Source organism: Pseudorasbora parva, chromosome 9, assembly GCF_024679245.1.
Source record: "Pseudorasbora parva isolate DD20220531a chromosome 9, ASM2467924v1, whole genome shotgun sequence".
Taxonomy (NCBI): Eukaryota; Metazoa; Chordata; class Actinopteri; order Cypriniformes; family Gobionidae; genus Pseudorasbora; species Pseudorasbora parva.
The window spans coordinates 21,265,772-21,331,260 of record NC_090180.1 but is presented as its reverse complement, the minus strand read 5'-3'; the positions used below and the strand labels follow the sequence as shown (position 1 = coordinate 21,331,260).

Genomic DNA, 65,489 nt, shown 5'->3' with positions numbered 1-65,489 from the left:
GTGACCAACCATATTCAGCATAAAGCACAGAATAAATGTTTCCTCATCACGCCATTGCGAACTGCCCATATGAGGTCATCTAGAGAAATTGTGCATATAAGGCACTACTTCGAACGATTAATTAACGTCGTTTGATGTGTGTGATGACTATTTGGATTAAAGGGATAGTTTATCCAACAATAATAATAGAAAATACCTCATCATGACTTACTCATCCTCAAGCCATCCTAGGTGTATATGATTTTCTTCTTTCAGACGAATACAATTGGAGTTATTTTAAAAAAATATTTATGGCTCTTCCAAGCTTTATAATAGTGAATGGAGGATGTGATTTTGAAGTCCAAAAAAGTGCATCCATCCATCCATCTATCATAAAAGTACTCCTTATGGCTCTGGAGGGTTAATAAAGGCCTGCTCTTGCATCTGTGTAAGAAAAAAATATCCATATTTAAAACTTCATAAACAAAATAACTAGCTTCAGACAGACGGCTGTATACAACGATTTACAGCAAACGAGTGACCTCTGAGCTGATGCGTGATGTACTGACGAATGTTGAAAAGCAGAGGATAGAGCAAAACAAAATACTGGTCACAAATAAGAAGTCTAAAAATAAAATTTCATAAAAGAGAAATGTCATAATATTTTGCTATAAGAGAAGAGCTTGAGTTTTTTGCCCAGCCCTTTTTACTGAGAGAGGCGGTAAAAAAGCGCACAACTTAAACTACTCCTACGTTGCCTCAGGGGTTACTGTTTTGGTGTAAGTTGACATGCATAGGCCGTCTGCCGAAAGCTAGTTATTTTAGACTATAACGTTTTAAATATACATGTGTTGAGCACTTTTATGATGGATGGATGCACTATTATGGAAATCAGGCCTGTCATTCACTACCATTATAAGGCTTGGAAGAACTATGATTTTTTTTAATACAACTCATTGTATTCATCTTTAAGAATGATGGAAGGATGACTTGAGGGTGAGTAAAACATAGGATCATTTTAATTTTTGGGTGACGGTCAGTGATCTATCCCTTTAAGTCACAACAGTGTGTAGTGATGTTATTAATCAAGGTGGCTTGACACATTTTAAAGCTACACTGTGTGATATTTTCCCCCATCTAGCAGTGTAAAGGTATATGACCATCCAGTGTATATTAGTTTCTGTTCCTCTCGATTCCGATTTCGTTTTAACTCCTACAGTGGGTGATTTAGTCTAAGATTAACATGGCAATCCCTCTCTTCACATTCGACACATCAAGTGTTAAAACGCGAAAGGCGAAGCTTGAATTTACGGGTATGTCCCTCTTTGGCTAATGTACTTTCAAGATGGAGGGGCAACATGGCGACCAGCATTCGAACCCCTCACCCGTATGTATTTTCAATGGCATATTATAAACTTACAAGAATACTTTATTACTTGAAAGAAGTAAATATACATTAATGAGCACATATATTTTTCAAAGAACTAAGAGTTTTAAGCTAAGAAAAAAAACTACAAAAGTTACACAGTGTAGCTTTAAACAGGATAAATAGTACAGTCCTTCAATAAAAGTGTCTTAATTGCGTGTGTAGATATGTAGAGATCATGATGATTATCTTATCCAAACTAGCTTAGAGATAAGATTCTTGGGTTAACTATTTCTTTAAATGCAATACATGATCGAAATTACCTTTATTATCTAGTTAGAATCATTAACATACCCTCAGGGTGCTAATAAAGATTAATACAACATATGAGAGTTGAAGCTGTATTTTATATATAGTTATCCCACTTATAAAGATGAGAGAGGCCTGCAATTTTCATCATAGGTACACTCCAACTATGAAAGACAGAATGAGAAAAAAAATCCAGAAAATCACATTGTCTGATTTTTAAATAATTTATTTGCAAATTATGATGGAAAATAAGTATTTGGTCCTGAACAAAGGTTCATCTCAATACTTTGTTATATGCCCTTTGTTGGTCAAATGTTTTCTGTAAGTTGCCACAAGGTTTTAACACACTGTTGCTGGCAGTTTGGCCCATTCCTCCATGCAGATCTCCTAGCAGTTTTGGGGCTGTCGCTGGGCAACACAGATTTTCAACTCCCTCGAAAGATTTTCTATGGGGATAAGATCTGGAGACTGGCTAGGCCACTCCAGGACCTTGAAATGCTTCTTACAAAGCCACTCCTGCGTTGCCCAGGTATTGTGTTTGGGATCATTGTCATGTTGAAAGACCCAGCCATGTTCATCGTAAATGCCCTAGCTAATGGAAGGAGGTTTTAACTCAAAATCTCGATACATGGCCCAATTCATTCTTTCCATTACACAGATCAGTCATCCTGGTCCCTCTGCAGAAAAACAGCCCCAAAGCATGATGTTTCCATCCCCATGTTTCACAGTAGGTTTGGTGCAACTCAGCATTCTTTCTCCTCCAAACATGACAAGTTGAGTTTTTACCAGAAAGTTCTATTGTGGTTTCATCTGACCATATGACATTCTCCCAATCCTCTTCTGGATCATCCAAATGCCCTGGTGCAGGTCTACAATTTTGTGTCTGGTGTCCTTTGACAGCTCTTTGGTCTCGGCCATAATGGAGTTTGGAGTCTGACTGTTTGAGGTAGTGGACATTGAACAGGTGTCTTTTTTACTGATAACAAGTTCAAACACATTCCATTAATACAGGTAACAAGTGGAGGACAGAGGAGCCTCTTAAAGAAGAAGTTACAGGTCTGTGAGAGCAATACAAATCTTGTTTTTTTGTAGGAGACCAAATACTTATTTTCCACCATAATTTGCAAATAAAGTCTTAAAAAAATTCTGTCTCTCATAGTTGAAGTGTACCTATAATTTTATATATATATATTAAATATTATATATAGGGTTGGCAATCGAGAACCGTTAAAAAAATAACGATGCCATTGGAATTGTTTAGAACATTTGTTTTCGATTACGATCATCGGTTCCAAATGCGCAGGTTTTGGTTTCCATAGTGGCCACCTGATTTCCGGAAGTGCTTGCCGCGCCCGCTTGTGCTTGCAGCCATGGAGCACGGTAAGCGGCGCTCTAAAGTGTAAATTTATTTCGCTTTTAAAAAGCCTGGGTCGGCACATTGCAACTAGTGTTGTCACGAAACTCAGTTTCTACAGTATCGATACCAGCTGCACTCTCCTCTGCAACCGACAGCGAGTTGACACGCACCCGCTCGCTCGGGATTGCACATAATTCTACTAATCCCTGCTAACCCCTGAGTAACAGGAACAGTGTTTAGGAATGTGTGCGTTAGGTCTTATAGAGACAGCAGTTATTTGTTATTCAAACTACAAAAAGACAAAAGATCGCACTGCTCTTGACTGATCAATTTGTGTGACTTTAATGGTTTTATTTAATCTGTAGGCTATTTGTTTTTTTTTACAAAGAACATTATCCAATGTTATTTTAAATTTAATTACTTTGCATTTTTATATATTCAGTTTCTTAGACCTACCTGAAAAAATAAAGCAGTCTATTTAATATATTTTATTTAAATTTTATTCTATTGTGTTTTTGTGTGCTATTGTTTTTAATAAGTTTATTTGTTCTTATTTTATTACTGTTTACTCAATGTACCATTGAAAATCAAGTTTCCTTGTGCTGTGTGTAAGCTATTGCAACACAATTACCCCGTTGTAAAAAATACATTGAGTTAACAAATATTTGTGAAATAATTTTAATAGTAATTGATCAATGTTTATACACTCACCTAAAGGTTTATTAAGAACACGATGCTGCTAATACTGTGTTTGACCCCCTTTCGCGTTCAGAACTGCCTTAATTCCACATGGCACTGATTTAACAAGATGCTGAACGCATTCTTTAGAAATGTTGGCCCATATTGATAGGATAGCATCTTGCATTTTAGGTGAGTGTATATGAGAAAAAGCTTAAAACTTTATCATATAAAGTGATCTCTTCAGAAGAAATGTTTGATTATTAATAGATGGACAAAAAAATATTATATTAAAAATATGTATTTGACATTATATGCAGTGTTTTTTTCCTGGTGGTATCGAAAATAGCATTGAATATCGATGTTACATGTTTTGACTCCACCCCTCAAAAAATCGAAATCGAGAATCGAAAAGAACTGAAATCGAAATTAAGAATCAGAATCATTCAAATCAAAACGATGCCCAACCATATAGGCAAGGCAATGCCTGTTGTTTTTATTCTGTTATATAATGTCTGATCTCAAACTAGTTTCAGGGAGACAAGGGCGAGGCATTTGGCAGTAAAGTCTAAGGGGCCCCATAGACTTCCATTGTAAGCACATTTCTATCCACACATTGTCTTTGCAAATTGAGGCATGTCACAAATCTCATCTGGTACTGAACCCAAATTATTCATTTTAAGCAAAGATAATGAGACTGGATGTAGCAGACATGACTTGTTTTTTTTTTTTTTTTTTTTTTTTTACAATTTAGAGCTTATTGACTGTACTGTAACAATATTTCAGACTGCATTGACCTTTGACTGTGGGACTGACTCAGGAATACCAATCCTAACTACAGACAAGAGTTTAATTTGTCAGTGGTTAATTATATGTGAACAAAAGAACAAGGAATAGCATTCAAATGAGCTGCCTGCAGCCATTTCATATCCTACCACAACATGTCTTGATGTCTTTACTTTACTTAAAGAAAAGCTCAATGACAGAACTTGTGATGTTTTTTTTCCCCAAACCAAACTTCTTTCCCTGTCACATGTGTCTGTTACAGTTCTCCTCTGTTCTCTCCCTATTAGTGACAGTTTTTTTATATAATCTCTTTTTTAGTTTCTCAATTGTTGGGTGTAATGCTAATTATATTTTGTGCAGGTTGTACAATGCTATTTATATGATACAAATATACTATTAATTTCCTAAAATGTTCAAGCAACCACCCAAAATGATGTCTTTATTTAGCCTGTATATTCTTTATCTTTCTTTGTTAAATAAAGACAGCATTTTGGGTGTTAGTATCATTCCATGAACATTTTAGGAAATTAATAGCATATCTGTATCCCATTTTATGTCTTCTTTGTCTGCTCACTCTTGTGTAAGACTGGTTGTCCTGCTAAGAGAGAACACAAGATCAGATAACTTGCAACAAAAACAATCTGGAGAGAAGATCTCAAAGACAGAGCATGACACCACTTTGCCCAAACTTCTCTCCTCGCTTATCTCGCACCACCTACTCCCTCTCCTTTCCCCTGACCCCAGTCAAGTTCACTGAGAATATAACACGTATGATGTATCTTGTAAATTTATTGTTTTCCCTTTCATGTTTTGTTTCGTTTTAAATGTCAATTTCACCACAGTCGCTTATATTATGAGAAAAATAGAAAACTAAGGGTTGTCTTTTCAAGATATCTGTAATTGCTCCTCTCCTTGAAAACAGGTGCAACCCTTTGGGGCACATGAATAGGCCCAGCACAATTCCAAAATGTTTTGTTCTGGAACCTATACAAAGCTGGTTTAGGGGGGATAGCCATGTTTCAGTTTTAGTAGTGCACTGTATGCTGACCCTTGCATACATGTAAAAGTCAAGTATACTTTGGCCTTAAAGGAACACGTTGACTTTTTGGGACTGTTATTCACTGAATGTGATATGTATAGTTACATCTTGTACTAAGACTGACAGAAAATGAAGTTGCCGTTTTCTAGACTAGGGATGGTGAAAACTAAACATTTTCTTGATCGACCACCGAGCCTCATTAGCCGGTTGAAACCGGTTAACCGATTAGTTTAAAATATGCTCCACTATTTGAAATAACAGCCACGCCTGCAATTTCACAACTCTGTCGCATCTCTCTATGATCTCTCTGCTGCTCTCACACACACACTGTCCCGGCGCCGCCACCTCGCTTCCACTCACGTTACTTTTTTTTAAAATCCCCTACAGCGTAAAATTTGATTTTCCATATATTTCCACTATGTATATTTCCCTGTCTGCTGTAGAGTAATGCAGGGAGTCTTGTGTGAGGTTGTTAAGCCAGCCTATCAGAATTTATCCATCTCATCACTGATTGGCTGGAATTATGTCATATTGTAACGTTGAGTTTTGTTGAGCAAAGCGAGCCGTCGAGCAGTCAGAGTGGGTATCGGAGCCCAAGCAAACGAGACGTTGCACATGTGAAATATAATATCGGCGCACATCCAAATAAGCTTATTTTAAATGCAAAATTGATTTTCGTTTGCTTAATATACTTTCTTATTTGCGAGACAAACATTTCTCTGCAAAACTCAGTTCAAGCGCGGGCGAAATGCCCTTTTGCACTATCAAAAAATGATCTTGCGCACGCAGGATTGTGTCAGAATAGTATTCCCAAAGCCACTGCTACTGAATTACTGTGACTGAGTTAGAGAACAGACAATACAATTAAATACTGAACGTGTCTGTTTATTATGAATGAGTCGCCGGGTGAGCAGCGACTAACGCTGCAGGAGTCAGATTACATTGAGCTGATGAGCTCTCGTGATGAGAGCTGAGGTAATCACGACGGCACTCGCGGCATACATTCACAACATGTATTCAGTCTGGCGCATTTTCAGTTCATGCCTTTGGAAGCTTAACTTTCATAGAAATTTATTTGAGAAGTTAAAACACTTAAATTGCTCACCATAGCTCCGTTTAAATGAGTGCCTGCAGCTGGGAGCTGAGCTGTGAGTGCGATCTCCCATCCCCCATGCACGGGTTGAAAACATGTGGAAATGGCTCCCTCTCCTGGCTGTAGTCTTTAACCTCTGGCCAAAATTCCAAAGATGATGCAAATATCGTCAATTTGCGTCATGGGAGGAATTTTTCCAGAAATAAAATGCATAAATCTCTTGTCTCAGGGGGATATGAGGGGAGGAATCACAACACATTCAATATACTCCAGGGTTTCTACTGATAAAAAACCATATGCTAAACGCTGAAGTAACCCTTTAACTCTTTCCCCGCCAAATATGGAATTTTCCATTATTTGTGAGAAAACACTCCCAGCCAAAAACCGAATTTTCCTAGCCTGACGTGGTCATACTCAATTCTAGTCAGAATATGAGTCTGAAACTGCTCCATTGGGCTGTGATTATGGCGACGCATTGTCATTCAAATGTCAACAGAGCTCAACTGCACATTGTTGCCAAGTCCGCGCAGGCTAAAAATTTTCCTGGTTTCTGTGTTTTCATTGTCAGACGCTAGTGGGCGCTATTACGCATCTTTTGAATGAGTACTGAATCTCCCGATCAAAACACACGCAAGGAAGAGGGAGTAAAACATACAATGGCATGAAATTATATGCATATGTAAAATAACGTGAATATCATCATTAAACAGCATATGAGTCAAAACTATCTAATGTTAGGCTACTGAATGAAATGTGGACCCAGGACGCGCTACAGGACTGTGCAAGCATTACGGGTGTTGATGGACTCAATCTATTCTACTCCATCTGTGTTTGATGATCATTCTGTGTCTGATCTGGATAGTCTTTCGCAAAAACGTGATTTTTTTCAGCGTTTTGTTCAAAATGTTGTTTTTTTATGAAACTTACCCATATTCAAGTGTTGATTAAAAAAAGAAATCCTAGAATATATATATATATATATATATATATATATATATATATATATATATATATATATATATATATATTGTTTGTTTGTTTTTTTAAAGAAGAGGGTCAGCTCTTTATTTTGATATATTGCATGCTCAGATATTCATTAAACAAAATATTCTATGGTCTATAACATTTTTGTGAAAATTGTCAAAAACCCTGGTGGTGGCTGGCAATTTTTTTTTTTTACGCTGGCGGGTAAAGAGTTAACAAAACAAAAAGCTGTTTGGGAGGTAAAATGTCTGTTATTTTGACAAGGTTGCCTGCTAAAATTCACATTCACTTCAACCCACAAACAACCTTCAGGAAAACTGCAGACTTGGCAACACAGCACAGTTGAGTTCTGTTGACATTTGACAACTAACGTTACGCGTCGCTCCATTGCTCTGACTGGTTGTAGTTCTATCCAATTGGGGTACCCAAAGACGTCTTTCCTGGTTCGTTGAAACACGCCCCATAATTACAGTCCATATTCTGATTAGAATTGAGTTGGTCAGAGTTCCTGTGTGACACAAATTCACTTGTTCAGTTAAATGTTTTAAACAGACATTTCAGTGCAAACGAATGTAATACAAATATTTCCTGCTAATGCAGAAGGGAAAACTAATGTTATGGTAGCAGACGTGATTATCAAAATCAGTAACTCAGATGTTAAATGTGTATGGTTTATATACAGTTACATTTTCAGTCATGTGATGATTGTCTATGCATAAAATACCTCTTATATTGTTTGAGTAGATTGTAAATGTGAAATGTGCATTGTTTTAACGGAGGGAAAATGACAGTTGTACATTAAGGAAAAAACATAAATATTTTATTGATACAGCTTTATTGGTTTACAATGAAGAAGAAAAAACATTGAATAAACAATTGCTGGGGATTGTGCGCGACACACACGCATTCGCTCCTGTCTCCTCATTTCTCTTCCTGTTTTCACAGGAGTTTTCTAATCTGCAACACGGCCCTCTGCACGGGGCCTGTAACATGTGCATCACAAAAAACAAAACAAAAAAAAACACACAATCTCAAAACTCTGGCCAGTTGAAATACTAGAATATCAAGATCAACTGCAGGCGGTCGATCATTTTGCTATTTAGCACCTACACTCTGGAACAATCTTCCTAGCATTGTTCGGGAAGCAGACACACTCTGACAGTTTAAATCTAGACTAAAAACACATCTCTTTACTATGGCATACACATAGAACATTTTTAACTTTCATTTTTCAAATAAATTGATTGTTAGGCTGCATTAACTAGGTCAGGCGGAACCGGGAACATTTCCCATGGAACGTTCATCCTCAATAAACCCGTCTCCTGCACAATAACTCCGATCTTTCAGATATTCATATTCTTGTGTAATCGATGCGCCATCCTCAATAAACCCGTCTCCAGCACAATAACTCCGATCTTTCAGATATTCATATTCTTGTGTAATCGATGCGCCATCCTCAATAAACCCGTCTCTTGGGTGATACCCAGAATTTTGAATATTCCAATCTAATATGACTTCTGACCAGTAAGGTTGCCAAAATAATAATCATACACTGTGTGTTAATAGGCCAGAGGAGAACCCGACTGAGCCTAGTTTCTCCCAAGTTTTTTTTTTTTCCTCCATCTTGCCCTGATGGAGTTTTGGTTCTTTGCCACTGTTGCCTTTGGCTTGGCTTGCTCAGTTGGGGACACTGAAATTATGATCTAAATTATTCAACTAAATATACAAGTCAAATTAATTAATTAGGTCTTATTTAGTTCTATAAACTGTAATCCTGCTCTGCCAACATTGTCGCTATATGATAAATTAATATAAGCTGATAACATGACTGTACAGCCAAATAAAATTTTGTTGCAATATTATCCTGTTTAACACTGTGAAGCTGCTTTGAAACAATCTTCATTGTAAAAGCGCTATATAAATAAAGTTGATTGATTGATCACCGATCATTCTCGCTAAAACATTAGCCTATATTTAATCCTTGCTTTCATTGTTATTGAAGTTGCACATCCACATGTTTATCTAAATTCATATATGTTTGTTTAAATCCTAAGTAATGATTTTATGTAATTTCAGTGTAGGCCTATATCGCCATTAATGAAACTTGTACATTACCCTATAGGCTACACATGTATCAAAATGAAAACAGTTTTATATTGTTGCACGCATGGTTCAGAGTTTGCGTGCAGGTGCGCAAATTTTCCCGTCAAATTTTTTTTTTATAAATCACCGGATTTTTGTAACAGCGTAGCCTAGAAATCTAGACGCACCCTAGCGGCAAATTTAATTTGCCCACAAGTGTCGTCTAGGAACTCTCAATACTATTCTGAGCTGTGTTCCTCAAAATCTGGACGGCCCAATCACATCATGTTTAGAGTCGGCGGGCGGGGCCATAATGACGACAGCCGAGTTGCGTTTGCGTGCTTCTAGTAAACACAGAAACTGGCGAACGGCGGCGGTCTTTCGAATCAGCTCTGACCGCGACTCTGGAAGACTTGGAGTTAAGCTTTTCTCTGAGAAAAGAACAAAGAGTGGCACTGAAGTCATTCTTAAAAAAGGAAGATGTGTTTGGAGTTTAGCCGACCGAATACGGCGAATGTTTAATCAGTCAGCGAGCTCTGCTTCACCTTCGTTGCTCTGGTTGGTGTAGCGCTATCCTATCGCGTGCAGAGGGAGTTTGAAAGACAACCGTTTATCCCGCCCCTCGGATTGAGCCCTGTCAATGGTGAGTTTCCAGACCAAACATCTTGATGTGGGTCTGGCTTGTCAGGCTAGTAACAGCGCGTAGGCCCTAATAATTTTTTGTTGTTGCAGTTTTTACCTAACTCGGGGGGATTGCTCAAAACCACACATGCGTACGCATAAAAAAATAAAATCTTATAGTGAAACAGTGCTTAGCCTACTAAAACCAATTGAATGATTAACTGTTAATAAATAATAATATTAAGTGAATAATTGAACCGCAGTAATTCGTTGTAAAACTGAAATATTTGGACTTATTTACTTAAATATTTACTTGATTGAACAATTACATTAAAGATTAAAAATAAATGTAAGTGCAAATTTGTGTATAAACTAAGGCTAATCGCTTATCTGTATGCTATGCTGCTAGTATAAGCTAATAATACAGACATAAATGGTCACATAGTTATGATAGCACATTTATCATAACATGATTTTGTATGAAGTGTAAACAGGTGCAAGAGAGCTATTAAAAGCAACTTGAACCAATGGGTCCTAATAAATTCTACGCAATTTGTCTCGTATAAATGAGTAATTAATTGAATATGGTAATCAAAATGTATTATTAGTTTCTAAATTTAATTATCATTTAAAATTTAATAATAATTTGAAATTGGGTGTCAGATTAAGCACGGAGCTAAAGTAATTGAAATTAAATTATAATAAATAAGAATAAAAAAAAATCTACATGCATCATACCTTCGCCCACGGCCGTTGGATTCCAACGGGTGGTGGTCCTTTTTTTTTTTTTTTTATGTTTTTGAAACATAATAAGACTGGCCAGCAGATGGAGTGGTTACTGAGAATTATAGTGGCTTAAATCGCAAAAACATCCACACGCACACACTGTGGATCAGAAAAAGTTAAAGCAGATTTAATGCTAGAACGCAGAATGGTTTTATTTCTTGGTGGCTGAAACACAGCAAAAATCTAAAGATGCATTTCAAACAATATGTATTTCACACACTAATATTATTCACCAGTGTCATTAAGTGGGTATTAACAGCTTTCAAAAATGCATTCATGTTCAGTAACAATAACAAATCAAAGGTAGAATTTTGTATTACAGTGTGAATGCTACACATAAACAGTCATACAGTAGAGTTAATAAGTGCTCCATATTTTGATTTAAAGAATCTCATGTGTTTAAATCCTGTGATGTAACTGTTATTCTAGCTCCTAAGGAAGTACTTTTGCAGTATCAATTCAAAATGGTCTTGGCAACACTTAAAATAAGGTTCAATTTGTTAACATTAATGCATAATGCAAACTATATTATACACTGTATTAATCTAGGTTAATATTCATTTATAAATCTGCTTCTGTTCATTGATCTTAAAAAACGTTTAAAGTATAACTGAACAAGTTATTTTATTGTGAACAACTATTAACAATGAACATTAATGTAGGTTAATAATAATTTACAAATCAGCTATTGTTCAATGGTATTGTTCAAAATGCATTAGCAGATAATATTCTAGCATCATAATGGTTATAAATGGTACGCGCGTACTATTCATGGTTAGTTTATGATATCTTATACTAACAAATTGACCCTTGTTGTAAAATGTTACCAAATAATCTCGTTTAGATTAATACGCAACCAGAAACATCAAGTTAAAAGGGATAGTTCACCCAAAAATGAAAACTCTGTCATCAGTTACACCCTAATTTTGTTCCAAACCTGTGTGTATGTCTTTCTTGTGTGAAACACAAAATATACAGCATGTGGTTAAATATTTTGGTGGGGTACAACAAAAAACAATGGGATTTAAATGTTCTTTTGTATCATAAACAGCTGAATTTTTTTGTTTCAAAATAACTTTTTATTGGTTGACAGAAGAAAAAGCCACACGGGTTATGCAACAACACAAGTCAGAAAATAATGACAGAATTTTCCTTTTTTGAAGTATTATCCCTTTAATGCCAGATTACCTGGTTAAAGGGATAGTTCACCCAAAAATTTTAATTCTGTCATTACTTACCCCCAAATTGTTCTAATACTCTTTCTCTCTTCTGTTGAACATAAAGATAGAGATATTTATTTAGAAAAATGTTGGTAATCAAACAGTTTATGCACCTCATTGACTTCCGTTTGGAACAAATTAATGACAAACCCCGATGTCGTTCCACACCTGTAAGACCTCCGTTCATTCTCGGAATACAGTTTAAGATATTTTAGATTTAATCCGAGGGCTTTCTGTCCTTTGAATGTAAGTGAATGCCCACTTGCTGTCCACGTCCAGAAGGTAATGAAAACATCATCAAAGTAGTCCATATGTGACATCAGTTGGTTAGTTAGACTCTTTTGAAGCGTCAACAATACATTTTGGTCCAAAAATAACAAAAAAACACTAGTTTATTCAACATCGTCTTCTCTTCCACATTTGTTTTCAAACCTCAAATAAAGATTCAAACGGTCGTGGATCAGCAGATTGATTTGTGATTTGTATCGCCAATGTCACGTGATTTCAGAAGTTAGACAGTTTGATGCGCAATCTGAATCCTGATTCATGACCGTTTTAATCTTTTTTTGAGGAACACGGAAGAGAAGACAATGCTGAATAAAGTCGTATTTTTTGTTATTTTTGGACCAAAATGTATTGTCTACATTACAAAAGAGTCTAACCAACTGATGTCACATATGGACTACTTTGATGATGTTTTCATTACCTTCTGGACGTGGACAGCAAGTGGGCATACACTTACATTCAAAGGACAGAAAGCCCTCGGACTAAATCTAAAATATCTTAAACTGTGTTCCGAGGATGAACGGAGGTCTTACGCGTGTGGAACGAAATTGTGTCGTTAACGAAAGCAATTTCATTTTTGGTTGAACTAACCCTTTAAGTAACCCATACAGAAGAAAACTGATGTCTTAAAAGGCAGTTGCGGTGGTAATCGCTGAGAGAGTCTGTGTAGCCACAGTACGCAAGGCAAACGTTGGGACAGAGAGATCCATGAGTAAGAAGAGCTGGTGTTGGGGACTCTGCAGGCCATAACACTTACACTCATCAGTCACAAGGTAGCACTGCACAGGGATGTGGGTAAATCCCTGAGAAAAATCCTCTGAGGTAGGTGAGGCTGGTGAGACGGATGTCTCTTGCAAGGTAAAATATCGAGACACGGCAAATGTGTAAAAAAGTCGGAGCAGCTCCAAGCGCCTTGCTGATGAAAGGAGAGGTGTAGCTTCCGCAGGAGAACCACCACGAACCCGAGGGCAGACGGTGACTGCACGTCGAGACTCGCGGTTGATGAGCAGAAGAGCCTGGACATCCCAGCGAAGGCTCACAGACGGAGGAAGAGTGGAACGATCGCCCTGCTCCAAACAGCTGCGTAGGTTCTCCACCAAAGTGGACCAAAAACGACTAACAAGCTCATTCTCCGCCTTGTATAAAGAGGGTTTGGGACCACAGAGGATGCACACGTGAACCCCGGGAAGCAGTTGGAAACCGAGCAAGCGAATGGCGACGGTTGGACTGCCCTGGGGCAGGAAGACCGGGTAGTCACATGACGATGCACCAGAAAGTGAGTGCACCAGGATTGAGAGCACAACAACTTCCTGGGGAGACAGTCGAGACCACCACTTCTCCGTGGCCTGCGCCACACGGCCGCGCACTAGCAGGCAGCCAAATTCGCTTTCCGCCGCTTGGGCGAAGGAGTCTAGGGCTTCCTGAAGCAAGCCGGAGTTGGAGGGAAGCAAGCAGTCAGCACACTGTGTCAGATCCCCCATAAAGCCTTGATCGTCATTGACACGCTCCAAAAGCATGTCAATCAGGCGGTAGCAAGAGCGCAACTCTCGCTTTAACCGCTCCACGTTGCGTATGTTTGCCAGCTCGTCCTGTCCCAGGACCAAGACCATGCAGTTCCACACATTCTCCAGAAGGCGGCGCAACTGCAGCTCACTGATGCCGGAGCCCCCGCCGCCACTCACCGCGATCAGCATCAGGCTCTCCTGAAAGACCTCCCAAACCACACGGCTGCCTCTGTCTGTCTCACAGCTCGATAACTGAGCCCCGTGGCCGGCACCAAACATATGGACCCCGTTTAGGGAGCCGACGATGGAAAAGGGAAGCTGCTTGGTGGAGCCTCGTGAGAAAAGAGGAACCCCACTGGAGGCTGTGAGGCACAGCAGTTGGAGGGTCTCTGCTTGCAGCATTGTGAGTGTAGAAGTGTCTCTAAACACCAATCAGTGATGAAGACATTGTATCAAGCCTTTAGGTGCACAAAGACAAGAAATAAACACATGACAACTTTAGTGATGAACATTCAAACACTGGTCTAGGGAAAGGTGCAAGAAAAATGTGCATTTATGTGCAAAATTGTGACATATTTGATTATGAGTTTAGCATGTGCAGGGTCGTTACACATCAGCCAATGTGTTATTAATCGAAATAAAAGGAAAGGGAAAATAGTTATTTTAGTTGTCATAGCACAAAATGTAAAAATATTTACCCCACTACACTGGGCAAGAAATACCCCTAGATGAACTTTTGCAGATTGTATAAATTACCTGTTTTGATATCATTCTTATTAATATTTTCTACATGTGTGTGTGTATATATATATATATATATATATATATATATATATATATATATATATATATATATATACACACACACGTTTTACTCTAGACACAAAAACATCTATTCAACATAACACAACATTTTCACAATTAGACAAATTAGCTGTTTTTTGACCTAAGTTACTAAAAATCACAAAAGTGGATTTGATGAAATTACCAAGTTTAGAAGAGCACAGCCGTTCATTTAATGTGCTCAGATGAAATGTTGTGTCATGATAAATAGGGAAAAATATGGTAATCTTTCCCCAATTTAAGTTACCCGAATAACTGGAAAATCTGGTCCTCATGCAAAATAGGCATGCAAACGTTACACATCTGCGCCAAAATTATATTTGGGTCTTTGTTTTTGTTTTTCATTGTGACTATGTAAACACTGAACTAACCTGCTAGTGCAAGCTGATTATTCACAGAATGCGTTCGTTTGACCAAAGATTCGCATGTAACGTTACGGAAATACGGAGATAATGACTTGAGTTGTAACTGTTAATAAGAAAATTAAGTAATTATTTGTCTTACTTGTCTGACTTCGCGTCTCCACAGCAACATCTCTGACAACAGCGGTTCCGCTCTTCTTCGTAGCCAATGGATAGTAATAGAGAACTGATGGCTCCACACCGCCACCACGCGGAGACTCAGGTATCGTCTATAAACTAAGGCCAGTACATATTCTTCTCTAACCTGGTTTAAACGAGGGGCCTATTGCGCAAAACTAGGAAAAGAGATTAGGCTGGGATATTTTGGTGATCCTGGCTCAATTTATCCGCTAATATACAGTTATCTTTTGTTATCGTTCTTGGTGTGTGTGTGCCTTCAGGGTATAATTACATTACAGCGTTGTACTAAATTTTGCATGACAGGATCACCAAGTTATCCCGGCTTAATCCCTTATCCTAGTTTTGTGCAATAGGCCCCAGACCATTCTCAGCAGTTACTTGCAGAGCAAATCTAAATTTGCCGGAAGTTGTCTGGGTTTTCCCAGGCTTATTCTTCTTGGTTCTGTTTAGGGTTAGCACTGAACACTGAAATGTTTATCTGTAACATATCATATATACCTTACCTATCCTGAACAGTCCCAACATTCTTGATATGAAACTAAGGCACAATATGTAAGACTGTTGGATTAAAATATCCAAAAAACCATTAGAACAGTGTTTTAAATTTTAACCCAGCCAGAAAAAAGTTGCCATCTGCTGTTAGCATCCCATTGACTCCCATTCATTTTTGAGACACTTTGACACTGAATAACTTTACATCTGAGGTGTTTAAAGACTCCATTTGTCCATTGTTTATTTATAAAGAAACACGACAATGCATAAAAGGCTCCATTACCTTGTATCTTACACTATCGCCCCGCAAAAGCTGTTTTTGTAAAAATAGGCTAATGATTGCGTCATAACCAACGCGACTCTGTCGCACAGTTGAGAAATTACCGTATAGACAGGAGGAGACGCTCAGAAACCATCTTGTACTGTCTATGAGACAGTCGGGGGGACGTGGAAACATAAAGTCCGATAAAGTCAAGAGGGAAGAATGAGGAGAAGCCCATAGTGAGCCAAAAGCAATGGGAGAAAATATTTAAACAACGTGATTCAGATTTCACTTTCCACAACTAGAAGTCTTACAACTGTCAGACAAGTTGCTTACATCACATCTACGTTGTCAAGCTCAGTCTGAGCCTGCGCAGTTCGCTCAGCCATCAGGAAGTGAGTGCCTCTGATTGGCCTCATTTTCCGCTGTTGAAGTCAATGGGATAGCTCTGTCCATTTCTTTTACTGTCTATGATTTATATAGGCTTAAGAGTCCATGATTGCAGTGTTTATTATGTTTCTAGCAAAATGATTTATCTATTAATATATCCAAAGTAGCCTACTTTTTTGGTTTTGTTTTGCCTGTCAGTTTATTTAGTTAACTTGTGTACTATTATCCCAAATGTTTTAAGGATTTTTAAATCCAGAGAAATAAGCAATTTTAACCAGGACACAGATCGTGCCCGTGTGTCGCCAATGAAATCATATCTGCATTACCCTTGATTTTGGTTTTATTTTGTAGAAATCATGGAAACACCAGAGATGCTTTAATATAGTTCATAAGACAAGGGAAGAACTTTCTGGAGACATTTATAAACAGAAAACTAATTATTTTACAGTAATACAGCATTTTCTCCATCATGCGATATGTTTTAAAATTAATTGCATGCCATTTAGCAACACAAGCCATCCAGCATTATGATATTATAATATCAATCTAGCTTACTGCAGTGTGCAGCCACAAAAGAATGCACAGAGTAGCATTAAAACATAGTTCAACACAATCAAATGTATCTGATATGATAAAAGGGTGCTGCATTACCCCATATAATGAATGATGCGGAAGCGGCAACTGTGCCATAATAAAAATTCCACTGCTGTTGCCATGTGTTGCGCTCATCTCTCATTAGCAATCGTGTCCTCATTCAGCTCCCACAGCACTGGGCTCTGCTCTGCTTCATACTAGAGTAACATGGATACTTCACCACTGGGAAGATGAAGGTGTATTTAAATTGGGTCCTTTTTGTAGTAGAAATGTGAAATTACTTTAGAAGTTGGTGCCTTCTAGACTTAGGAAAGACAGAAAATGTATTTTTGACTCATGTGGATGAAAGACAACAACTCCCAGAATGCACTGGCTTCGCTGCCCTACAAGGCCGCTTGGTAATTCTAATATAATACAGGATTTCTACTAATACAATGCTTAAAGGGTTACTTCAGCGATTAGCATATGGCTTTGTATCAGTAGAAACCCTGAAGTATATTCAAATGATTGTGCTTTCCCCCTCAGATGTTAATCATAACACGCCCGTCAACCCCAACCATGGTTTTCGATCAAGAAGCTTTGCCTTTACTTATCAGAATGTGTGCTTGCATTTCATGCTTGCTTATCAGGATGTGCATGCTTGCGTTGAAAACAAAAAAAGATATTTCGAAGAATGTTGCAAACCAGTTAAAGGGTTACTTCACCCAAAAATGAAAATTAGATGTTTATCTGCTTACCCCCAGTGCATCCAACATGTAGGTGTGTTTGATTCTTCAGTAGAACACAAATGAAGATTTTTAACTCACACCGTTGCTGTCTGCCAGTCATATAATGGGGTGAATAGATAACAAGTCTATAAGAGGAAAACAAACAAACAAAAATACATGCTTAGGCAACGTGCACAAAAACCCTGCTGCTCCTGACATTTTGATTTGTTAAGACACGAAACAATCGGTTTCTGTGAGAAACCGAACAGTATTTATTTTTTTACCTCATATCCCGTCGAGTCTCATCAAGTTTTCCCATCGACTGTAACTTCCGTTAGGTGAGGTCAAAAACCGGCGGGATCATTATATATATTATATATTGACCTCACCTAACGGAAGTTACAGTCAATGGGAAGACTTGATGAGACTCGTCGAGATATGAGGTAAAAAAAAATAACATAAATACTGTTCAGTTTCTCACAGAAACCGATCGTTTCGTGTCTTAACAAATCAATGTGTCGTCAGGAGCAGCAGGGTTTTTGTACACGTTGCCTAAGCATGTTTTTTTGTTTGTTTGTTTTGCTCTCATAGAGCTGTTACCCATTCACATGATTATATGACTGGCACACAGCAATGGTTGGAGTTATAAAACTTAATTTGTGTTCTACTGGAGAAACAAACACACCAGTATGTTGGATGCACTGGGGGTAAGCAGATACACATCTAATTTTCATTTTTGGGTTAACTAACCCTTTAAGGCCAAACAGCATTTGTTCCAACAATACATTCTGGTCATTCTGGTTACCAACATTCTTTTCTTCTTTTGTGTTCAACAGAAGAAAGAAACTCATACAGGTTTGGAACAGCTTGAGGGCGAATAAATTATGTCAGAATTTAAATTTGGAACTGTCCCTTTAAGAACAATGTTAGCTTTAGGCCAACACACTAGCAACATTTGATCTGCAACATGCCTAATTTATGCCACAATGAAAAGCAAAATGCCATGGATCTTTTTTTAACGAGTGAGATGCTGAATTTAAGGCAGATAGAAGAATGTTTTACAACTTGAAATGTAATCAACTCTGTATTGCATTTGGCAAGTCAAATGTTAAGCACTGAAGTGATGCTGTCTTTGGCATAGCTTATCAATCCAAACAAGCCAATGAAAGTAATTATTCACCTAAACAGTGTAGAAATCATGACACAAACTGTAATCAATCACAGGCCTGGATGGAATGGAATTCCATTTTTCAGATTTGACACCGCTGACATTTTCCTCAGTCGCAGACTATAGTCAGCAAATCTCTGGTATACATCATTACTCATTTTTCATAATTTTAAGCCAACAGACAGTTTGTTAATTTAACCTACTAGATTGCACTTTTAAGACCCTTTGTTGGTGTATTATTTCAAACAAACTAATGCAATGAATAAGTAAATGTTATTACCTGCTTTTGAAACAGCTCATAACAGTTGGTTAAATTACATAAATTTTACCCTCATGTTGTGTTTGGGTCATTTGGACCCAGAGAAGTTCACTTGTGGTGTTCCCGGTCACAACTGAATAGCCAACAAAAAATGCTTTAAAAACTCTCATTATGCTATTTTTATCCTCAAATGTAGGATTCAATCTTTTTGTCAACTTGTTTTCTTTCATTTAGGACTGGTTGTCTATTTATTTTTGCATCTGATTAATCATAGGCCTCATTTATCTGAGTGTAGGCACCTCATTTTACGTGCGAAAAATGCATTATTTATATTTTTCACAATATTAAAAAAAAAATATGATGAAAAATGGCAGGTTATCACACTAGTGTGCTTTAGGGCAGGGGTTTTCAAACTGGGGTCCAAAAACCACCAGGGGTCCTCCAAAAGGTTCTAAGGGGTCCCCAGAAAATTTCAGGGGGAAAAAAGACAAAGCAAAAATGTATAAACCGTTTCATTTTCCAAATGTTTCTCTCCTTTCTTGACATATACATTTTCCAGAATTTTATGTTTGTTTTGTACCTTTTATAGTTTTTCCTTTATCTCACTCACTGGGGCTTGTTTGCATGCATTTATTTTGAAAGGTGCTTATACAAATAATTTTTAATTGAAAATGTTCTTCGGGTTTATACATCGAACATTAAATATAGCCAGTTTAAGTTTGGAAACAATATGTTGTATTTATAATGTCACACTTACTGTGGCTGTTTTTTTTTCTTCCATAAAGAAACATATAGTGATCGATTTTAGGAAGAGGGTCCCTCATAAAAGTTCATCATAGTTGGGGCTCCTTGGCATCATAAACTTTAAAACCCCCTGCTTTAGGGCCCTATCATACACCCAGCACAAAGTGACACCAGGCTCAACACAAGGTGTTTTTGTTTTTTTGTTGATAGTTTCAGCCCAACGCAGTTATCAGTTTCATGTCCAGCACATGTTTTTTAAAATAGCAAATGCACTTGCTCCCATCTGTTCACCCATAGGCATGCTGGTCTATAAACGAGATGTGTTCAGGCGCATTGATGGCGTGTTGCTATTTTGAGGTAACTGAAATCGACTATGCCATTGTGTGCCTATTCAAAACAAAAACCTGCCCTAAAGTCAATAGCACAGTGTTTTTTTGTTATTTAGTTAGTAATATGTGCCTATAGGTGGGTGCACAACACACGTACACTGTTTATTACACAAAGGCACAAACATTTTTAAGTATTAAAAATTAGTGCTGGGCAATCGATTGATCACATCCAAAATAAAAGTTTGCATAATATATGTGTGTGTATAATTATATAAACAATATGTATACTGTAATTATTAAGTAAACACAAACTTTTACTTTGGATCTAATTAATCGTGATTAACCGATTGCCCATACAGCACTATTAAAAATAAAAGGATTCCTCTCTTGAGAAGCATTCAGTCTTTCCACTCACAAAGTCTGCCATGTAAATAGCAAATCAGCCATGGTGCAAGCGATTTAATTGGTTTATATTCCATGTCACGGCCAAACACACCCATGACTTAAATAATTACTTAAAGGCACCCATAATAGAATAGGTACAACCCTCTTAGACCATGCGCCTGGTGTGCTCTTTTTTTTTTTGTCCGGCGTTAAACTAGCAACAGTGGATTCGGACACTAAGTGCACCTGTGCCATGTGCTCAGATCATTAAAATAGGTCCCCTTATGTTTAATCAGGGTGTTTGTTTTGAAATTATTTGATATGAACAGAAAAATACAAAAACCAGTCATAATTAAAAGAAAATAAGTTAAAATATTTGATCCAATATTTGGTTAAAATATAGCATAACGAGTGATTTATAAGCTATTTTTGTAGGCTGGTCATTTTTGAGTGGGAACACAATTGTTATATGGTTTTCAAACACAACACAAGGGTTATGATAAAAAAAACATTACAAACATTTTAGTAAAAAACAACACATGTTTTTTTTTTAGCTTTTAAAAAAAGTCCAGCTTTTGGTTCCTCTTCCTCCATTACACCAATGTGACAAATGACTATAACATCATGTCTTCTGAGAAAAGCCTCATTTTATTATGGTAACTAGTACCACAATGACAAGAATATGTGCCAGAGAACTAGGTTATATTTAGGCTGAAGTTCCATATTCTGAAAGAAAGGAGGCAGCTATTAAATTACTAAGAAATCAAATAAAAGAAAAGCAATACAAAGTGTGATTTAGATGAGCTGACTGTCTTTTCATTCGTATTTCATGTGCAAACTACAAAATGGTTGAGTATTTTGGGGATCCGAAAAAAAAAAAAACAACAACACATTAAATCATTTTTGAACAATTATTTCAGGAATGATCAAGAAGTCAGGCATTACAAATCACATCACTCCTTGCGACATATGAAGATTTTTTTTACATTACATCAAGGTATAGATTGACAGAAGATAGCATTACAATTGATCGGAATGCAACTTTATGGCTTTTTGATTTTTCTTCATTAAAAAGGCACCAGAGAGGAATGACAGGATTGTTGCACCTCACAGAAGAAGATAAATCAATAAAATAAGCAAAAAGCCTGTTAGAAAAGCTCCTTGGCAAAGTCTGGTGCAGTAAATGGAAGTGGCAAGGAGTGGATAGTTGAGACATCATTGGTCCTCTTCACATGCCCATTCGGATGCTTTGAATGATCTGGAATATTGCTGAGGAGAGGAAAAAGGTGAAGGTTAGTGACATTCCATCTTTAGAAAAGTTGAGAAGGAAGAATATTAAAAACATGGTGAAGTCAAGGCTTATGACAAATGCCAGATTTGGGGGAATAATTGGCCATGAGCTTTTTATGTTCCTTCCATTTTTTTTCTTTTTTTTTCCCAAAAAGTATCATCTCTAACGAAGTAAACCTATGATTTCTGGATTTAATCCAATAAGCTTGTCAGGCATAAGTTTGGGTAGGCAAACAGAGCAAGATGACCCGAAAACATGACATGAAAATGTCATTGGTCCAATGCTAACAGATTCTCAAAGGACACAGGGTAAAGAACCTGCTAAAGCTGGAAGAAACCCAGGTCAGAGCATATCCTGATGAAACCGTTTAAGACCATGTCTTTATGGACCTTGCTTTGTGCACTGTGGTGGGCCGTCATTTTGGAACAGGAAGGGGCCATCCCCAAACTTCCCACAATGTTGGGAGTATGAAATTGTCCAAAATGTCTTGGTATGCTGAAGCATTAAGAGTTCATTTCACTGGAAGTAAGGGTCCAAGACCAACTCCTATAAACAACCTCGCACCATAATCCCCCTCCACCAAACTTTACATTTGGCACAATGAAGTACTGTTATCCTGGCTTTGTGCACTGGTGGGGCATCATTTTGGAACAGGAATGGGCCATCCCCAATTTTTCCCCACAATGTTGGGAGTATGAAATTGTCCAAAATGTCTTGGTATACTGAAACATTAAGAATTTCTTTAACTGGAAGTAATGGTCCAAGACCAACCCCACACCATAATTCCTCACCCCTCCACCAAACTTTACACTCGGCACAATGAATTACTGTTCTCCTAGCAAAAACCAAACTCAGACTAATCCATAGGATTGCCAGACAGAGAAGCGTGATTCGTAACTCCAAAGAACATGTCTCCACTGTTGTAGAATTCAGGGATGGTGTGCTTTACCACTGCATCTGATGCTTTTTTTCCCAACTTGATTTTGTCCATGGGAAATTGACTGAATGGCTGTGGTTTGCTATTGGAGGATCTCATGTGAGTGAAAGGCTGCCCTGTCTCTCATGCCAGTAAACATCATCAGAAATGTTTTAAGAGAGAGGGGAAGTAAAGGGGGCTTAGTACACGGCTCTGTGGAATACTTGATTCTGATTGGTCAAACGTGCCATCCAGCGGTATGTTAAGCAACCTTTAAACTAACAGCACATTCTTATCCGGGGAACTGAAGTTGGCAAGTCATGCATGCTAGGAAGTTTCCTCATGGACGTTTTGCATTTAAAATATTAAAACTCGAATCTATATTTTGTGTACAATAATTATTTAATTATGTTATTCGGGTATCACAAACTCTCTCGTTTCATACAAACACAGCTGCTGCCATTTTGCGACTAATGTTTTGTACACTGTAATTTAATATAAGATAACAAACAGGCAAGATTAAATATATATATATATTCTTATCCCCATAATCATTTTTGTGATAAAATACTATTTTAATAAGTGGTATGACTGTAGATATCCATCTAGTTTAACCTTTCTGCTTGTTAGCAACTCTCTCGCCACGGAAGCTTTGCGTTTAAAGAGTTAATCAAATATTTCAACTCAAGTCAATATTTTGTGTCTATTTATTTACTTATGTGGCAAGTAGCCATGTAATAAGTGGGATAATGTACATTCAGTCAGTTGTTGTCGCTGAATAAACCCTGTTAAGGCTGATGCAAGATGGTCCTTACAGGATTTATTCTGCAATAACAACCTGCTGGATGTACATTATCCCTTACACATACATTTTTATTCAAATAATGATGTGCACAGATAAATATGTATAATAAATACTGCAGCATTCCATTAAATGAAAGAATAGTACATTTTGAATTCATGTTGACGTTAAGCAATGTTGTTGTCAATGTTGAATGTGGTTTTGAGAGTAGCAACACCTGCAAATACACGTGTTGTACCCAGTGAAAATGAGCCGATAAAATCATGCTATCAGTTCAGCCTTGTCCATGTAAACACTGCATTATCTCGGCCTTCAACAAGGTTTCACAGTGTGCCAAAAAAAAAGAGTGGAGGTCAGCGTTGTCTACAGATCTTGAACTCATTTAAAAGTGCAACACCAGCTCGTATGTATTAAAATTAACGTGTTTATTAATTGCTCTACCGCTTGTTCATCTTTTGTATTGGTACATTTTACTCACCTGAGCCGCAAACAACGAAGATGAAGAGTGCCAAGAGCCACGGTCCAACCGAAACTTTATCATCACTCACGTTTCTCTGTGTGAATTTACATTCAAATCAGTCGCAATAGCGCATTATTTAGTGGGCTCCAGCATACTGTATACATGCAGTAATGCGCTACCAAGAAAGTTAACCATAACTCCTTATATCAATGTATTAAAAATTACTCAGCCATGTTAGCACATTATTGATGTTAATTTCACTTCGGCGGTTACACTATTGAAGAGACGTCATACCGTCGATTTGACGTTGCCTCTCTGGGTGATGTTTTTGCTGTGTTTCTCGTTGGCCATACGAATCCTCTGTTTGGCGACCATCGTTGCAAATGCTGGTGTGTTGTAAAAAGTGAGCTGGTCACAGTCACAAATATGACGAACACAAACTACTAGTGAGGATGAAGAGAAAACTACGTCGATTTTTGTCTACGTCCTCAAATGTAAGGCTCCACCCACAACGGAAGCTCGCAAATGGACTGATGATGATACTTGGACCACCCTGCTTTTGAAAAACGCTGCTAAAAAAAAGTCAACGCTACATGTACTAAAATTCAGTTTTTAAAATACGGTACCAACACTACATAGTGCTGTCATACCGCTTATAAAAATATTTAATATTAATCAATGTCATGTAAATCTTGAATTATGCACTACGTGTGTGTGTGGTAGTGATGGTAGATTTCGAAACGCTTCGTGAATCTTAGTTCGAATTCGAAACATTAATGAATCTTATGTTTCGATTCAGTGATTCGGAGCGTGTAGGTAGCAAACTGCCAGTCACGTGACTTCAGTAAATGAAGCTTCGTTACGTCAAAACCATAGACTGTAAAAATAAATAAAACTGTCAATGGTTCAACACATACTGACACTCGATATTTCATCTTTTTAAATGAATACTTAATTTAATTTAGACTTTCAATAAAACATTAGCTTAGCAATAGGGTTGAATCGAACGGTGAATCATGTGGTGAAGGAATTTGTTAGATTGATTCGAAGCTTAGAAAAGCTTCGATTCTCCCATCACTGTGGTGCTGGTCTGGTCTGTTGTGATATATAATTAGCTTTTTTTTTTACTTTTTTTTGGGGGGGGGGGGGGGTTACATTACATGTCAATGTATGGAGGTTTATAACAGTCAACAGTAACATTATTTATTAAAACAAAATACTGATTAGTTATTTTGAGTCGCAATCTTTTTAATGAATCGTTTGAACCGGATTCTGATTGGGCCTGTGCCAGACTCAGAACAGGTCTGGCGCACTCATTCACTATTTGGACGAATCAGAGATTTTCAGAGAACAATTCACCGATATTAAAGTTGACAATAGATACATTATTTTCACCAGCTGGTTGATGACACACTTATTTACACTGTTCTGAGTAAAAAATAAAAAATAAAATAAAAATTAAGTATCAAAAAAGCAGGCTATTTCAGCCAAATCCAATATGCCAAATAATATATTATGCAATACTGTTTTTTGGTTGATGGTTTTTTTGAGTAGGTTATGCATGGCCTTTTATGATGCCATAAAGGGCGGAATTCCTTGTATGGGTACTTCTCTCGGATGAGTGTGTGTGTGTGTGTGTGTGTGTGTGTGTGTGTGTGTGTGTGTGTGTGTGTGTGTGTGTGTGTGTGTGTGTGTGTGTGTGTGTGTGTGTGTGTGTGTGTGTGTGTGTGTGTGTGTGCACATCAATCAGAACGAGAACGAGAGCAAGAGCGCACACATCAACAAGCTTTGTTCGGGTTATGGAAGCCATCAACAGTGCTGTCATTTTGGTTGTGTCTCAGTCAGCTCCCTAGTTCAGTATAGGGCACTGATCAGGGTGTCACATTCTCTGATCAGGGAGACACTTTCTTAATCACAGAAGCCTTACAGTGCTGAAATGATCGCTCCCTAAAAAGTCCCACAATGCACCGCAAAACCCAGGGTTCATCAAGCTCACTATATGTTCCCTTAATGGAAGTTCTGAAACGGGAAACTCATGTAAGCCAATTCACTACACATGACCGATAACGACACACAATATATATTTTAAAATATATACAAACCAATATTTTATTATATTTCAACAAAAACATACATTGTTAGAAAGGTATAACACAATCATTTATTTACGGCTGAAATGTTGCACGTATATGTAACAAGCAAAGTATTATAATCTACTTTTTAGGTTATAAATTAGTATAACCTAAAATAGGTCATATTTAATTCTTTAAACTAGCCAAATCAAACTAGCCAAATCGAAAAAATAAAGTTGATTGACTGATCGATTGATACTTTAAATATTACAGAAAGATATAAGCTTTGCTGTTGTTCATACCAGCAATGATGTTGTACAATGAGGATATTGATGGAAATAGATCAGTGTCCCATGTGTAGTGAGCCATGTCTTTACTGTCCTTACCAGTTACCAGTGCCAGATATATACTGATTCATGAGCTCTGGAACTATTGGGAACTGAATGAAACATATTGTTAGACCCCGAAATCAACATGGTCCCTAATGAAGTGTGCTTTTGTTTGTGAGGGAAAGACAACATTGTTCAGCTTTCCAAATACCCTAGCGTCCAAAAAAACAGTGGATGCAGTTTTATTCCCCGGAGCAGCATCAGAGTTCTGCAGTGTGTTTGTTTGTTCCTGGTCATGAGTCGAAACCGCAGGCAGTGATAAAAACTGCATCAAATGTCCGTTATGGCAATTCGTATAATTAGTAAGTGCATGTAATAAACAACACAAACAAGTGAATTGAAAGTTGCAGGGATAATGCCATTATGTGTGTGTGTGTGTGTGTGTGTGTGTGCGCTCATGACTCTTAAGCTTCGCCTCCATGAGCTCCCTGAAAAACTAAAGATTTTTCGGAGATATGAAGGATGCATATACTCAAGGTCAAGATTAACACAAGAAACTGTGTGTGTTATGTACCTTATAATAATTTAAATTTTAATAATTTTGTTGGGAAAAATATATAATTACTAATGAATAATAAAACATGGGGATTAGAATTTAAATGACACTTAGAATTTAAATGACACTCCTTAATAGGCTAATACCTCTCCACTTTGGAATATTATCCCTATATTTTTTCTAAAGTCGGTGGCCTGAACTATTAGGTTACAGAGATCCCTATTGCTTAACAATAAGCAGACGCTCTTAGCATGGTCTCTAACTTTTCTCTGCAGAGATATTATTTATGGAACAATAAGGATATTCTCATTTTTATAAAATAAAATAAAAAACGGATTAAAAATTACCTTTTTTGTTGGACATCGCTTTTTAACTCACAGGGCAGACATTATAACTATTGAGATTTTGAAGAAATAAACAATTTCTATAACTGCTAATGTTGTTTGTTTTCAATGCGTGTCTTTTCTGTTGCAAGGTTAATTTCCATGGCCATGTACTTAGTCTTTGAACCTGACACAATGATTGGAAATGTATGCTTTTTTGTAGAGCAAAAAATAAAATAAAATAAAAAATCTGCCATAATGCCAATTCGTTCTGTTCCAAAGATTTTTTTTTTTTTTTGGATTGTTTGACAGACTAATCAAAAGAAAACATATTACATAATTGATTTGTCTTATAGCTTACTTTCACATAGCCTAACAGAACATTTACTGCTCTGAACCTTTCATTTTAAATATAGGCTATATGACAAAGCTCTGTTAATCCCAAAGCACTGCAAACTGTAGGCCTATCTCTATATTCATCCTTTTTGTCCTTTTAAGATGTAAATTTATTACATTGTTGTTGTTGTTTTTTATGTGACCCTGTCAATTTATCTGTTTCTGCATATCTTTTTGCTTTGTTGATTCCCTCTGTAGCCTATTGCTTGAATTTTTTTGTGTTTTGTAATGTTTAATTATTAACAAAGCATTCTTGGAAAGCAAAAAAGAAAGAAAAGAAGAACAATTCACAGATTTTCAACTAGGCTATACTTTATGCAAACCAGTTAACAGTCTGGAAGGTTAGATTAAAAGAATCATATTATTAGTACTGTTGTAGGCCTACAGTATTTGATCAAAAAAGTGCCTTGGGGAGCATATGAGACTTTTCTTTAAAAAAAAAAAAAAAGAAGAAGAAGAAGAAGAAGAAGAAGAAGAAGAAGAAGAAGAAGAAGAAGAAGAAGAAGAAGAAGAAGAAGAAGAAGAAAATATCTTTTTACAGTTTGACTGGTTTTTGCAATGAACTAAACTGATAATCTTGAATTTATAACTAGATACATTTTGATGTTGGCTTAAGAAAACCTAAAATCAAGTTTGAAAGGTATAAAAGCTTTACTAAACAATTTGACACGCCGAGATGTCAGGGCCACGTCGTGACTCGTGACTCGTGACGCTATTGCGTGATGACGCAAATAGCGTTTTTCTAACCGGTTCTCTGAACCGAACTGTTCAAAAGAACCGATTCGTGGAAATGAGAGACTTCCCAATCCCGTCAAGCCCGAACCAATCACAGCGTCGCTTCTAGGATTACCCGTATGAAATGCATTACATTTCCTTCCTGCTTTTTCAGTTGACGACAGTTCAGTAACGATCGTAGTGGGGGAAGATGCGTTGGTTGCCTCTCTTGGTTGTAATATTATGGGCCTGTTCTCTTTACAGCGCCTCTGCGGATAGCAATGGCGTAAAGAAGATGAAGATGCAGTTTGCCACGGGTCCGCTTCTCAAATTCCAAATTTGGTGAGTAAGAGTCACTTTAATGTCGGTCAGTCCCGACACAGGCCTATCAGTCTATAACGTTACGTTAATGACATTGAGTGTGCTCTATAGCACATTAGCACTACGTGACACGTTCATTCATAAGCTGGCAGAGAAACTGTACAAGTGACAAACGAACATGTGCACAGACAAGCGTTAATTTGCCTCATGGCTCCAACTGTCTCGCAAGTAACCTCAGCAGCATGTTATAATCGGCCGGTAATCCGGTGTTAAGTGGAGAGAGCTCTCATTTGAGGATTATCCCCTTAGTGTATCTGTCTGTATTTTTTACGGTCTGTGTGCGTGCATTTGAACCGTTTGCACGTTTAATAATGCAGCATTTGGCTGCTGTGATCTCTAGCATACGATGGAAGTTCGTTTATGAAATTAAAATCATATAACGTTAGTTACACAACAGTGCAGTTGTAGTGAAAGAGTTAGTTCACCCATAAATTAAAATTACCCCATGATTTATTCTCCCTCAGGTCATCCTAGTGTATGACATTCTTTCAGCCGAATACAACCTTGTGTGTGTGTGTGTGTGTGTGTGTGTGTATGTATATATATATATATATATATATATATATATATATATATATATATATATATATACACACACACATACATATATACACACACACACACACACACACACACACACACACATACATACATACACCAATCGAAATGAGAGCGATTGGAGCCCAAAATTTGAAGCCCAATAAAGTATAGGCTATTATAGTAGAGTTATGGTTTACTGCAGAGCCATTACCTCCAGCCTCCAGAAGCAAAGGCTCTGAGGTGTGTCTTCATCTTGTTTGTTTTCTGTTTTCAGTGTCTCCTGAGGGTACAAGCGGGTGTTTGAGGAGTACATGCAGGCTTTGTACCAGCGGTACCCAGACATCCGCATAGAAGGAGAGAACTACCTTCCACTGCCTGCCTACAGGTATGACTTACACAACACTGCTCATTGTTATATGGTCACATTTACATTGATTCTAGCCCTGTGCCATGGAATAAATAAAAACAGTAACAAAATAATTTATTACACTTTTTTTTATTAATATATTTTTATTAATTAATTAATGTGTGTGTGTGTGTATATATATATATATATATATATATATATATATATATATATATATATATATATACACACACACACACACACACAGACTGTGTGCATATAGTTATTTATTATTTTTAAAGTGTCCTTTTCCCCCCCCTTCCCATCAGGCACATTGCTTCCTTTCTGTCTATATTTAAGCTGGTGTTAATTGGAGTGGTCATCTTGGGCAAGGATCCATTTGCTCTATTTGGCATGCAGGCTCCAGGCCTCTGGGTTTGGAGTCAGGAGAATAAGGCAAGACCATTATTCCCAGTACACATTATATGATTTTTAGCTGTCCCAGATGAAAGATAACAGATTTCTGTGGCCGTGGCTCCTTAATGGTAGTACTGGGTCGTAAAGTGAGGGAGGTTAAAAGACAGCTATTATCAAGGTCTTGTGACCAAAGATATCATTAATTATCTGATAGCGTGTGAAATTTAGCACAATCAGTGTGTTTGCTGCTACTACCTATGTTTACTGACTATCTATTAAAAATATAACATGAAACTGCTGGTTGATCAACATGACATGGTGCTTAAACTTAAAGGGTTAATTCACCCAAAAATGAAAATTATTCCATTAATTACTCACCCTCATGTCGTTGGACACCCGTAAGACCGTCGTTCTTCTTCGGGAACACAAATGAAGATATTTTTGTTGAAAGCTGATGGCTGAGAAAGGCTTCAAAAAGGCCTTCATTGGCATCCAGTATATTTCCACTCACAAGACCCATGAACGCACTAAACACATCGATACAAAGTCCATCTCACTACAGTGACTGTACAATAATTTTACAATGCGACGAAAATAACTATTGGGCGCACAAAAATCTAAATAACGACTTTATCCACAAAGTTATTGGCATGAACTGGGTGCGTTTCCCAAAACCATAGTTGCTAGCCTGTTAGCAACTTAGTTAGTTGGCAATGGGAAATTGGCTAACTTAGTTACTGACTCTCTGTGGTCATTAAAACTCCAATGGCACGTCTTGTAAAGAGTAGGGGTATAACCCTGGTGTCTTGGCCAAATACCAACCACTGGGAACACCACAAATATGTTTAGAAAGCGTACACCGCTTTATTTACAATAATTCTGACGTGGCGTGAACGTAGCATAAATCCTGGGTAGGGTTGCACCAGTCATTTATAAGTTATTTCTTAAATAGGAGAGGCTTAGTTAATACTAGCTAGTTTGTAGTAGGGGTGGCACAGCAGAGTCCTGCATGGGTCCATTTTTGGAGACCCGCCCCTGCCCGTACCCGCAAGGTTTAGCACCAGATCCGACCCGTGACCCGTGAAAATTTCAAAATTAAATCCGCACCCGCCTAGACCCGTTAATATTTGGCCCGTTACCCGGCACATGCCCGCGATAAATCACACATGCTAAAATCATTCAAATTAAAATGCTTTATTTTTTTTATCCTGCACCTCTCTCAAAATCACAACAGCGTCTCTACTCTTCTGTACTCTTCTGTACTCTTCTGTACTTCTTCTGCTCGCTCCATCTGGGTTACGAGAGGCATCAACAAAAGTTTCAATGTAGTGGTGGTGACGTGATGCGTCAAATGGCATATTGTTGTTGCATGTATGTGTAATGGTAATTTGGACATAGAAATTGTAATAGCCTGTAATATGTTCGAGGGGGGAAGAAGGAGGCGGGAACCGGCGAACATTTAAAAGACTTTAACCAAACAAAATGAAAGTAACGTGGGTAGCCCCTCACGGACATCTGCCACGCGCACACACATAATAAAAACGTAAACACAACTCAATGTCAAATCCAGGTTTGGTGATCTCTCGTCCCATGATATGCCTCCGAGCTCCCTCAGAGGACTCGAGACCGGTGTGGCTCGCAGGTGACGCTCATTCACAATCACGCCCCGGTCTTGCTAGCTCTCTCTCTCTCATTCACCTCGCCACAGAAATATTGCACATAGGCCTATTTTTCATCCGCGCTACTACCCGCCCGCACAGAGTTAATTATCTGCCCGCATCCCCGCCCGTGATTTTTATAATTGTCACAATCCACCCGTTTTAGCCACTTTTATGCGGATACCCGCGGGTACCCGACCCGTTGCAGGACTCTGTGGCACGGTACATGGAAAAAACCCAAACCATTCGGTTTGCTTGTCTCAGTTCGACGCATGCGCAATGTAGCCTCATGCCGTATGTTACCTCAGGAAGTGGGTGTCCTTTTCGTGCAAAATAAGAGGTGTGTGTGAACATACAGCAAAAGACTGCAGGTCACGTCACGTGTCGCAATGGGACGTGGGAGAGGTAAGGAAGGCTGGCCCGAGTTGGAGGATGTGCCAGCGTCATATAACGCCGGCTTTACACCGCACACGCAAGCAGTGCGTTAGCAGGGCAGAAGAAGTGCGTTTGGAGAGCGGGAGCTGCACGTGTTGTCTCGGCTCATGTATTGCAAATACAGACGAATATCGTCCATTGACATGATTAAATGAAAAATGTTACGCCAATGTGTTGGACAGTGTAAGCAGGATACAGCCAGTTAGGAAACAACTTCTACATTATATAACTTTTAAGAAAAATACTATATCCTAAATTGTGTATAATTAAACTATATATATGCTAAAGTAAAATTCTAGAGTTTTAACAATTAAAAGAAAAAAACAACGACAGTACCGAACCTAAAACCGTGATACGAACCAAACCGTAGGTTTTGTGAAACGTGCCACCCCTAGCTTGTAACTAACTGTACTTTATGAAAGCTGCGATAGTCAGTCAGTCTGAAGGTCTGCGTGAGACTAAAGAGCTACTAACAATGTAATCTATTTGCTTGTTTTCTCTCTCAAAGTGTAAGCGAGTGTAAATAACAGCATTACCATGTCTAAAGACTTGAAGTCAGTCATGTAAAACAAGTTTATTGACGCTTCCGTAAATATTTAGTTTTTACATAGAGCTTCAACTAAGTTTAATGGTGCAACACAAAAATGTTAGAGCGCAAGTTGTAGCTTAGTGCCTATTTACATCTCAACTAGGTTTGTAACTTGCGCACAGCTTGTGCAACTGGCACCTGTTCCTTAACTACAAGCTATTTTAGCACTAGGTTAGATGGAAGATTCAACATGGGTTCAAATAAAAACTTTCCCCATGGACCTCATTAGTGTTTAACTTTGTCACCTCAGTGTTGTCTGCAGTTCTAGAAGAGAATGTAACACACAAGAGACCAAAGGACAAGCCTAATGTTAATGTTCAACTGACTCTTAATGTGCGATTGCTGAAATGTAGATAAGGAACATATTAATCTTGAAGATTAATGGATTTTTGCATGTTTTAATTAGAAAAATTAGTACAAATCGGGTATTATCTACCCACAAAATAATGTATTTCAATATTTACAGTACACACAAACTAACTACAGCAATGCTTATTTGATGGGATTTGTTTCTTTTGTTAGATATATGCCTGTATGATGGTGTTCTTCTTCAGCAATATGATTGAAAATCAGTGTATGTCTACGGGTGCTTTTGAAATCACGCTCAATGGTAAGTGTTTATTTAATTATTTAAATTCATAAAATATCATTTATATTATTGTTTGTATAGTATTTGTTGAAATTAGTATAATTTTTTGTATTTATTGTATAGTAACCCTATGCATAGTTTTTGTTGGTAAAAAGGGATAACTGAATGATTATAGTGTAGAAAATCCCTGTTATGACCCCTTTCAGAACAACATAACTTGACCAATGACATTCAAACTCTTAAAAGGATAGTTCACCCTAAAATGAAAATTAAGTCATCATTTACTCACCCTGGTGTTGTTCTAATGCACGTGTTTCTGTTTTGGACCACAAAAGGAGAATTGAAAAAAGGCCCATTAGTGCTCGTAAATATAATGGTAGTGAATGGTGACCATGATCAAGCTTTTGAAAAAAAGACACAAATGTATCACAGAAGGATCCCATGCCATATTTTTAGGGTTTGGTAAAAAAAAATTAACTCATTTTATGTATTTAACAAAAATCCTGACTTTGGCTGTGCATGAATCATGAGATTCACTACGACTTGTCCAGAGAAAGCTCACAAGATGTGAGAAATCAACTTTGTGATTTTTTTTCCCTTACATTCCCCCTGTATTTGGGAGTGAAAATGGGTAAGTCGATAAGACTTATCCTGTTGCCATCTGCTGGTTATAGTGGTTATTTCATGTTTAGTTTTTTTTAATGAAAGTTTTTTTTTTGGCACTAAGATTAATTTTCCTTCATATTTAAACTTTTAGTTTTACAAATCATCACATTAAAATATAGCATTAACATTGGATCATATTTAAAGATGTGCAGTGCTGGAAAAAGTGTGATGCACTTAAAAGTCATTAAAGGAACACGCCAACTTTTTAGGACTGTAGCTTATTCACCGTATCGCCAGAGTTAGATAAGTCCATATAGGGCTGGGCGATATGGAGCAAAAAATATATCTCGATTGCAGCCGGAGCTTCTTCTCTCTGTTTATGTCTATGGCAAGTCAGACAGGGACTGTGCTCCACCGCAGTGGTTCCTATCAGACAGGTCTGAAATAGTTCCAATATAAACACTTATTATAAGTGAACCATAATGATTCGGAGTAAGACAAAAACACTGTTTGAAAAATGGATGCTTATTTTTCATTCTCATTATATAATTTTTGTAAATCTTGAACACAAAGGTTACAAACAGCAGCTTTAAAGTGATCTAACCTGTTAAGACTGTATGGGATAGTATATAAAAGTGTAATTTTATAAGAAACTATGGTTTATCAGATCGGAAGAATTAGAGGTGTTCACTATCTATCATACAGGTTTGTTGACATCCTTTAGAGAATTCAGTGGTTTAGTCTGGCGGAAGTGAAAAATGCTGTGGTTGTACGATTACTATGGTAACACAGTGGTTTTTTCTTCTACTTTTTCTGGTTAGATGTTCCAGTTTGGTCTAAGCTGGAGTCAGGCCACCTGCCTTCCATGCAGCAACTAGTTCAAATTCTGGAGAATGAGATGAAGATGAACGTGCACATGGACACACTTCCACACCATCGCTCGTAACCTTGCCTCTGATTCACTGAATGGAGCCCAGGACCCCCCCACGTATGTCAAACCATCATAACCTTACTAAATGTTAAACAACATTAGAGTTGTGCCGATGGACGATATCATCGTCCATCGTGATGGCTGACCGACATCACGATGGAGAAACATCGTATTGCTACGCCCCCGCCCAGCTGCGAGTCAACACCAGAGTATGTGAGTGGAGTGGAGCAGCTCCAATATCCCAAATTTTTTGGGGAAAAGATGAACATACGTTTTCATCAGTTATTTTATATACGGATCAATACAGATGTCTGCTCACTCAAAATCATATAATAGAATAACTGATAAGCCTACTGATAACTGTAAGCACTACAAGATGTTTTTGAATGCATTAGAGAGAACGGTTACATGTGTGAATAAGTGCTACTTGTTTCAAATGTGCTTTCACGCGATCATATTCAGTATGTAGAAGGTAAAAAAAAAAAAAAAAAATCCCTTAAACTTTAACATCCCGCTCATGCCCATCGCCGTGATCCATCTGTATCACGCTGGTTGTTTACCGTGTGAGTTCTGAACACTACACTATCCTAGGGCTGGGCGATAAATCGATAACGATAATTATCACGATATAATTTTCCTCGATAAAACGATAACAACAGGTCGATAAATTCTCGATATAATGCTTACGCGCCATGCGTAATGCTGCGCATGCGTATTGCAGACCGGACGTCTGCGTGCTGCACGCGGTAATGTTTACAGTCTGTGGCTGACCATATTGCTGACAGGCTTGGAGGATCGGAGATAAGTGGAGCGATAAAAATGAGCAATAGTGAAGAAAATGCAGCGCTCACGGCCAGCTCGGAGGACACAGATATCGTTGACAAGTTAGTTCGCTCAACTTCAGTGGTCTGAAGATATTTTAGCGATCCCATCCGACATATAACAGAGCGACGTGCGTGGACTGCTTATCATAGGTTCACGTTCACCACACGGAATTTAATTATTAAATTATCGTGTTTCTTCAAAGTCCTTCCATATAACATGCAGCCCAACACAGCGGTGAATCTACATTAACTACATTCACACACCGGCTTATTACCTTGTTAGCTGTAGTGGGTGACTTATTTACAACAGGCTAACGTTACCAAACTATAATCACTAAACATCGGACTTGTACATCGCTATCATAATTGTTTGTCTTTGGTGATGTATTAATGACTCCGCATCGCCTGTATCAAAAGAGAAATAATGTCATCTGGTGTTTAAAATTAATAAAATAGACTAGACAGCCCTTACTGGAGATCCACAAATACTGAACTTTTCTCTCTCCCGACCAGCCCACTGTCAGTGAGGTGTGTGTGTGTGTGTGTTTGTGTGTGTGTGTCGGTGAGATGCACGGTGGACCAATCCACTGTGAGGCAAGAGAAGGGGCCTCAACATGTTTCTTAAAACGCTTTTTTTTGCCCGTTTGCGTTTTTAGTGTTTTACTTACACAATTAAATATATATGATGCAATATTGAGTGTTTTTGTTCTATTTCAGCTGCGAAAATCGTTCACAGAAGAACCGCAACGCGTCTCACAACGTGTGTAAATGAACGATTCATTGTTTGAATGAATCGTTTGAATGAACGACTCAATGACTCGCTCATTAAGACGGCCACCTGCTGCCACCTACTGGTGGTTTAATTTGATCTTTAAACATACTTTCCAACATGTCTTATTTGTCTATTCAAAACTACAAAACTCAAAACATTATTTAATGCTGTTTTAATTTTTCAGTGTAAATTATTTAATTTGATTGGTAACAGCCCTTATAGTGTTTTATTTTAATTAAATGTATTGATCAAAATTACAAATATAAAATGAAACATGAAGCTTAGCCTATATTTAATAAGATTAAGGGAAAATGCCCTTTATAAAAGGTGAAAATATCACAAATTTCAAATGATGCAGATTTAAATATGTCAAAGCTGATTGAACACTGGTGAGAATATTGCTTTAGAATAAATTATATTTACAACACACACACACACACACACACACACATTTTTCCGGACAAGCTAATTTTTTACTTGGACAAGCTTGAACGATGTACTTGTTCGAAGGACAAGCACATGAACATGCTTAATTTCAAGCCCTGTATAATGATATATTATTGATATAAAGTGTTGAGTAAAAAAATGCTGGCCACAGTTAAGATTTTAATAAATAAATCTACCTCAGTTTAAATAAATTGTTCACTTGTTTGAGAAGTGTTTGTCATGTTTTGACAATAAAGGATAGTTAAAAACCACAGCTAACTGTTTGTTTTCTACATATTTCACTCAGGAGCAAAAATATGCCTTTAAACTTTAAAGAAATAATAATTTTACATTTATCGTGATATTTATCGATATCGACTGATATGCTAAATTATATCGTGATATTTTTTTTGGGCCATATCGCCCAGCCCTACACTATCCTTATTTAAATCTTTTCGTTTCTACACATATTAGGCTACATATTTCTCATGTCTGTGAGGCAAGCCTGCTGAGTTTCAGTTTATTTGAGACACGCTTCGGTTCGGTTCATGATGAAAGCGATCGCTTCTGTGACCTCATAATGTACTTATTTGCTTTTTATTTATTAAATACATGCAATTGGCTGAAGAAACCTTTATTAAAATTAAGGAACAATTTGTAAAAAACGAAAGAAAGGCTTTTTACAAAATAACACGTAATATTAAACTAAATATAACCACCAAAATCATTTCTGACCCACTCGCATATTTGCACTTATAGCCTATTATAATCAGATGAAATTTAAAAATAATATTTAAACATAAATATGAAAGAAAAAAAACATTGCGTAATGACTACGACAAGTAGGCAATAGTAAGCTACACATTTGTGTCATGTCTGAGCTGGATTTGAACGAACATCATTTTACCGCAGGGTTCATGAGTGCGCGCCTGCGGATTATTGAGCTGATCACACCGGCTGCGCTCCGCTCATTAGTCATTACAGGCTCGTTCTCGATAATTACAGTTAATGTGCCGGGCAGCGCACGGGCTCGGGTAGGGTTAGTTTTTTTGTTTTGTTTTTTGGAGCCAATCTAAGCTCTAGTTCTGGCTAAAAATGTATTTATTATGTGTCGGCCCGTTGGCATAAATTGTACTCGTGATGGAGCGGCAGTGGAACCACAACACTCCGACTTTAAAAAAAATCTGCTTTAAAAACGTGCCATTAATCGATCTACGTTCTATAAGATGTAAAACAGGAACATAAATGGAGTGTCCTAAAAGCAACTCGTGTAACCACCTTAATCAGAATATTGTCTTATTGAGAATAAGGTCAATAATTCGATTACTGCTGTCCATGTAAACATAGTCAGTGTCACATGATCCTTCCGAAATCATTTTAATATGATGATTTGATGCTCAATAAATATTTCTTATTGTCAATAAAAGAAGTAGTAATAACTTTTTAGGTTTATTTAGTGATTTGAAAGATCTAAAGAATGGTCTTTACTGTCACTTTGGATGAATATAATACATCCTGCTGAATAAAAGTGATTTCTGAAAAAAGCCTAAGCAAAATATTTGCAAGATTTTCTGTGTTTTTTACATAGTCCTGGCTGTGATGGGGGAGGAGAGTGAGAGTAAGAGGTAGATTTGGCTGCGTTCCAGTTAGCTTGTCTCGTTCAACTAGGATGTTCGTTGTTGCTTTCATTGTATAAGTGCAATACTGGCAGAACCTTTGCAATGGGCTCATAAGCCCTTTGAATGTCCTAAGACCTTGATCGAAGGTCTACATTAACATTTTGCTTTAGGAGCACTTGCACTGCAGAAGGGGCACTGAAGCTCTAACTGAAGTGGTATTTAGACATGCTTACATAGACTTTTTAATGCATAAAATGTTCATTTAAAAACAATTTTCACAAAAATGGAGCAAAAACACAGTATTGTGGCTAAAACGTTGTTACTTTATATCAACTTGTTTGTTGGACTTTTGTAAAAGATCAGTATCCCGTGCACAAGGAGTGTTTACTTGTGTAAAATGGATGAATGATGTACTTGCTCATTATATAAATGTACTAAATCTTGAACACAAAGTTATCTCTTGTGATAGATTAAAATCAAGGACTCACACAGGGGCTTTTGTTTTTAATTAATTTTAATGGCATTTTTGCCCCAAGCCCCCTGTTAATTTCCGAACTTGTTTATGATAATCCACATGTAGTATTTCCTGTTAATTTGGCTGCAAAGCAACACAAGCATGTCATGCTTCACCGTGCAAACAACCTTGCGAAGTGTAGTCTGTCACATGTTTTTTTGCACGTGCTCTGCTGACTAAAGCAAGTCTTCGACTAAAGAAGGCATGAAAAGCAGTCGATCACAGTACGGAACATAAGTGTTGATGCACTTTGGGAGTTGTGGGACTTTTGGTTCGTTCACCCAAAAATGAAAATTGTCATTAATAACTCACCCTAGTGTCGTTCCACACCCTGTGCTGTCTCCCTCAGACTATATACGGAGATCACGCCCACCAGATAGCACATCAGCAGCGTCACTGCACAGTCGCTAAACTTCTGCTTTCAAACGCTCCTGCTCCCACTTTCAAACACTTCCATGCTTTAAATCTTTAAAATGCTGCCTTGCGTCGATCATTGTAGCCAATCACAGGCACATCCGATGAAAATGCCTCTGTGAAAAGCATCATGATGTATTTTTACAACATGTTTGTGGAGGGCTGATCATAGTAGCAAATCACAGACATATTTGATGAGCGCGTGAGCACAATGACCAGTCAGAGGTGTTTACGATGCAGCTCAACAGTGCTTAGTCACGTTTTGAACATTTCAGTACCAATTTGGTATCGCGGTCTGTACTTCTGACAACACTAGGCGGAGCAATCCCACCCCCCCCCCATCTTAATTAATTCTCTTTATCTGCATTATTCTCTTTCAGTTTTGTGGTGAAGCTCTCCTAAGGTTGTGAGGTGACGTTTATGAAGGTTTGCGCTGAAAGTAGAGCCTCTGCTAGCGCACACCTGATGCTCCGCGTCCTCCTCACCGTGCCCCTCGGAGATGCACCTCCTACAGACGCTGGTGCGGGATCCACGGCAACAACAGTGGCCATTTAAAAATAACTGCAACCCATCTCTTGTGCAATAACTATTTGGTTCAGGATATATGTTCACAAGGAATAGGTAATAAATAATTTCTATTTGAGTGCAGTTAGCTAAGTCCAAACAATTAATGATTCTACTGTATGGCTAAAACCTGTTTTTTGATTTATTTAATGAGTAGATATGAAAAGATCCTAACTTATGCACCCATCCCCCATCATGATCATTTAACTAAGTATCATTAATTATATTTCTGAGCCCTAGTTTTTATATTGCTTTGTATAGCTTAATCTTTAGTAAATGGAAAATAAAATGTAATTAATGAAACATTGTTGTGTCTTTTATTGGAAGACTGACCTATCAAAAGTATTATCTAAGTTGTACACTATATTGCATAAGGTTGGAAAGAAGAATGACCATCAGAAAACTGAGCCACTTCTCTTTCGTCTCTGTTCACTCATTTGTCTTGTATTGCCAATAATCTAGTCCACATTTGGGTTTAGCCTGGTTTTACCCTGATCATTTCAGGTGAAAGAACTTATGTGCTTATCACAGTCTAAGAATCCTATTGTGAACTTAGTCTTACCGTTTATTCACACTGTGACGCGGCTACCCGAGCTGCTAGTCAATGCTTTTTTACACCATCATTTTGATAATATTTGAAGACAATATTTTAATGTAATTTGTCAATCTGATGTCGAAGTTTTATATACCCTGGAAACATTTGGTTAAAATATTTATTTTTATTTTTTCAAGACTTAAAAATTCTGTACAACTCCCTTCATTACCCACATTGGAAACCTTTTCCACATAAGGCTGTTAGGGCGTATTACCCAATTATATAAAATACTGGTATGGAATCATAAAGAAATATAAAAAAAAATTGGTAAAAAGGATTTAAATAAAGACATTTCATTAGATGAGTGAGTTACAATATGTTTAAAAGCAAACGGAAACTAAATACTCTGTTGAGAGACTTACAACTGGATAATGAGAACCAGTATCACTCCTGTGAGATTAAATAAATGTAAGTATTTCTGATTCATGTTTTGAATATCATACTTTCCAGGTTAATTTTTTTTTTGATTGTTCTTGAGCCTCTGGTTTGTCCTGAGCATTAACTGACCAATGTTCTTGAGAAAAATCCTCCAGGTCCTGCAAACGTTTTCCATCATCTTTTGCTTATTTGAGTTTGAACCCTCTTCAGCAGTGACTGTATGATTTTCAGATCCATCTTTTCACACACTGAGGACAATTGCCGATATTAACCCAATGCAGAACCGCAGAACCCACACACGTCACTCACAACAGTCTGAGGACCATAGGGTTCTGCACCTATCTAAACATTTGAGGAACTCAAACACAACTATTGCAAAAGCTTCAAACATTCAATGATGCTCCAGAAGGAAACACGATGCATCAGGAGCTAGGGGTAAAAACTTGTCGAAATTGAAGATCAAGGTAAATTGTTCTTCTTCCAGGAAACATGTAAGTTGCTTCTGAAGGGCAGTACTAAATGAAAAAAGAAGATATTTAAATTAAATAAGAAAAAAGAGCTTCATCCTGTTCAAGTTTTGAACTTGCCACCACCTAGTGGATGTTATAGAAAAGACGCCTATTTTTTACGCGTGTTGGAAGCGTTTCCAGGCAAAATAAAATAGGAAAATATGTTTGTATGTCATTTTGACACGAATACATATTAATAAATTACATTTTCATGTTTGAAAGTCTGTAGGTTAACATAAATGCAGATAGGCCTAATTTTAAAAATAATAAACAACATAATTATCGGTTTTGAAATATTAAACCTGTCAATACAGAACGAAATATTCTGAAGCCTATTGTCAATACCATAGATATGACCGTCAAACTGTAGACATTTTTGCGTAATGTGACCAATTATTTTTTACAGTCTATGAATGTGACGAATTGAATCTGATTTTAGGACAATTTATTTTATTAGGATAACTATTTAAGACATGTTAAGGACCCGCGCGGCCACATGTTATAATAAAAACAATACAGATTTTTTTTCTCAAAAAGAATACATTTTATACGTCTAGCGTCTAGCGTCCAAAAAATCAAATTCGTAACAATTCAATAAATGTGTTCAGATCATGGTTCAGATTCGATGTTCGCTCACGCGCACTGCTCGCTCGCGACTTCAGGTGTGAGTGATTCAAACTTTAGTTGCTATAGCGACGCCTGTTATGAATTCAATTTCTGACTTTATAAACAAACAAACTGTCTTGAAAACGCTGGTTGAAAGACGAGGCGAATTCAGACTTTTGCAGAGTATTTTCTGTGCAAATCCTGTGAAATTGATCGAAATCTGAACATTTCTGAGAGAAGACATTCTAGAAGACCGGAGGATATATCCTTTACATAGCTGTTTTTAAAAATATATATTATTATTACTTTATTGCGGAGGACATTTTTATTGTATTGTTCTTTTTATCATTTGAGTTTTATTTAGTTTTTTTTATTTATTATTAATTTAGTTTATTTTTTGGGAACATTTCTGAGGAGAGTATTCTCTCTTTTTTTGTATTGTATTTTGTATTGTTTTTTTATTGCAGATTAGAGGATGTCGATGGCCCACATGGGGGAAAGAGGTGAGTGCTTTAGTTTTTCATGTTTAACTTATGGTAGCCATGATGTTGTACAGATTGACTAAATGAATGTGAAGAAACGAAACGTCTGCGAGTTAAACCATTTACTCCCCGAATTTTGTATTTGATTCCTGGCATATGAAAAACTTTTCAATTTGAGTAAATAAAGTAACATTTAAATTTCAGTAATTGTAATTGCGTTATTTGATTCAAAAAATATTTAGTTAGCCTACATGTTAACTGTTAAGTCACTGCGAATGAATAATTTCAATAAGAGTAAGAGTTTAACAGAAAAAGTATACAAATTATCTAATGACCAATCTGTATAAGTTATATATAACAATTTGTAATTGACCACTGACATTGATTGTCAGTGGACAATCAATTTGATTGACGTTATTGATTATTAACGTTATTGATTATTATGAAAACATTACTAACTATGTGATGTCTGAAATATTCCAGCCTCTGGACGCTCCGGATCCAGGAGAGCTGCTTTCTCTCAGACGGATGGTCAGGAGGTTTGGAGACCAGGTTCTGATGACCGTGACCAGGATGCACTGTCAGATCCGACCCAGACACAGAGCCAGGAGCTTCCTGGATATTTAACATTGTCTTCTGAGTCTGTTTCTGTGTCCACAGGTCAGGCTGACAGAAAGAGGGAGTTGCAGAGCGGCAGCCAGAAGAGCCCAGATGATGGAGGTCTGTCCACTTCAACAAAACGCTCTTGCAGAGGTCAGAATACAGGCTTTTATAAAAGAAGTTAATAAATGTTTAGTCACAGAAAATAGAAAGTAAAAAACAAAAACAAAGTTACAATCTCTCCCAATGATTCTTCACCAGGCATCCTGACATCATCATCCTTGTCCCTCCCTGAGGATGAAATAGAGAGGCAGTTGTCAAGCCTTCACAGTGGTGATAGTTGGGACAGCCAAAACGAGCAGGGCTGTTTGTTCAGGTCGGACAGCCTCGAATGGTGGCTGCCAGGTCAAGTTCCTGTCGAGCCAACAGAGACCGGAAGTTGCCGAACTGCTCAGGGTTCCACGGAAGCTTCTCCTGTGAACGAGATCTCAACAGGTGAGACTGACATTTTGCCATTTCATGCATAAGATTGCATTACATTTTTAACATGTTAAAGGGGTAGTACTTCAGCGCTGGGAAGATGAATCTGTATTTAAACTGGGTCATTAATGTAGTAGAAATGTGAAATTATTTTGAATTTGGTGCTTTCTAGACTGAGAAAAGACAGAAAATGTATTTTTGTCTCATGGGAATGAAAGACTACAATTCCCAGAATGCTTCGCTGCCCTGTGAGGCCGCTCCAAAAGCCACCGCTACTGAATCACTGAACACTTTCTCCACCGCGTTCATCTTCATAAAATCAGTTCCGTTAGAGAACAGACTGACACTAAAATTAAACTCAAGCACGGTCATTCGAATATACTCCAGGGATTCTTCTGATATAAAGCCATATGCTAATCACTGAAGTAACCCTTTAATGTCCTCTCAGCAAAAAAAATCTGAAATTCAGACTTCCATCAGTTTGCATTTGTAACATTACAGATAAGAATTAAACAATAAAATTATGTTTTATTCAGGACTAATGAATTTTCAGTAAAAGATGTTTCTAATAGGGTTTTCATTTGTTTTTCTTCATTGCAGAAAAACCTACAGATTGTAGGAAGAGGAAATTGATTCGTTCTTTCCTCAAGAGGCTCTGGAAGGCTGTGAAGAGTCCTTTCCGCTGCTGTTGCCTCAGTGCTGTGGATGTTGTGGAGCCTTTCGTCCCTCCACCAGATCTGGAGCCGGAGCCGGAGCCGGAGCCGGAGCCGGAGCCAGAGCCAGATCCCTCCGGCATCCAGCCAAAAAATGGTACATCGCCAGTCATTATTTCTCCAACATTATTTTAATTGTTTTTTGTGCAATAAAATATCTTAAGGCTCGTTTTCAGAGAATATTAATCTTATTTTCTCAACACAACCAGCACTGATATTTTTTAAAACAAAACACTGGATCTAGCAAGCTCATATTTGTCTGTTTGTTTTTCAGAGTCTTTTGAGTCTCTCTATAACGAGGGAGAGATGATTGGATTCGGAACGTTTGGCAGTGTGTATGAGGGAACACGCAAATTTGATGGCAAAAAGGTAAATCTTACCGAACTGTACAGACATTTTGCTCTTGCATGCATCAAAACATATTTAAAACAATTTACAGATGGTTTAATACTTAGTGCAAGTTCCGGTGCTTGAATACTGTACTGTTATTGAAACAGTTTTTTTTTTTTTTTTTTGTTGCAGGTTGCCATCAAGCGGATGAGCAAATTGGACAATTTTCTTTATCTTGATATTGTAAGTTGGCTTAAACCTGAATATGTATTATTTAAGTGCAGATTACTGTATTCATACACCCGTAAGAAGCATTAGGTGTAAATGAGATTGATAAATGAGTCTAGAGGCATGGTATAAAGTAAAGATGATATGTTTTTTTCAGATGTTTTCCCAGCTAACCTTCTGTCTACTACTTTTCTTTAGCCTGGGCATCCCGAACCTCTCATTACAGAAGTGGCGCTGCTGCTAATGATGAGCCGAGAACCCATAAGCCCCTACGTCATACAACTATACCAGTGGTTTGAACACCCTCGAAAATTCACTCTTATTTTGGAGTACCCCGAACCCTGCGAGAGCTTGCAGGACATCATCACTCGTCATCCTCAACTGTGTGAAACAGTAGCACGGGTCTTGATGCAACAGGCTGTGCTGGCGTTACAACACTGCATCGAGCACGGCGTTTTTCACAGTGATATTCATGCGCAGAATTTCCTGGTGAAGAAAAACACGTACGAGCTTAAGCTGATAGACTTTGGCTGTGGTCAGCTATTTAGCAGTGATGGCTACGAGAGCGGCATATACCTCGGTGAGCATTTTGGGAGTGTGGAAACCTGAATGTAATGACTTGCTAATTATTTGATGCTTTAAAAAAAAAAAAAAAACTCAACAATGTGCAAATGTCTTGCTTACAGGATTACAGGCTCACTGCCCACCTGAAGTCTTCACAGAACCTCGATTTCACGCCGTCCCAGCAAATGTCTGGGCTCTAGGAGTGCTGTTGTACGAGATGGTGAACGCACACCATCCTTTTTGCAGTAGAATGGAAATCGCACAAGCCGAAGTTAGATTTCGGAACGCCAACTTATCCCTAGGTGAGTGAATAATATTGAAATCATTGATAAACACTGTTAATAAGCAAATCTTTGTCAAAGTGAACAAAGCATCGTGATGCTACGTGCTACAAAGCACACTTCCGTTTCACACAGCATCATCATGCACTCGTTAGAAAGGCACATTTACATAAAGACAAATCCAACACAGCTAAAAGTATTCCTGATACGTTGGCCCTGAAACATGCCCTCACAAAAACCAGTAAGAGCTGCGTGTGAAGTTTAAGTCGGGGAAGACGCAATGCATTAAAGGGGCATTTGCAAGTTTTAAAAATATATATATTTTATTTTTTTAATAACGCTAGGGTCTCAGAAACTACATATTTCACATGCTTCAAAGAAAAGGAAGAACATTTTACATCACATTAATCATTTTTTAGATGCTGTTTCAAATGGCCATGACTAACAAGCTTTCTCCTTGTTAAAATTTGTACAGGATGCAGTGATCTGATTGGCCAGTGCCTAGCCCGGGATCCAACTAAACGGCCGACATTAGAGCAGATGTTACAACATGAGTGGATTAGAAATGACTGCTCTACTGTAGATTGGAGAAGTTCAGGAGATTCACTCGATCAGTGATTTTAGGTGTGAGGAAGTGTAACAGACAGAGTAGGATTATTATCATTTGTCTTCAATTCTTGATTATTTGTAGTGAGCTTTTCAAATTTGTGTTCATTGTGATGTTCTTGCTATAGTTATGTCACCTTCATTTATATAGCGCTTTATGAAAATATAGATTGTTTCAAAACAGCTTCACAGTAATAAACAGGAAAATATGTGTTTCAATTCTGCTTTACATCAGACATTCACGAGTTGACTTGTTCATATAATTTTTGTATTGGGCAGGAAATATCATACTTGCTGTCCTCGGTGGAGGGCTTGAGCTCAAGACTTGTCCCGAAGCCTGAAGTCCTACCGCAACCTGCCAGGAACTCAAGCCGCCACACCAGAGATCCCAGAGCCAGTCCACATCTGAGCAAGAACATGGGAGACTGAAGACTGGAAAGAAGTCATCACAGACACATTTACTTTGTTTTTCACTCCATTCCACTCCACTGGTTTGAATCCACAGGTAGATCGTTCAAATTTGCCTGTAGAGGAGAGGTATCCAAAGCACATCAAATGACCACAGGGTTTCCTCAGGGCTCAGTGCTTGGACCTCTCCTCCTCTTCATTAACACTACATTACTGGGACCCATCATACAGGCACTTGGCTTCTCATACCATTGCTATGCAAATGACACAGATTTCTACCTTTCGTTTCAGCCAGATGATCTGACACAGTAGATGCACGAATCTCAAGCTGTCTGGTGGGAATCACCTGGAGCTCAACCTGGCAAAGACTGAGCTTCTTCCCTGCCAATCCAACTCTACAACACGACTTCATCATCCAGCTAGGTTCATCTTTGATTTCCCCTTCAAGGTCGCTCAGAAATCTTGGAGTAACCTTTGATGACCAGCTGTCCTTCAAAGACCACATATCAAAGACTCGGTCGTGCAGGTTTGCACTACACAACATCATAAAGATCAGGTCATTCCTAACAGGGCATGCAACACTGCTTCTCGTCCAGGCCCTGGTCCTTTCTAGGCTTGACTACTGCAATGCGCTTCTGGCTGGACTTCCATCGTGTGTGATCCAAACGCTTCAAATTATTCAGAGTGCAGCAACACGTCTGGTCTAGCCTAGAAATCTAGACGCACCCTAGCGGTAGCAAATCTAATTTGCCGCAAGTGTCGTCTAGCAACTCCCAATACACTTCTGAGCAGTAAAAAACCAAACTCTAGTCAGGCCAATCACATTGTGTATAGAATCAGTGGGCTGGGCTTAACATAATGACGGCCGAGTTGCGCTTGCGTGCTTCTAGTAAACACAGAAACTGGCGAACGGCGGTCTTTTGAATCAGCTTTGTCCGTGACTCTAGAAGACTTGGAGTTAAGCTTTTCTTTGAGAAAAGAACAAAGAACGGCACTGAACTTGCTTTACAGATCCAGTACAAGCTCAGCACCCACATACTTCAACTCGCTCCAACAAATCTATCTCTAGATAGGCATGACATGCCTTTCCGGAACATTTTCATTCACCGTTCCTTGCTGGTGGAAGGATCTTCCAACCTCAATCCGGAATGCAGAATTACTGTTTAAGGCTGGAAAAAAACTTGCAAATGCCGGGCTGAGGAACCATTACTCCCAGAGAAGACAAAGGACACTTTCTGGAAATTAACATCTGAACTGTCTCTTACGAAATTAGCCTCACCATTCTAGACATGAGTCTCACCTCAGTATTATCCTAATTGACATCTTTCTGTATTGACTCCCCCTCCTAATCTCTCTCACGCTGAGATCACATCAAATTCACCCAAAATCTATAAGGTTTAATGTGAACAAGTATCATACAGTATTATACATGTTTGGTATCACTTAAATGTCTAATGTTAATAAAGGTTTTAAGAGTTTAGAGATATTTGGCAAGCAGTTGATCATATAAATCATCCTCTGTCCCCAATAAGGTGTAAAATACCCACATCTGGGACAGTGATTAATGTAAATTCCCATTGTTAATACATTTCAATTTGAAAGAGGTTTCTATCTTGGTCTGATATTTAAAGAGAGGAAAAGGTTCGGGGTGATTTGTACACTCAGCCTCAGCACTCAGTGCACTTGTTTACACTTTACTTCAGACCATCTGATGTTATGTATTGATTATCTTTGAACTGATTATTTATGTAATTGGTGTTATACATTTACCTGACTGTTAATAAACTGTTACATTGATTTATTCTGACTTAATCTGAAATTATTTATTTTAGTGTATCTATCTATTGTTACTGTATGTTTATATTATATTACCGTATACTACATGTATTTTCCTCTATTGCCTCCCAATTCTAGCTTCTGCTGCTTTGGGTGATGTACCGAACTTAGTATTTCAGGCACTTTATGGGATTTTTCGCCTCTTCATGACAAATTAAGTTCCTGTATTCCTCAGCTGTAAGTTGCTTTGGATAAAAGGGTCTCCTAAAATAATAAATGTAAATGTTTTTAAAAGTCATTCTAAAAATCTAGTTTATATAGCACCTTTTTATATGACCAATCTGTTTATATACTGTATATACAGGCAGGGGCGTAGCCATATTTTCAGAAGTGAGGGGGACAGAAATGTCATAATACCATTTTTTTTTGGACCGATATAATTTATTGCATCTCTTGCTTTTAATTTGGTAAGATATCAAATACACTGCTGAATAATAACCACTACTATCTATAATATTATTCTCCTATTTTTTATGCCAATTTTATGATTGGTTTATGTACTACAGACGCTTGTGCATTAAGTCTCCATAGATTTTATGCAATGTAAAAAAATTAAAATAAAATTCTGATGTAAACCAGCTGTTCTCTGTGTGAATATATAGTAGAGTGCAATTTATTCCTGTGATCAAAGCTGAATGTATCATCATTACTCCAGTCTTCAGTGTCACATGATCCTTCACTAATCATTCTCATATGAGGAGCTGATGATCACACACATTTAGGATTATTATCAGTTGTGTTGCTCATGGTGAAGCTTAAATTTTGTGGAAACCATCTAAACATTTGTGGTAAAATTAAAAAAGAGAAATTAATACTTTTATTGATCAGACATGCATTCAATTGGTGTTATTTTTAATATTACAAAAGATAATAATTTATTTAATAAATGCAAATTAATGCTGTCCATTGAACTTTCTATCATCAAAGAATCCTGAAAAATAAAATGTATCATGGTTTCCACAACATTTTAAAGCAGCACAACTGTTTTCAAGACAATAGATCTTGATATTCAAGATAATAATCATAAATGTTTCTTGATTATAAAATCCTCATATGAGAATGATTAGTGAAGGATCATGTGACACTGAAGACTGGAGTAATGATGATAAATTCAGCTTTGATCACAGGAATACATTACACCGTACTATATAGTCACATAGGAAAAAAGCTGTTTTAATTTGTAATAATATTTCCCAATATTACCATATCGGCCAGGTTGAGCCAGAGATGGCGCTTCCTGACCACCAGGGTGGATATCACCTGACCAATGGCATGGGCGGTGATTTGTCGCCTGGAGGGGCTCTGGGCCAGGACTTGGACGGGAGCTTCGGTTCCCCACGCCAGTTGGAAGCGGTCACCGGACACAGTTGCATCACGACGGCCCAATCCACCGGCGGGAGACCTTCGTACCCCCTTGCCCTCCATGAAGGGTAGTGAGGAGGGAGGAACCACCAGGTCACCCTCGGGCGCTGAACGGTGTTTTACGAGACCTAGTAAGCTTACCGGATACGGTGAATGTTTAATCTATCAACAAGCTCTGTTTCACCTTCGTTGCTCTGGTTGGTGGTAGCGTTATCCTATCGCGTGCAGAGGGAGTTTGAAAGACAACCGTTTATCCCGCCCCTCGGATTGAGCCCTGTCTATGGTGAGTTTCCAGACCAAACATCTTGATGTGGGTCTGGCTTGTCAGGCTAGCTCTGGGGTCCTAAGCGGACACGATTTCACAGGGGGGACAGGATTTAACTCCATAACTCGGTTCCCTTCAACATGAAATGAGTACTGCGTGATATGCCATGCTACGCACAAAGATGCTCATTCGTCACTTCAGTCGAACCCAAATTATTTGCCATGGTGAAACATCTGCTTTTATAGCCCAAGTTTCCACCCCATTTCACTCACCATTGATTTAATTTCTTTAACTTTTTTAACTAAGGTTTACATTAATTCTAGGGGCCTCTATAGGGGCCTAGTTTATGAATATATGAGGCAGCCAGTGGTTACTCTCAGAGTAAGCAGGATATAACAAAAAACATGTGAGTGCAACAGTTCATGCACACAGGACCTGTGATTGAAGCGCAGGGACCTCAAAATTATAAAATCGAACAAATGTGGACGGTGAGAACCAGCTGGCCGCTGCACAGATGTCATCAATGGAAATGTCAGATGATCACGGCCATGCCTTTCGGGGAGTGTGCTCTGACAGGACAGAGAAGTTTTAACTCCTTTTCTTCCTGAGAAGGAGGAAGGGCAGAGAGAACTACCATCTGCGCCCTAAAAGGTGTAGATAGGATTTTTGAGATGAATCCATGTCTACGTTTAATATTATATAAACTAATATAAATGTCTAGGTTAATATACATTTTTATAAAGGCTTCAGAATTTAAGAAAAAGGAGTTTTCCCTGTAGCATCCTGTCTTATTTATATTAACAAGATGAATGACACAGTACTCGTTCCATATCCAAGGGAACCAAGGTTATGTTAGTAATGGAGTGTGTTTGTTTGTGTGTGTTTTGTTTTAATGATGAGCCATTTTTTTTTGTTAGCTATATTTTTAACTGTCCTTTTGGATTTTATACAAAGAAATGTACGTTTGTTACATACTCCCGTGATTACATTGTTACATAACCTGAATAATTCCAGAGCAAGTCAGAATCAATCAAAGTATAACAATTTATTAACAATCAGGTAAATGTATAACGCCAATTACATAATCAATTCAAAGGTATACTTCACATCAAATACCCTAAAGTAAAGAATGAGATGTATACCGGACTTATCAAGGTTACATAATGCTGCATGGGTTAAAACGTCCAGCATTACGGGCTGACCTGAGTACAGTATCGAGCCCTGAGCTCTTTGCAACATTTCCTTAAATACCCAGAACCAGATACATGCCCATCACAATAGGAATTTGCATTGATCAAGTTCTATAGACTTGATTAGAAGAGAGGCCAAATGGCTGAAAGCCACACCCACCATACACCAAGGAAAGATATCTTTAAACCCTTAAAACATTCATGATGTTCTAGTTTACTTCTGTGGAGTTGAGATATTTGTACCAGTCGCACTGAGACATTTCAAACGATATCAAACACATATGATACTCGATCGTGTGGATTGACATTGTAATATAGAGATTCTGGATGCATTTTCAGTGATCTCAGCATGAGAGAGGGAATGAATTGGGGGAGAGGGAGTCAATAGGGAAAGATGTAGATTAGCTGATAGTGAGGTGAGACTTGCGTCTCCAGTGGTGTGTGAGGGACAGTTCAGATGTTAATTTCCTTTATTTTCTCAGAGAGTCCTTGTTCTTCATTCAGACATTTCGGCATATACTAGTTTTTTCAGTCTTACAGTTCCACCTCTTGATCCCAATGGGTCAAACTCTGGTGGTCCTATGGGATCACTGTTAGACGTTGGTTAGACGTTGGTTCAATCCTTGAGATGAAGAAATTGTCTTAGCAGCTGCAGAGCCCTTCGGAAGGCTCTTTGTTCACCTGCAGGACACCGTCTCGCCAGGTTTGTGTAGCTTGAGTTTCAGCTGGTGGGTGAATGTGTTCAGGTGTTCTACCTGTTGTTCAGCACAGCATATTCATAGAGTCAGTCTCGGACCTTGGTGAATGTTCAGTTAACGTGTCACTTCTTCATGGGGAAGCTTCTGCTTCTGCACCTTCCCGATAATCTGATTCTCCTTGTGTAATCCTCACACCTCCAATGGTGTGGTTCACTGGGTAGATTTCAATAGGTGGAAGGCTTCTCCGTAGTTGACACCTGAAAAGAGTCTTAATGTCCACTTAACGACTGAACACTGATGAACTTAAAGCCGTAGAGAAATGCATAAGAACATAAATGCAAGAAAACATAAAAGAAAGAACAATGTGGGTTCACGTCAGCAGTGCGATTGGTACACCTTCTCTCAAATGTTTTTCAAGGTCATAATTGGTGGGGTGGATTAAATATATTTAATCACCTAATTCTTCACTGTCACTGGGATAAAGTGATAGCGGAATTTAAGTATTCTTGGTCTGAATTACCTAAGGAAATGCAGCAAAAAGTCAGTGCAGTTTATATATTTAAATAGATGATATGCATATATAATAACATCAACAATATTCAATATTCAATCACAATTATGAAGATATACATAATAACATCAATAATATTCAATATTCAATCACAATTATGAAGATATACATATATATATATAATAACCACTGTGTTTGTTCAGGAATCTTCCAATGCAATTAAGGCAGATCTAAATATGTTTAGTCATACAATAATGTGGACTGTGTATTCCTTGTCACAGTGTATGTCTGTGTGTGTGTGTGTGTGTGTGTGTGTGTGTGTGTGTGTGTGTGTGTGTGTGTGTGTGTGTGTGTGTGTGTGTGTGTGTGTGTGTGTGTGTGTGTGTGTGTGTGTGTGTGTGTGTGTGTGTGTGTGTGTGTGTGTGTGTGTGTGTGTGTGTGTGTGTGTGTGTGTGAGTGAGCAGTCCTATGAGTTGGTAGGATGTAGTGAATAGCGTTTGCTATGTGTGTCTTTAATAGACTGTCATCATTGGACCAACTCTACTGTCCTGTGTGTGTGAAGCTATTTGGATTTGTTGGTGTGAAAAGACTGACAATAGATCTTTAGTGAAGTAACAGTTTTGGACTCTATGCCATCTTTGTCATCTATGATGTGTAGTGTTTAGCCTGGATAGATTTGATCTGTTTCAGGTGATATGAGGGTGTAGTGAAGGAGGTGTGTGTTCTGTGTTCTGTGTTTGTTTTTGGGAGATGGGTGGAGTCTTATCAATAACAATCTGTGTTGCAAAATTTAGTTCCAGTGCTACACTGGGAGATCATGTATACATTTTGTGAAGTGTGAATGGCCCTATCAAGTGTATTCGCACCCATCTCCCTCCTTTCAGGTTGTTCTGACAATTCCATTGTTCTGGCTCTGATGGGGGTGTTAGCCCCATCCTGGTGTCCATCCTCCAAGGAATTGCAGTTGTAAACCTGAGACAGAAACAATGCAGAGAATCACAGTTAATTCTGACATTATTAACGGCTTCACAGTCAGGTGTGGACTTATTTGAATGGCACCGTTATGCCTGATGCAATTTTCATCCTGGCTGTCACATGAAACAGAGTTTCATCGGCCAGGTCTGAATTGTTGCTGTTGTTTTAGTACAGTGTGTGACACCTTACAACGGTTCTTACAGTCGAGCCTTCACAGTCTGCTGTGAGCATTAGAAACCCCAGTTCTGCTGGAGAATTTTTCTGGATTAATCAGAGCTTTTATCACTCATATTGTCATGAATTCCGATGGGTTCCCATGGCTTTATTTCCAGTTGCTCTCATTACAGTCAGATATACATGTATTTATATGTATTACCTCGTTATTTCATCTGACTCCATAAAATGAAAAGGTTTTAAATGATTATGTTAATCATTAACTTTAGGTTTCTATTTTCTTTCAATTCAATTCTTATACATTGTGTTATACTCAGTAATCAAGATTCCGATAACATTGAGTCTCGCACCGGTCAGAATACAATCTCTTTCGCAAACTCGTCAGTCTTGGTCATTCAGTAGAGGCCAGTGACTGATATCTTGGACGCCCGTGCTACACGTTGATCATTCCAAGATAGTTTTGTTCAGTCCCCTTGGATTTGAATTCTCGTAATTAATGTAAATTGCTTTTAATCAGAGGCCCATGACCACCACCCCAGAATCAAGTGACCAACTTACTATCTCTAATAGTGACTTTCTATAATCATGCCGTGGTTTTCCACGTCTACGTAATTAGAGCAATATTACAACAATCAGGAATTAGGGTTGCCCTATTTAGATTGGTCTAACAATTTGTTATTGTTCTAAACGGAAGACGTCTTTAGTCTTTCAACCCGCAGTCCAAGTCTACGTATCTGAACGCCAATGTGCTAGTCGGAGCTCTAAAACATCAGCCTGGTGTGCTTTAATGCTCCACCGAAAAACTGTGTTTTAGTCCGTGTTACTAACCTGAGCGTAGTCTTGTGGTGTCATGGATGTACATGATCCACTGAGTTATTAACACAACATACGTTATAGTATTTTCATGGTTAATGCAATTGTAAATAACACTGTAGCCACATGGCAATTCTATGCTCCACATGGGAGACAAACAAATTCAACATAGAAACACATTTATTCTGTTTTTACAAGATACATGGTCTAGAATGCATAGCATCTACAACCTTTATCCTAAGTGTTTCATACACTTACAGTAAAGCAATCTTGTTTTTTTAAAGAATAAACTTAAATAGCCTAGGTGTTTTTATTAACACAAACAACTATGTGTGTTCAATGCGCACGTTTATTTACAATTACAAATTTGAAAATACAAGCAGGATCACTGTAATTTGGATGTTTTAACTATTAAACTCATTGCTATTAGGCTACTAGCCCACCAGCAAGTGAGGTTAATAGGTGAAGACTTTGCATGAACAATGCAGTTAGCTCACTGAGAGTTGTACCTTCAAATGAGCGATTATCTTTACCCTTAGAAAGGAATTTCCTGTTTTTCTGAAAATAAGGTGGCGGTCGACCCCTGCCCAATGACCAGCATGTTACCTCTGAATGGCCTATTTTCTGACAGGAACTGCAAAACCTGTTCTCTTTGCCATAGGTTTGACTGCTTTGTTCTCCTGGAGTTTGAGGATTTTCATGACTCTCTAATGCTTGAGCACCATGCGGTCTGGTACATGACTCTGGGCTATTGCAGTGCTGCATCACCTTAAGAACTGAAATAGGCACACTTCCTCGAGTTGCACATGCATATTCTGAACTAAACATTTCAGATTCATTAGAGCAAGTCACCTCATCTAAGAAATGAACATGCTTTTTAGTCCCATCACTGTTAAGCGTTTTGGGAGGCATGAACTTTTTAGCTACTAGTTCAGCCTTGAGATCTGCAATGGTCTCCTCCTGATTTTTACACTTCTCAGTCAGGGCTAACAGCTCAGTTAGTAATTTATTTATCTGTGTTTGAAGATCTTGAATCTTTGCCTTAGACTTTTCTGCTTCTGTGTTTTTAGAATCCACTTCTTTACATCTAGCATCTAGACTTAATAATTGAAATGGTTCCACATTACGTAGACTTTTACAATCTCTGAAGTTTAAAGTCTCAGTTTTTGCAGCAGGTTTTGACTTCTTTTGGAGTTTGTCATTACACTTTGTGCGAGTCTTTACCGGGCATTGTTCTTTTGGTTCATCGTGCCTAAACACAGGAGCTCGGTTACGAGTTTCTCTCTGTGGCTTGTATGTTAATGCGGCATCATCATCATTTTCATTCTCAAGATCACAAATGTCATCCAGTGCTGCTTGTTTAACTGCGGCTACTGGAAATCCTACATTATCGCAACAATCTTCGAGAGCAGATATGTAGTTATTGCCGGTTTGCAGTTTTCTTTGGAGCTGATCGATTTTTGTTGCCATTTCTTCGCGCTGTCTAGCCCACCCTCGTTGCTTGTATTCTGCCGCTTCGACTTTTGCTCTTAACATTTGTAATTCGTCCGATCGCAATCTTTCAATTTCTTTGATATTTGTTATCGTTCGTTCATTCTCGGCCATTGTTTTGAGGTCGTTACGACGAAGCAAATAAACAATTGCAGCGGGAATTCTCTTGTATTTTGATTTTGATTTTAGTTGCGCGCCCTTAGCAGAATACCAGGATATAATTTCGTTATTGGTCCACTTCATGTTAAATCCTTTGTCGCTTAATTGAAAGAGGAGATCTTGTAGTTGTACGCCTAGTATTCCCATAATTTCCTCGTCTACACTACAGCTGTGCTGTCCCTGGAAAGTCATGTTTCACGTCTAATTCTTACACAATATCGGATTTCTACGGTTCCGATCTATAGTGGGTATACCGACCCGTTCTATAAATGTGTCTATATGTGTGAGTTGCAGATAAACTTTCCCTCAACAGTTCTAAAAGGCAATGAAAATGTACTTACCACAGCAGTTGAAGAAAGAGAAGCTCAAACCTCTTGTTGGTTTTTAAAATCCAATACTTCACTGAAAAGACGTTGCTCGTAAGAGAGTTGCAACATCACGTCGGGGTCACCAAATTGTAAGGCCGCCCAAATCGTCCCAATGGAGGCCAACGATCGGCGGGTGAAGGTCGCTGCGCGTTCGTCTTTTCAGCGGGGAAAAGGGGATTTTATTCCAATTCCTCGTTAATCTGACTCCATTTAATCATAATTTAGAATTTAGGTTTGAATGCCAATTGGTTATTTGGTCATTTATATTTAATAGTTTAACTACACATTTAATTATTCCGTTTAACCCTTTGTTGAAATTATGTCCGTTCATAACCTGAATAATTCCAGAGCAAGTCAGAATCAATCAAAGTATAACAATTTATTAACAATCAGGTAAATGTATAACGCCAATTACATAATCAATTCAAAGGTATACTTCACATCAAATACCCTAAAGTAAAGAATGAGATGTATACCGGACTTATCAAGGTTACATAATGCTGCATGGGTTAAAACGTCCAGCATTACGGGCTGACCTGAGTACAGTATCGAGCCCTGAGCTCTTTGCAACATTTCCTTAAATACCCAGAACCAGATACATGCCCATCACAATAGGAATTTGCATTGATCAAGTTCTATAGACTTGATTAGAAGAGAGGCCAAATGGCTGAAAGCCCACTCCCACCATACACCAAGGAAAGATATCTTTAAACCCTTAAAACATTCATGATGTTCTAGTTTACTTCTGTGGAGTTGAGATATTTGTACCAGTCGCACTGAGACATTTCAAACGATATCAAACACATATGATACTCGATCGTGTGGATTGACATTGTAATATAGAGATTCTGGATGCATTTTCAGTGATCTCAGCATGAGAGAGGGAATGAATTGGGGGAGAGGGAGTCAATAGGGAAAGATGTAGATTAGCTGATAGTGAGGTGAGACTTGCGTCTCCAGTGGTGTGTGAGGGACAGTTCAGATGTTAATTTCCTTTATTTTCTCAGAGAGTCCTTGTTCTTCATTCAGACATTTCGGCATATACTAGTTTTTTCAGTCTTACAATAGATAGATAGATAGATAGATAGATAGATAGATAGATAGATAGATAGATAGATAGATAGATAGATAGATAGATAGATAGATAGATAGATAGATATAGACAGACAGACAGACAGACAGACAGACAGACAGACAGACAGATAGATAGATAGATAGATAGATAGATAGATAGATAGATAGATAGATAGATAGATAGATAGATAGATAGATAGATAGATAGATAGATAGATAGATAGATAGATAGATAGATAGATAGATAGATAGATAGATAGATAGATAGATAGATAGATATAGATTTGTACCATGGGCTTTCAATCAGAGCCTTCACTAACAATGTGATTTTCGGGATTTTCTCTCTCTCATTCTGCATCTCATAGTTGAAGTGTACCTATGATGAAAATTACAGGTCTCTCTCATCTCTTTAAGTGGGAGAACTTGCACAATTGGTGGCTGACTAAATAATTTTTTGCCCCACAGTATAACATTAATTTTCATTATTAACAATATATCTGGAAATTGTGATTTGTAAAAGTGAAAGATACATCAGTCATCTTATTTGATTTCTTTATTGATTTCTTTAAAACAATACAAATATATTATTTGTGTGCAGAGGTGTCAAGTAACGAAGTACAAATACTTAGTTACCTTACTTAAGTAGAAATTTTGATCTATACTTTACTGGAGCAATTATTTTTCTGCCTACTTTTTACTTCTACTCCTTTCACGCAATTATCTGTACTTTCTACTCCTTATTTTTTTTAAATAGCCTCGTCACTCCTCTTTCATTTCATCTTGTTGCGATTAAACTATGCAGATAAATCACATCTGGATAGTGTGAATTTGATTGTGGTTGGATGAGAAGTATAAACATATACCATTCCAACACCCTACGGTGAAACATTCACATTCCAATAAAGGTTATTGATAACATGCCTCTGAAGTTTGAATATGATACAAAAATTCCATAGGTCATCATATCTTCCGCTTCAGGAAACACATGTTAATGCCCAGCAGTACACATATGGTATATTTCTACTAAATGCATTCATTTTCAATTTTCACTGGCTGAAACAGGTAGCCAGTGCATCCCACATTTTTCAACATTAACATTTTAAAATAACATTATACCGGTAGTCATTATGGCCTTTAGAAAATTGTTTTTTGAGGAGATGGTGTAGTGCACTATAGGCCCCTGTGGTGTGGCTTAAGCTTGTCTCTTGGCATTTTTTTTCTTACACTACGTTTACTTTTATACTTAAAGTAGTTTTGAAACCAGTACTTTTACACTTTTACTTAAGTAAAAAGCTTGAGTTGATACTTCAACTTCTACAGAAGTATTTTTAAACCCTAGTATCTATACTTCTACTTGAGTGATGAATGTGAGTACTTTTGACACCTCTGTTTGTTTGATATGTAATACTTAATGTTGAATACATGTAATTGTATATCACTGAGACAGCGAATGGAAGCTGACGACGAGTCAAGACTCACAATTATCCTGTCTTTTCTTCCCAGTCAATATTGTGCATCACATGGGAAGAGGCTAGTGCAGCAGATATTTTCTCTGATCAGGTATCCCATTTGTTTCTGAGCCAATAAATGTTGTTTGATGACTCGTTTTCCGACGCAGGGTACTTCATTTGTTTTAAGTTGTTTGCTCAATGCATGAGACGCATTTAATTCTTTGCATGTGTAAAAGTAGACATGATTTAATTTATATTTGTAGGCTACTTTTATATTTTGGAGCAACTAACCCAACTCCTACTCTAAACCTACCCACTTCTCAACAATATAAACATGTAACAGGGAAATAAAATTAGTCACTAGTATTGTGACTACACAAAAACAGTATACAGGTATTAACTCATGTTGCATTCGGAAGTAATACAATATCTTTATGTGAAGAACTTATCTTAATGTTTTAATCGCTGAAATGATGCGACATAACTCATTCAAATGATACACCTGACTCTTTAGCATGACTCTATTGGTCGCAAGACACATGAGAGCCAATGGCATTTTACAGTGTGTTAAAAAGTGATGCCGAAGGAAACTGACCAAGCGTCAATATGTGACCAATAGGAGACTGCATTGAATTAGTTTGTCTATGTCCAATTACATTTCATGGAGAGGGCTGGGTTTATGACATACACTGCATTCTGGGGCGATCGATCGAAACTGCTTTAGCTTCACTTTTCAGGACTTGTGTGGCACACTTAAGCAAGAATATCATGTCAGTTCATAGACAGGCCCGCAGACAACGCTGGATAAAGGCTTTGTCTGGCTCTTCCATCTGCACTCTGTGGCTCAAACTCTGAAGCCTTTGGACCAGCGAGTGAAGGAAAGGTGGAGGTCTGACCCGCAGATGTGTGGGGCTGGATGGGAAGGTTTGGCACTGCTGTAACCGTATCAGAGCCATGTGAAGACCGACCTTACATGCTAAAAGTACTAGTTCCTCTTTGCACATGAGGGGTTGAGCAGGCGCGTTGTGTTCTTTGGACTGTAAGTTGAAACATGGAAGACATAACACTAAGCTGGACTGATCTGAGTTGAGTAATAAATGTGACAGATCAAGATGTCTTATATGAATAGCTAAAATTGGTGAGCCGATTAAAAGACAAGACTTTCTTACCGACTCACAGTTGCCTACTCTGAACCTGGCTTGCTGCCCTGAAGCAAGGAATGACACAAACACCAACTGTTTCCCAAGAACTCGAACCCCTATATTTCTGTTGAGAGACAGAAAGAGTGGTCTCAGGGGTGTTGGTGTTTGAGCCTGGTCTGTCCAGCTCCACGTTCTGATCCTTCTTCCGCTCTCATCTAGACTCCGCCCACCCCAAGCATCCATACTCAACCTGCTCCACAGGAAACAAGAACCATATCACAGCAGATTAGTCACAGTTCACATAACTTTATATTATATTACAGTTTAGCTGTGTTTATAAATTAAATTTATAAAGGGTTAGTTTATCGGCATTTACTCGCACGGGACTGTAAAATAAAAGTTTTATAAAATTTAAAATCTTAATTTATCTTATTTGGAATGGCATAACGGCGAGTACATGATGACAAGTTTCATTGTTGGTAAATTAATCCGTTAAAATGTTGGACTTTCCCCTCCTCTTGATCAAGAATCAGTCCATTTGAGATGTTCGGATCTGTGTCAGTGTAATAGCAATAGGACTCTACCAAATGCTGCCGTTGCAATGGTAACAAGTGGCTCTGCCATTGGCCTGAAAGAGGGCTCTGATTGGACAAAGAGTTGTCGTCATGTCATCCCGTATGATACAGATCCTTTCCTTCTTACAGCTGAGAATGATGACAGCCAGGTTACCTGAAGGATAGCTATTACCATGACAATAAGGACAAACAACATCAATAGATAATATGACATATGAAATAATGGAGAACATGAAGCTCCAACCTTAGGAGGAAAAAAACCCCACATAGCATCAATAAGTTATATTTATGTGGCTGAGAAGCTAATTACATTCTGATGTATGTAATGTAGCCTACTTATAAACTACTTACATAAAATATCTATAGATATCAGTCACTCTGTATCTCCCAATAAAATTGTAACATGCATGTTCTGTTTTGTCATTGTATTTTGGTTGTTTCTGTTGACGATTTGGCATAATCTTCCTGGACTTGGTGTCATAGAAACAGGTCCATAATCCTAAACATTGCTTGGGAGCAGGCTTGTTTCATGTAAACAGGATTAGATTGCATTTTTTTAAACTGGGTTACATTTACATTTACATTTAATCATTTAGCAGATGCTTTTATCCAAAGCGACTTACAAAAAAAGGCGAGAGCAATAGAAGCAACGGAACAAAGAAGGCCAACAACCTGTAAGAGCTGTAAAAAGTCTCAGTTAATTAGCACAGTACACAGTTTTTTTTTTTTTTTGGACAAACAAACAAAAATTAATGGATAGTTAAGTGCTATTCTTTATTGTTCAGATGCAATTGGAAGAGATGTGTCTTAAGATGTTTTTTAAAAATGGCTACAGACTCGGCAGCACGAAATGAGATCGGCAGGTCATTCCACCAGTGGGAACGGTCCAGGAAAATGTTCGTGAGAGCGATTTCATGCCTCTTTGGGATGGAACCACGAGGTGTCGCTCACTTGCAGAACGCAAGCTTCTGGAGGGTGTGTAAGTCTGAACAAGTGAGTTCAGGTATATTGGTGCAGAGCCAGTGGTTGTTTTGTAGGCGAGAACTAGTGCCTTGAATTTGATGCGAGCAGCCATTGGCAAACAGTGCAGTCTGATGAAGAGAGGCGTAACATGAGCTCTCTTCGGCTCATTAAAGACCACTCTCGCCGCTGCATTCTGGATCAGCTGCAAGGGTTTGATAGTGCATGCTGGAAGCCCAGCCAGAAGAGCATTACAATAGTCCAGTCTGGAGAGAACAAAAGCTTGAACCAGGAGTTGTGCAGCCTGTTCTGATAGGAAGGGTCTAATCTTTCTAATGTTGTATAAAGCAAATCTGCAGGACCGGGCTGTTGCAGTAATGTGGTCAGTGAAGTTTAACTTGTCATCAATCACAACTCCAAGGTTCCTGGCTGTCCTGGATGGAGTTATGGTTGATGAACCAAGCTGAATGGAGAAATTTTGATGAAGAGCTGGGTTGGTTGAGAAAACAAGTAATTCTGTCTTTGCAAGATTGAGTTGAAGGTGATGCTCCTTCATCCAGTCAGAAATGTCTGTCAGACAGGCAGCGATACGAACACTGACTGTAGGATCATCTGGTTGAAATGAGAAGTAGAGTTGTCATCAGCATAGCAGTGATAGGAGAAGCCGTGTTTCTGAATGACAGAGCCTAATGACGACATGTAGATGGAGAAGAGAAGTGGTCCAAGCAATGAGCCCTGGGGAACCGCAGTAGCTAGATGATGTGACTTAGACACTACATCTCTCCATGACACCCTGTAGGACCTACCAGAGAGTAAGACTTGAACCACTGGAGAGCAGTTCCTGAGATCCCTGTCTTCTTAAGTGTTGACAGGAGGATCTGGTGGTTAACTGTGTCAAAAGCAGCAGACAGATCCAGCAGGATGAGCACTGAGGATTTGGAATCTGCTTTTGCCAGTCTCAGTGCCGAGAGCAAGGCAGTTTCAGTCGAATGGGCGCTTTTGAAGCCGGATTGGTTGTTGTCCAGGAGGTTGTTCTATTCAAGAAACACAGAAAGTTGATTGAACACAACTCGCTCAAGTGTTTTTGCAATGAAAGGCAGAAGGGATACCGGTAGTTTTCGGTAGTTTTCTAAAAGTGCTGGATTCAGAGAGGGTTTCTTAAGCAGTGGGTTACCCGAGCCTGCTTAAATGCTGTGGGAAAGGTTCCCGTGTGAAGAGAAGTGTTGACAATGTGTGTGAGTGCAGGAGTGATTGAAGAAGAAACGGCCTGAAGGAGGTGAGTGGGTATAGGATCAAGTGGACAGGTAGTAGGGTGATTGGAAAGGATGAGTTTAGAAATATCTGCCTCGGAGAGCGGAGAGAAGGATGGAAGCGTGTTCTTGTTAGTTGCTGAGATGTGCGTGTCAGTTTGTGGTGAGGAGAACTGGTTGCTGATGAGAGATGTTTTGTTTGTGAAAAATTATGCAAAGTCATCAGCTGTAAGAGTTGATGAAGGAGGGGGAGGAGGAGGACAATGGAGAGAGGAGAATGTTTAAAGAGTGTGCAAGAGTCATTAGCCCCGTTTCCACCAAAATTACCCGGAACAATTTGTACCAGGAACTTTTTTACAGGAACTTTTCTCCCCCCCAGACCTGCAGCTGTCTGCGTTTCGACCGCGATAAAGTTCCGAGAAGATTAGGCAAATTAGTCCGGTGATGTAGGACTGCGCGCGACTGTTCCTCCAAATCAGTGAAGGACAATAATCATTATTAAGTGTATCGATTGAAAGATTTAGTGAACTGTTTACATGAGACGTTATCTAAACCGATCTGGTGTTTACATGTGATGACTTTCAATCGCAACCATTTTGTCACATGCAGTTTGTCTGCCGCACCAAAAATGTCAACGCTGTTTTCTCCAGCAGCTGGAGTGTGTTAACTGTAGCCATAGCAACTCTTAACGGCCACCAGGACTAATACAGTATTATTTATAGCTATTTGTTGTAAAGTGTAATAATCATCTCAGAAAAAAAAATCTTCTGTCAGGCGCAGTTAAAGTAAAAACTGCCTGGGGCAATATACGCTGTGTCATTACTCCAACATTATCTTCATAACTTACGAAATAAAAAGTTTACCCCTCAGAAAAATGTACTTTCCTCTCTTGTCAACATGAGCGCGGCGCGCGCCGTCACGTCATGTAAGGACACACACTTAAAAGTAATCGGTCAGTTCGTTTACATGGTGAAAAAAAATTAATAACGAGTATGGAAGAGATTCAAGCTGTGCTGCTTTTGCTGGTTATGTATAGGTTTACTAAAGAGGTAATTAACAACGACAGAAAAGAGCACTAATATGCAGATTCAGCAGCATGCAGCATATTCAGAAAGCTTGTAAAGCTAGATTTAAAATGACAATGTATATTATTATCAGCTATTACGGACATTGAACGTGAGATGGCTGAGACGAACACGCGCCACCAGACAGAGAGCAAGACTGATATTTACTGAACGCAGAACGAACCTCGCAAAAGACTTTTAAAAATGCCGGTTGAACTAAAATGCTGCCTGAGCTCAACCAATCAGCATGTTCAGCGCCCAAGTCCCGCCCTCGAAAGTTCCTGAACTTTGAAAAAGTACTACCTCGCGAGCAGGGCCGTTTGGAGGGGGAAATATTTACCCGGTGTAACGGATTCACAGAGGCAGGATTCAATTGCAAGTAACTCAGTTTATTGACAGAAGTGTCACAGAAGCCAAAACTCAGAACACAGAAGAAGTCCGGATAAGACGGAGCAGTGAGAGAGACTCTGTTGGCGACACGGGCAGGCTGTGAGCAGCAGTGACTCGGGAGCGCGGTTGAGGTAATCCGGGAAGGGATCCAGCGTTTCACAGAAGGGGGAAACGACAACCAACACGGAGACACAAGGGGAACATCCAACAACGCTCTGACAAAGACAAGAGAGAAACAGAGAGACTAAATAGGGTGAAGGTGATGAGTTGCAGCTGGTGCAGGTGATCAGCCACAGGTGCGTGATGAGCCAATCCCAGGCTCCGCCCTCACCTACATTCAACACGCAACCAAGAGTGAGACAGGGAATCCATGAACCGTGACAGTACCCCTCCCCCTAGGAGCGTCCCCTGACGCTCCCAGCCGACCTTACCTGTTGATTGTAATCATCAATAAGGGAGTGATCCAGAATGTCCCTAGCAGGAACCCAACTTCTCTCCTCCGGACCGTAACCTTCCCAGTCCACCAAGTACTGGAAACCGCGTCCCCTCCGTCTAGAATCCAGAATGCGATTAACGAAATAAGTTGGTTCCCCATCTACGAGTCGCGGCGGTGGGGGAACCGGAACTGGCGGATTAAGGTGGGAGTGAAAAACAGGTTTGATTTTGGATACAT

The 65,489-nt window shown here is 38.3% G+C and overlaps 5 protein-coding genes across 8 annotated transcripts; 2 read left to right on the top strand and 3 right to left on the bottom strand.

Annotated features, from left to right (window-relative positions):
• Positions 1-13,143: 13,143 nt before the first annotated feature.
• On the bottom strand, positions 13,144-15,505 carry fuz (fuzzy planar cell polarity protein). Its single transcript, XM_067454313.1, has 2 exons — positions 15,438-15,505; positions 13,144-14,548 (listed from the first exon to the last, which is right to left on the bottom strand). The coding sequence occupies exon 2, from the start codon at positions 14,490-14,492 to the stop codon at positions 13,212-13,214; it is 1,281 nt and encodes a 426-aa protein (XP_067310414.1). The 5' UTR covers positions 14,493-14,548; positions 15,438-15,505; the 3' UTR covers positions 13,144-13,211.
• A 5,928-nt stretch (positions 15,506-21,433) lies between these two features.
• zgc:92744 (uncharacterized protein LOC436846 homolog) lies at positions 21,434-24,767 on the bottom strand. Its single transcript, XM_067454310.1, has 3 exons — positions 24,568-24,767; positions 24,292-24,367; positions 21,434-22,073 (listed from the first exon to the last, which is right to left on the bottom strand). Exons 1-3 carry the CDS (start codon positions 24,646-24,648, stop codon positions 22,033-22,035), a joined length of 198 nt encoding a protein of 65 aa, XP_067310411.1. The 5' UTR covers positions 24,649-24,767; the 3' UTR covers positions 21,434-22,032.
• A 4,053-nt stretch (positions 24,768-28,820) lies between these two features.
• selenot1a (selenoprotein T, 1a) lies at positions 28,821-40,578 on the top strand. The gene is made up of 6 exons (XM_067454309.1): positions 28,821-29,005; positions 29,859-29,969; positions 30,260-30,386; positions 33,552-33,639; positions 35,046-35,212; positions 40,105-40,578. Exons 1-5 carry the CDS (start codon positions 28,875-28,877, stop codon positions 35,168-35,170), a joined length of 582 nt encoding a protein of 193 aa, XP_067310410.1. The 5' UTR covers positions 28,821-28,874; the 3' UTR covers positions 35,171-35,212; positions 40,105-40,578.
• Positions 40,579-42,783: 2,205 nt separating this feature from the next.
• Positions 42,784-48,432, top strand: LOC137090353 (serine/threonine-protein kinase pim-2-like). Of its 4 annotated transcripts, none has more exons than XM_067454303.1 (11): positions 42,786-42,879; positions 43,342-43,611; positions 43,720-43,953; positions 44,539-44,748; positions 44,926-45,020; positions 45,174-45,224; positions 45,408-45,789; positions 45,896-46,075; positions 46,530-46,702; positions 46,940-47,165; positions 47,360-48,432. In XM_067454303.1, the coding sequence occupies exons 1-9, from the start codon at positions 42,852-42,854 to the stop codon at positions 46,670-46,672; spliced, it is 1,593 nt and encodes a 530-aa protein (XP_067310404.1). In that variant the 5' UTR covers positions 42,786-42,851; the 3' UTR covers positions 46,673-46,702; positions 46,940-47,165; positions 47,360-48,432. The 4 variants fall into 4 exon arrangements, with proteins under 4 accessions (XP_067310406.1, XP_067310404.1, XP_067310403.1 ...); XM_067454302.1 differs by having other exon boundaries at positions 42,787-42,879; positions 46,530-46,678; XM_067454305.1 differs by lacking the exon at positions 46,530-46,702 and having other exon boundaries at positions 42,784-42,879.
• Positions 48,433-58,583: 10,151 nt separating this feature from the next.
• Positions 58,584-61,399, bottom strand: LOC137089813 (glutamate-rich protein 6-like). The gene is made up of 3 exons (XM_067453387.1): positions 61,162-61,399; positions 60,605-60,827; positions 58,584-60,472 (listed from the first exon to the last, which is right to left on the bottom strand). Exons 1-3 carry the CDS (start codon positions 61,383-61,385, stop codon positions 60,212-60,214), a joined length of 708 nt encoding a protein of 235 aa, XP_067309488.1. The 5' UTR covers positions 61,386-61,399; the 3' UTR covers positions 58,584-60,211.
• Between the last annotated feature and the right edge of the window lie 4,090 nt (positions 61,400-65,489).

Excerpts from the sequence above, each read along its gene's own strand:
- fuz (XM_067454313.1), bottom strand. The coding sequence starts at position 14,492 with ATGCTGCAAGCAGAGACCCTCCAACTGCTGTGCCTCACAGCCTCCAGT.
- zgc:92744 (XM_067454310.1), bottom strand. The coding sequence starts at position 24,648 with ATGGTCGCCAAACAGAGGATTCGTATGGCCAACGAGAAACACAGCAAA. Across the intron at positions 24,368-24,567 it reads GAGGCAACGTCAAATCGACG|AGAAACGTGAGTGATGATAA; the intron begins GTATGACGTCTC and ends AAATTCACACAG. Across the intron at positions 22,074-24,291 it reads CTTCGTTGTTTGCGGCTCAG|CAATATTCCAGATCATTCAA; the intron begins GTGAGTAAAATG and ends TCCTCTCCTCAG.
- LOC137090353 (XM_067454303.1), top strand. The coding sequence starts at position 42,852 with ATGTCGATGGCCCACATGGGGGAAAGAG. Across the intron at positions 43,954-44,538 it reads TGTGAACGAGATCTCAACAG|AAAAACCTACAGATTGTAGG; the intron begins GTGAGACTGACA and ends TCTTCATTGCAG. Across the intron at positions 46,076-46,529 it reads GAACGCCAACTTATCCCTAG|GATGCAGTGATCTGATTGGC; the intron begins GTGAGTGAATAA and ends AAATTTGTACAG.
- LOC137089813 (XM_067453387.1), bottom strand. The coding sequence starts at position 61,385 with ATGTTCTCCATTATTTCATATGTCATATTATCTATTGATGTTGTTTGT. Across the intron at positions 60,828-61,161 it reads CATTGCAACGGCAGCATTTG|GTTGAGTATGGATGCTTGGG; the intron begins GTAGAGTCCTAT and ends CCTGTGGAGCAG. Across the intron at positions 60,473-60,604 it reads GAGTAGGCAACTGTGAGTCG|TCCAAAGAACACAACGCGCC; the intron begins GTAAGAAAGTCT and ends TTCAACTTACAG.